Genomic DNA, 72,089 nt, shown 5'->3' with positions numbered 1-72,089 from the left:
ACAAAGGGAACGGGTTGCAGGAGAAACTTTTACTCTGGTTTCTCATTCTGTTTCCTAGTGCCGGTTTGACGTTCCTGCAGTTTTCACTGTAAAACCGAGTTGGAGCTAGTACCTCCCCATATATATGTATGGATTGGAGTTTGCAAATGAAGAGAAACTTTGTGTTCCCAACAAGCTAGGTGAAGGATGGCTTTCACACACACTTATCTCTCAGAACTGAGCAAGTGGAGAGACGTTCGTTCATCTAGCACAAACGGAACGGGTTGCAGGAGAAACTGTTATTCTGATTTCTCAGTCTGTTTCCTAGTTCCGGTTTGAAGTTCCTGCAGTTTTCACTATAAAACCGAGTTGGAACTAGTTCCTCCCCATATATATGTATGGATTGGACTTTGCAACTGAAGAGAAACTTTGTGTTCCCAACAAGCTAGGTGAAGAACGGTTTTCACACACACTTATCTCTCAAAACTGAGCATGTGGAGAGACGTTCGTTCATCTAGCACAAAGGGAACGGGTTGCAGGAGAAACATTTACTCTGGTTTCTCTGTCTGTTTCCTAGTCCCGGTTTGAAGTTCCTGCAGTTTTCACTGTAAAACCGAGTTGGAGCTAGTACCTCCCTATATATATGTATGGAGTGGAGTTTGCAACTGAAAAGAAACTTTGTGTTCCCAACAAGCTATGTGAAGGACGGCTTTCACACACACTTATCTCTCAGAACTGAGCATGTTCAGAGACGTTCGTTCATCTAGCTTAAATGGAACGGGTTGCAGGAGAAACTTTTACTCTGGTTTCTCAGTCTGTTTCCTAGTGCCGGTTTGAAGTTCCTGCAGTTTTCACTGTAAAACCGAGTTGGAGCTAGTACCTCCTCCTAAATATGTATGTAGTGGAGTTTGCAACTGAAAAGAAACTTTGTGTTCCCAACAAGCTAGGTGAAGGACGGCTTTCAGACATACATATCTCTCAGAAATGAGCATGTGGAGAGACTTTCGTTCATCTAGCACGAATGGAACGGGTTGCAGGAGAAACTTTTACTCTGGTTTCTCAGTCTGTTTCCTAGTGCCGGTTTGAAGTTCCTGCAGTTTTCACTGTAAAACCGAGTTGGAGCTAGTACCTCCCCATATATATGTATGGAGTGGAGTTTGCAACTGAAAAGAAACTTTGTGTTCCCAACAAGCTAGGTGAAGGACGGCTTTCACACACACTTATCTCTCAGAACTGAGCATGTGGAGAGACGTTCGTTCATCTAGCACAAAGGGAACGGGTTGCAGGAGAAACTTTTACTCTGGTTTCTCATTCTGTTTCCTAGTGCCGGTTTGACGTTCCTGCAGTTTTCACTGTAAAACCGAGTTGGAGCTAGTACCTCCCCATATATATGTATGGATTGGAGTTTGCAAATGAAGAGAAACTTTGTGTTCCCAACAAGCTAGGTGAAGGATGGCTTTCACACACACTTATCTCTCAGAACTGAGCAAGTGGAGAGACGTTCGTTCATCTAGCACAAACGGAACGGGTTGCAGGAGAAACTGTTATTCTGATTTCTCAGTCTGTTTCCTAGTTCCGGTTTGAAGTTCCTGCAGTTTTCACTATAAAACCGAGTTGGAACTAGTTCCTCCCCATATATATGTATGGATTGGACTTTGCAACTGAAGAGAAACTTTGTGTTCCCAACAAGCTAGGTGAAGAACGGTTTTCACACACACTTATCTCTCAAAACTGAGCATGTGGAGAGACGTTCGTTCATCTAGCACAAAGGGAACGGGTTGCAGGAGAAACATTTACTCTGGTTTCTCTGTCTGTTTCCTAGTCCCGGTTTGAAGTTCCTGCAGTTTTCACTGTAAAACCGAGTTGGAGCTAGTACCTCCCTATATATATGTATGGAGTGGAGTTTGCAACTGAAAAGAAACTTTGTGTTCCCAACAAGCTATGTGAAGGACGGCTTTTACACACACTTATCTCTCAGAACTGAGCATGTTCAGAGACGTTCGTTCATCTAGCTCAAATGGAACGGGTTGCAGGAGAAACTTTTACTCTGGTTTCTCAGTCTGTTTCCTAGTGCCGGTTTGAAGTTCCTGCGGTTTTCACTGTAAAACCGAGTTTGAGCTAGTACCTCCCCATATATATGTAAGGAGTGTAGTTTGCAACTGAAAAGAAACTTTGTGTTCCCAACAAGCTAGGTGAAGGACGGCTTTCACACGTACTTATCTCTCTGAAATGAGCATGTGGAGAGACGTTCGTTCATCTAGCACAAAGGGAACGGGTTGCAGGAGAAACTTTTACTCTGGTTTCTCAGTCTGTTTCCTAGTGCCGGTTTGAAGTTCCTGCAGTTTTCACTGTAAAACCGAGTTGGAGCTAGTACCTCCTCCTAAATATGTATGTAGTGGAGTTTGCAACTGAAAAGAAACTTTGTGTTCCCAACAAGCTAGGTGAAGGACGGCTTTCAGACATACATATCTCTCAGAAATGAGCATGTGGAGAGACTTTCGTTCATCTAGCACGAATGGAACGGGTTGCAGGAGAAACTTTTATTCTGGTTTCTCAGTCTGTTTCCTAGTGCCGGTTTGAAGTTCCTGCAGTTTTCACTGTAAAACCGAGTTGGAGCTAGTACCTCCCCATATATATGTATGGAGTGGAGTTTGCAACTGAAAAGAAACTTTGTGTTCCCAACAAGCTAGGTGAAGGACGGCTTTCACACACACTTATCTCTCAGAACTGAGCATGTGGAGAGACGTTCGTTCATCTAGCACAAAGGGAACGGGTTGCAGGAGAAACTTTTACTCTGGTTTCTCATTCTGTTTCCTAGTGCCGGTTTGACGTTCCTGCAGTTTTCACTGTAAAACCGAGTTGGAGCTAGTACCTCCCCATATATATGTATGGATTGGAGTTTGCAAATGAAGAGAAACTTTGTGTTCCCAACAAGCTAGGTGAAGGATGGCTTTCACACGCACTTATCTCTCAGAACTGAGCAAGTGGAGAGACGTTCGTTCATCTAGCACAAACGGAACGGGTTGCAGGAGAAACTGTTATTCTGATTTCTCAGTCTGTTTCCTAGTTCCGGTTTGAAGTTCCTGCAGTTTTCACTATAAAACCGAGTTGCAACTAGTTCCTCCCCATATATATGTATGGATTGGACTTTGCAACTGAAGAGAAACTTTGTGTTCCCAACAAGCTAGGTGAAGAACGGCTTTCACACACACTTATCTCTCAAAACTGAGCATGTGGAGAGACGTTCGTTCATCTAGCACAAAGGGAACGGGTTGCAGGAGAAACATTTACTCTGGTTTCTCTGTCTGTTTCCTAGTCCCGGTTTGAAGTTCCTGCAGTTTTCACTGTAAAACCGAGTTGGAGCTTGTACCTCCCTATATATATGTATGGAGTGGAGTTTGCAACTGAAAAGAAACTTTGTGTTCCCAACAAGCTATGTGAAGGACGGCTTTCACACACACTTATCTCTCAGAACTGAGCATGTTCAGAGACGTTCGTTCATCTAGCTTAAATGGAACGGGTTGCAGGAGAAACTTTTACTCTGGTTTCTCAGTCTGTTTCCTAGTGCCGGTTTGAAGTTCCTGCGGTTTTCACTGTAAAACCGAGTTTGAGCTAGTACCTCCCCATATATATGTAAGGAGTGTAGTTTGCAACTGAAAAGAAACTTTGTGTTCCCAACAAGCTAGGTGAAGGACGGCTTTCACACGTACTTATCTCTCTGAAATGAGCATGTGGAGAGACGTTCGTTCATCTAGCACAAAGGGAACGGGTTGCAGGAGAAACTTTTACTCTGGTTTCTCAGTCTGTTTCCTAGTGCCGGTTTGAAGTTCCTGCAGTTTTCACTGTAAAACCGAGTTGGAGCTAGTACCTCCTCCTAAATATGTATGTAGTGGAGTTTGCAACTGAAAAGAAACTTTGTGTTCCCAACAAGCTAGGTGAAGGACGGCTTTCAGACATACATATCTCTCAGAAATGAGCATGTGGAGAGACTTTCGTTCATCTAGCACGAATGGAACGGGTTGCAGGAGAAACTTTTACTCTGGTTTCTCAGTCTGTTTCCTAGTGCCGGTTTGAAGTTCCTGCAGTTTTCACTGTAAAACCGAGTTGGAGCTAGTACCTCCCCATATATATGTATGGAGTGGAGTTTGCAACTGAAAAGAAACTTTGTGTTCCCAACAAGCTAGGTGAAGGACGGCTTTCACACACACTTATCTCTCAGAACTGAGCATGTGGAGAGACGTTCGTTCATCTAGCACAAAGGGAACGGGTTGCAGGAGAAACTTTTACTCTGGTTTCTCATTCTGTTTCCTAGTGCCGGTTTGACGTTCCTGCAGTTTTCACTGTAAAACCGAGTTGGAGCTAGTACCTCCCCATATATATGTATGGATTGGAGTTTGCAAATGAAGAGAAACTTTGTGTTCCCAACAAGCTAGGTGAAGGATGGCTTTCACACACACTTATCTCTCAGAACTGAGCAAGTGGAGAGACGTTCGTTCATCTAGCACAAACGGAACGGGTTGCAGGAGAAACTGTTATTCTGATTTCTCAGTCTGTTTCCTAGTTCCGGTTTGAAGTTCCTGCAGTTTTCACTATAAAACCGAGTTGGAACTAGTTCCTCCCCATATATATGTATGGATTGGACTTTGCAACTGAAGAGAAACTTTGTGTTCCCAACAAGCTAGGTGAAGAACGGCTTTCACACACACTTATCTCTCAAAACTGAGCATGTGGAGAGACGTTCGTTCATCTAGCACAAAGGGAACGGGTTGCAGGAGAAACATTTACTCTGGTTTCTCTGTCTGTTTCCTAGTCCCGCTTTGAAGTTCCTGCAGTTTTCACTGTAAAACCGAGTTGGAGCTAGTACCTCCCTATATATATGTATGGAGTGGAGTTTGCAACTGAAAAGAAACTTTGTGTTCCCAACAAGCTATGTGAAGGACGGCTTTCACACACACTTATCTCTCAGAACTGAGCATGTTCAGAGACGTTCGTTCATCTAGCTTAAATGGAACGGGTTGCAGGAGAAACTTTTACTCTGGTTTCTCAGTCTGTTTCCTAGTGCCGGTTTGAAGTTCCTGCGGTTTTCACTGTAAAACCGAGTTTGAGCTAGTACCTCCCCATATATATGTAAGGAGTGTAGTTTGCAACTGAAAAGAAACTTTGTGTTCCCAACAAGCTAGGTGAAGGACGGCTTTCAGACATACATATCTCTCAAAACTGAGCATATGGAGAGACGTTCGTTCATCTAGCACAAAGGGAACGGGTTGCAGGAGAAACATTTACTCTGGTTTCTCTGTCTGTTTCCTAGTCCCGGTTTGAAGTTCCTGCAGTTTTCACTGTAAAACCGAGTTGGAGCTAGTACCTCCCTATATATATGTATGGAGTGGAGTTTGCAACTGAAAAGAAACTTTGTGTTCCCAACAAGCTATGTGAAGGATGGCTTTCACACACACTTATCTCTCAGAACTGAGCATGTTCAGAGACGTTCGTTCATCTAGCTCAAATGGAACGGGTTGCAGGAGAAACTTTTACTCTGGTTTCTCAGTCTGTTTCCCAGTGCCGGTTTGAAGTTCCTGCGGTTTTCACTGTAAAACCGAGTTTGAGCTAGTACCTCCCCATATATATGTAAGGAGTGTAGTTTGCAACTGAAAAGAAACTTTGTGTTCCCAACAAGCTAGGTGAAGGACGGCTTTCACACGTACTTATCTCTCTGAAATGAGCATGTGGAGAGACGTTCGTTCATCTAGCACAAAGGGAACGGGTTGCAGGAGAAACTTTTACTCTGGTTTCTCAGGCTGTTTCCTAGTGCCGGTTTGAAGTTCCTGCAGTTTTCACTGTAAAACCGAGTTGGAGCTAGTACCTCCTCCTAAATATGTATGTAGTGGAGTTTGCAACTGAAAAGAAACTTTGTGTTCCCAACAAGCTATGTGAAGGACGGCTTTCAGACATACATATCTCTCAGAAATGAGCACGTGGAGAGACTTTCGTTCATCTAGCACGAATGGAACGGGTTGCAGGAGAAACTTTTACTCTGGATTCTCAGTCTGTTTCCTAGTGCCGGTTTGAAGTTCCTGCAGTTTTCACTATAAAACCGAGTTGGAACTAGTTCCTCCCCATATATATGTGTGGATTGGAGTTTGCAACTGAAAAGAAACTTTGTGTTCCCAACAAGCTAGGTGAAGGACGGCTTTCACACACACTTATCTCTCAGAACTGAGCATGTGGAGAGACGTTCGTTCATGTAGCACAAAGGGAACGGGTTGCAGGAGAAACTTTTACTCTGGTTTCTCAGTCTGTTTCCTATTGCCGGTTTGACGTTCCTGCAGTTTTCACTATTAAACCGAGTTGGAACTAGTTCCTCCCCATATATATGTATGGAGTGGAGTTTGCAACTGAAAAGATACTTTGTGTTCCCAACAAGCTAGGTGAAGGACGGCTTTCAGACATACATATCTCTCAGAAATGAGCATGTGGAGAGACTTTCGTTCATCTAGCACGAATGGAACGGGTTGCAGGAGAAACTTTTACTCTGGATTCTCAGTCTGTTTCCTAGTGCCGGTTTGAAGTTCCTGCAGTTTTCACTATAAAACCGAGTTGGAACTAGTTCCTCCCCATATATATGTATGGATTGGAGTTTGCAACTGAAAAGATACTTTGTGTTCCCAACAAGCTAGGTGAAGGACGGCTTTCACACACACTTATCTCTCAGAACTGAGCATGTGGAGAGACGTTCGTTCATGTAGCACAAAGGGAACGGGTTGCAGGAGAAACTTTTACTCTGGTTTCTCAGTCTGTTTCCTAGTGCCGGTTTGACGTTCCTGCAGTTTTCACTATTAAACCGAGTTGGAACTAGTTCCTCCCCATATATATGTATGGAGTGGAGTTTGCAACTGAAGAGAAACTTTGTATTCCCAACAAGCTAGGTGAAGGACGGCTTTCACACACACTTATCTCTCAGAACTGAGCATGTGGAGAGACGTTCGTTCATCTAGCACAAAGGGAACAGGTTGCAGGAGAAACATTTACTCTGGTTTCTCAGTCTGTTTCCTAGTGCCGGTTTGAAGTTCCTGCAGTTTTCACTGTAAAACCGAGTTGGAGCTAGTACCTCCCCATATATATGTATGGAGTGGAGTTTGCAACTGAAAAGAAACTTTGTGTTCCCAACAAGCTAGGTGAAGGACGGCTTTCACACACACTTATCTCTCACAACTGAGCATGTGGAGAGACGTTCGTTCATCTAGCACAAAGGGAACGGGTTGCAGGAGAAACTTTTACTCTGGTTTCTCATTCTGTTTCCTAGTGCCGGTTTGACGTTCCTGCAGTTTTCACTGTAAAACCGAGTTGGAGCTAGTACCTCCCCATATATATGTATGGATTGGAGTTTGCAAATGAAGAGAAACTTTGTGTTCCCAACAAGCTAGGTGAAGGATGGCTTTCACACACACTTATCTCTCAGAACTGAGCAAGTGGAGAGACGTTCGTTCATCTAGCACAAACGGAACGGGTTGCAGGAGAAACTGTTATTCTGATTTCTCAGTCTGTTTCCTAGTTCCGGTTTGAAGTTCCTGCAGTTTTCACTATAAAACCGAGTTGGAACTAGTTCCTCCCCATATATATGTATGGATTGGACTTTGCAACTGAAGAGAAACTTTGTGTTCCCAACAAGCTAGGTGAAGAACGGCTTTCACACACACTTATCTCTCAAAACTGAGCATGTGGAGAGACGTTCGTTCATCTAGCACAAAGGGAACGGGTTGCAGGAGAAACATTTACTCTGGTTTCTCTGTCTGTTTCCTAGTCCCGGTTTGAAATTCCTGCAGTTTTCACTATAAAACCGAGTTGGAACTAGTTCCTCCACATATATATGTATGGATTGGAGTTTGCAACTGAAAAGAAACTTTGTGTTCCCAACAAGCTAGGTGAAGGACGGCTTTCACACACACTTATCTCTCAGAACTGAGCATGTGGAGAGACGTTCGTTCATGTAGCACAAAGGGAACGGGTTGCAGGAGAAACTTTTACTCTGGTTTCTCAGTCTGTTTCCTAGTGCCGGTTTGACGTTCCTGCAGTTTTCACTATTAAACCGAGTTGGAACTAGTTCCTCCCCATATATATGTATGGAGTGGAGTTTGCAACTGAAAAGAAACTTTGTGTTCCCAACAAGCTAGGTGAAGGACGGCTTTCAGACATACATATCTCTCAGAAATGAGCATGTGGAGAGACTTTCGTTCATCTAGCACGAATGGAACGGGTTGCAGGAGAAACTTTTACTCTGGTTTCTCAGTCTGTTTCCTAGTGCCGGTTTGAAGTTCCTGCAGTTTTCACTGTAAAACCGAGTTGGAGCTAGTACCTCCCCATATATATGTATGGATTGGACTTTGCAACTGAAGAGAAACTTTGTGTTCCCAACAATCTAGGTGTAGGATGGCTTTCACACACACTTATCTCTTAGAACTGGGCATGTGGAGAGACGTTCGTTCATCTAGTACAAAGGGAAAGGGTTGCAGGAGAAACTTTTACTCTGGTTTCTCATTCTGTTTCCTAGTGCCGGTTTGAAGTTCCTGCAGTTTTCACTATTAAACCGAGTTGGAACTAGTTCCTCCCCATATATATGTATGGAGTGGAGTTTTCAACTGAAAAGAATCTTTGTGTTCCCAACAAGCTAGGTGAAGGACGGCTTTCACACACACTTATCTCTCAGAACTGAGCATGTGGAGAGACGTTCGTTCATCTAGCACAAAGGGAACGGGTTGCAGGAGAAACTTTTCCTCTGGTTTCTCATTCTGTTTCATAGTGCTGGTTTGAAGTTCCTGCAGTTTTCACTATTAAAACGAGTTGGAACTAGTTCCTCCCCATATATATTTATGGAAGGAGTTTGCAACTGAAGAGAAACTTTGTATTCCCAAAAAGCTAGGTGAAGGACGGCTTTCACACACACTTATCTCTCAGAAGTGAGCATGTGGAGAGACGTTCGTTCATGTGGCACAAATGGAACGGGTTGCAGGAGAAACTGTTACTCTGGTTTCTCAGTCTGTTTCCTAGTGCCGATTTGAAGTTCCTGCAGTTTTCACTATAAAACCGAGTTGGAACTAGTTCCTCCCCATATATATGTATGGAGTGGAGTTTGCAACTGAAAAGAAACTTTGTGTTCCCAACAAGCTAGGTGAAGGACGGCTTTCACACCCACTTATCTCTCAGAACTGAGCATGTGGAGAGACGTTCGTTCATCTAGCACAAACGGAACAGGTTGCAGGAGAAACATTTACTCTGGTTTCTCAGTCTGTTTCCTAGTGCCGGTTTGAAGTTCCTGCAGTTTTCACTGTAAAACCGAGTTGGAGCTAGTACCTCCCCTTATATATGTATGGAGTGGAGTTTGCAACTGAAAAGAAACTTTGTGTTCCCAACAAGCTAGGTGAAGGACGGCTTTCACACACACTTATCTCTCAGAACTGAGCATGTGGAGAGACGTTCGTTCATGTAGCACAAAGGGAACGGGTTGCAGGAGAAACTTTTACTCTGGTTTCTCAGTCTGTTTCCTAGTGCCGGTTTGACGTTCCTGCAGTTTTCACTATTAAACCGAGTTGGAACTAGTTCCTCCCCATATATATGTATGGAGTGGAGTTTGCAACTGAAGAGAAACTTTGTATTCCCAACAAGCTAGGTGAAGGACGGCTTTCACACACACATATCTCTCAGAACTGAGCATGTGGAGAGACGTTCGTTCATCTAGCACAAAGGGAACAGGTTGCAGGAGAAACATTTACTCTGGTTTCTCAGTCTGTTTCCTAGTGCCGGTTTGAAGTTCCTGCAGTTTTCACTGTAAAACCGAGTTGGAGCTAGTACCTCCCCATATATATGTATGGAGTGGAGTTTGCAACTGAAAAGAAACTTTGTGTTCCCAACAAGCTAGGTGAAGGACGGCTTTCACACACACTTATCTCTCAGAACTGAGCATGTGGAGAGACGTTCGTTCATCTAGCACAAAGGGAACGGGTTGCAGGAGAAACTTTTACTCTGGTTTCTCATTCTGTTTCCTAGTGCCGGTTTGACGTTCCTGAAGTTTTCACTGTAAAACCGAGTTGGAGCTAGTACCTACCCATATATATGTATGGATTGGAGTTTGCAAATGAAGAGAAACTTTGTGTTCCCAACAAGCTAGGTGAAGGATGGCTTTCACACACACTTATCTCTCAGAACTGAGCAAGTGGAGAGACGTTCGTTCATCTAGCACAAAGGGAACGGGTTGCAGGAGAAACTTTTCCTCTGGTTTCTCATTCTGTTTCATAGTGCCGGTTTGAAGTTCCTGCAGTTTTCACTATTAAAACGAGTTGGAACTAGTTCCTCCCCATATATATTTATGGAAGGAGTTTGCAACTGAAGAGAAACTTTGTATTCCCAAAAAGCTAGGTGAAGGACGGCTTTCACACACACTTATCTCTCAGAAGTGAGCATGTGGAGAGACGTTCGTTCATGTGGCACAAAGGGAACGGGTTGCAGGAGAAACTGTTACTCTGGTCTCTCAGTCTGTTTCCTAGTGCCGATTTGAAGTTCCTGCAGTTTTCACTATAAAACCGAGTTGGAACTAGTTCCTCCCCATATATATGTATGGAGTGGAGTTTGCAACTGAAAAGAAACTTTGTGTTCCCAACAAGCTAGGTGAAGGACGGCTTTCACACCCACTTATCTCTCAGAACTGAGCATGTGGAGAGACGTTCGTTCATCTAGCACAAACGGAAGAGGTTGCAGGAGAAACATTTACTCTGGTTTCTCAGTCTGTTTCCTAGTGCCGGTTTGAAGTTCCTGCAGTTTTCACTGTAAAACCGAGTTGGAGCTAGTACCTCCCCTTATATATGTATGGAGTGGAGTTTGCAACTGAAAAGAAACTTTGTGTTCCCAACAAGCTAGGTGAAGGACGGCTTTCAGACATACATATCTCTCAGAAATGAGCATGTGGAGAGACTTTCGTTCATCTAGCACGAATGGAACGGGTTGCAGGAGAAACTTTTACTCTGGTTTCTCAGTCTGTTTCCTAGTGCCGGTTTGAAGTTCCTGCAGTTTTCACTGTAAAACCGAGTTGGAGCTAGTACCTCCCCATATATATTTATGGAGTGGAGTTTGCAACTGAAGAGAAACTTTGTGTTCCCAACAATCTAGGTGTAGGATGGCTTTCACACACACTTATCTCTTAGAACTGGGCATGTGGAGAGACGTTCGTTCATCTAGTACAAAGGGAAAGGGTTGCAGGAGAAACTTTTACTCTGGTTTCTCATTCTGTTTCCTAGTGCCGGTTTGAAGTTCCTGCAGTTTTCACTATTAAACCGAGTTGGAACTAGTTCCTCCCCATATATATGTATGGAGTGGAGTTTTCAACTGAAAAAAATCTTTGTGTTCCCAACAAGCTAGGTGAAGGACGGCTTTCACACACACTTATCTCTCAGAACTGAGCATGTGGAGAGACGTTCGTTCATCTAGCACAAAGGGAACGGGTTGCAGGAGAAACTTTTCCTCTGGTTTCTCATTCTGTTTCATAGTGCCGGTTTGAAGTTCCTGCAGTTTTCACTATTAAAACGAGTTGGAACTAGTTCCTCCCCATATATATTTATGGAAGGAGTTTGCAACTGAAGAGAAACTTTGTATTCCCAAAAAGCTAGGTGAAGGACGGCTTTCACACACACTTATCTCTCAGAAGTGAGCATGTGGAGAGACGTTCGTTCATGTGGCACAAAGGGAACGGGTTGCAGGAGAAACTGTTACTCTGGTTTCTCAGTCTGTTTCCTAGTGCCGATTTGAAGTTCCTGCAGTTTTCACTATAAAACCGAGTTGGAACTAGTTCCTCCCCATATATATGTATGGAGTGGAGTTTGCAACTGAAGAGAAACTTTGTATTCCCAACAAGCTAGGTGAAGGACGGCTTTCACACACACTTATCTCTCAGAAATGTCCATGTGGAGAGACGTTCGTTCATCTAGCACAAAGGGAACAGGTTGCAGGAGAAACATTTACTCCGGTTTCTCAGTCTGTTTCCTAGTGCCGGTTTGTAGTTCCTGCAGTTTTCACTGTAAAACCGAGTTGGAGCTAGTACCTCCCCATATATATGTATGGAGTGGAGTTTGCAACTGAAAAGAAACTTTGTGTTCCCAACAAGCTAGGTGAAGGACGGCTTTCACACACACTTATCTCTCAGAACTGAGCATGTGGAGAGACGTTCGTTCATCTAGCACAAAGGGAACAGGTTGCAGGAGAAACATTTACTCTGGTTTCTCAGTCTGTTTCCTAGTGCCGGTTTGAAGTTCCTGCAGTTTTCACTGTAAAACCGATTTGGAGCTAGTACCTCCCCATATATATGTATGGAGTGGAGTTTGCAACTGAAAAGAAACTTTGTGTTCCCAACAAGCTAGGTGAAGGACGGCTTTCACACACACTTATCTCTCAGAACTGAGCATGAGGAGAGACGTTCGTTCATGTGGCACAAAGGGAACGGGTTGCAGGAGAAACTTTTACTCTGGTTTCTCATTCTGTTTCGTAGTGCCGGTTTGAAGTTCATGCAGTTTTCACTGTAAAACCGAGTTGGAGCTAGTACCTCCCCATATATATTTATTGATTGTAGTTTGCAACTGAAGAGAAACTTTGTATTCCCAACAAGCTAGGTGAAGGACGGCTTGCACACACAATTATCTCTCAGAACTGAGCATGTGGAGAGACTTTCGTTCATCTAGCAAAAAGGGAACGGGTTGCAGGAGAAAACGTTACTCTGGTTTCTCAGTCTGTTTCCTAGTGCCGGTTTGAAGTTCCTGCAGTTTTCACTATAAACCCGAGTTGGAACTTGTTCCTCCCCATATATATGTATGGATTGGAGTTTGCAACTGAAGAGAAACTTTGTGTTCCCAACAAGCTAGGTGAAGGACGGCTTTCACACACACTTATCTCTCAGAACTGAGCATGTGGAGAGACGTTCGTTCATCTAGCACAAACGGAACAGGTTGCAGGAGAAACATTTACTCTGGTTTCTCAGTCTGTTTCCTAGTGCCGGTTTGAAGTTCCTGCAGTTTTCACTGTAAAACCGAGTTGGAGCTAGTACCTCCCCATATATATGTATGGAGTGGAGTTTGCAACTGAAGAGAAACTTTGTATTCCCAACAAGCTAGGTGAAGGACGGCTTTCACACACACTTATCTCTCAGAACTGAGCATGTGGAGAGACGTTCGTTCATCTAGCACAAAGGGAACAGGTTGCAGGAGAAACTTTTACTCTGGTTTCTCAGTCTGTTTCCTAGTGCCGGTTTGAAGTTCCTGCAGTTTTCACTGTAAAACCGAGTTGGAGCTAGTACCTCCCCATATATATGTATGGAGTGGAGTTTGCAACTGAAAAGAAACTTTGTGTTCCCAACAAGCTAGGTGAAGGACGGCTTTCACACACACTTATCTCTCAGAACTGAGCATGTGGAGAGACGTTCGTTCATCTAGCACAAAGGGAACGGGTTGCAGGAGAAACTTTTACTCTGGTTTCTCATTCTGTTTCCTAGTGCCGGTTTGACGTTCCTGCAGTTTTCACTGTAAAACCGAGTTGGAGCTAGTACCTCCCCATATATATGTATGGATTGGAGTTTGCAAATGAAGAGAAACTTTGTGTTCCCAACAAGCTACGTGAAGGATGGCTTTCACACACACTTACCTCTCAGAACTGAGCAAGTGGAGAGACGTTCGTTCATCTAGCACAAACGGAACGGGTTGCAGGAGAAACTGTTATTCTGATTTCTCAGTCTGTTTCCTAGTTCCGGTTTGAAGTTCCTGCAGTTTTCACTATAAAACCGAGTTGGAACTAGTTCCTCCCCATATATATGTATGGATTGGACTTTGCAACTGAAGAGAAACTTTGTGTTCCCAACAAGGTAGGTGAAGAACGGCTTTCACACACACTTATCTCTCAAAACTGAGCATGTGGAGAGACGTTCGTTCATCTAGCACAAAGGGAACGGGTTGCAGGAGAAACATTTACTCTGGTTTCTCTGTCTGTTTCCTAGTCCCGGTTTGAAGTTCCTGCAGTTTTCACTGTAAAACCGAGTTGGAGCTAGTACCTCCCTATATATATGTATGGAGTGGAGTTTGCAACTGAAAAGAAACTTTGTGTTCCCAACAAGCTATGTGAAGGACGGCTTTCACACACACTTATCTCTCAGAACTGAGCATGTTCAGAGACGTTCGTTCATCTAGCTCAAATGGAACGGGTTGCAGGAGAAACTTTTACTCTGGTTTCTCAGTCTGTTTCCTAGTGCCGGTTTGAAGTTCCTGCGGTTTTCACTGTAAAACCGAGTTTGAGCTAGTACCTCCCCATATATATGTAAGGAGTGTAGTTTGCAACTGAAAAGAAACTTTGTGTTCCCAACAAGCTAGGTGAAGGACGGCTTTCACACGTACTTATCTCTCTGAAATGAGCATGTGGAGAGACGTTCGTTCATCTAGCACAAACGGAACGGGTTGCAGGAGAAACTTTTACTCTGGTTTCTCAGTCTGTTTCCTAGTGCCGGTTTGAAGTTCCTGCAGTTTTCACTGTAAAACCGAGTTGGAACTAGTTCCTCCCCATATATATGTATGGAGTGGAGTTTGCAACTGAAAAGAAACTTTGTGTTCCCAACAAGCTAGGTGAAGGACGGCTTTCAGACATACATATCTCTCAGAAATGAGCATGTGGAGAGACTTTCGTTCATCTAGCACGAATGGAACGGGTTGCAGGAGAAACTTTTACTCTGGTTTCTCAGTCTGTTTCCTAGTGCCGGTTTGAAGTTCCTGCAGTTTTCACTGTAAAACCGAGTTGGAGCTAGTACCTCCCCATATATATTTATGGAGTGGAGTTTGCAACTGAAGAGAAACTTTGTGTTCCCAACAATCTAGGTGTAGGATGGCTTTCACACACACTTATCTCTTAGAACTGGGCATGTGGAGAGACGTTCGTTCATCTAGTACAAAGGGAAAGGGTTGCAGGAGAAACTTTTACTCTGGTTTCTCATTCTGTTTCCTAGTGCCGGTTTGAAGTTCCTGCAGTTTTCACTATTAAACCGAGTTGGAACTAGTTCCTCCCCATATATATGTATGGAGTGGAGTTTTCAACTGAAAAAAATCTTTGTGTTCCCAACAAGCTAGGTGAAGGACGGCTTTCACACACACTTATCTCTCAGAACTGAGCATGTGGAGAGACGTTCGTTCATCTAGCACAAAGGGAACGGGTTGCAGGAGAAACTTTTCCTCTGGTTTCTCATTCTGTTTCATAGTGCCGGTTTGAAGTTCCTGCAGTTTTCACTATTAAAACGAGTTGGAACTAGTTCCTCCCCATATATATTTATGGAAGGAGTTTGCAACTGAAGAGAAACTTTGTATTCCCAAAAAGCTAGGTGAAGGACGGCTTTCACACACACTTATCTCTCAGAAGTGAGCATGTGGAGAGACGTTCGTTCATGTGGCACAAAGGGAACGGGTTGCAGGAGAAACTGTTACTCTGGTTTCTCAGTCTGTTTCCTAGTGCCGATTTGAAGTTCCTGCAGTTTTCACTATAAAACCGAGTTGGAACTAGTTCCTCCCCATATATATGTATGGAGTGGAGTTTGCAACTGAAGAGAAACTTTGTATTCCCAACAAGCTAGGTGAAGGACGGCTTTCACACACACTTATCTCTCAGAAATGTCCATGTGGAGAGACGTTCGTTCATCTAGCACAAAGGGAACAGGTTGCAGGAGAAACATTTACTCCGGTTTCTCAGTCTGTTTCCTAGTGCCGGTTTGTAGTTCCTGCAGTTTTCACTGTAAAACCGAGTTGGAGCTAGTACCTCCCCATATATATGTATGGAGTGGAGTTTGCAACTGAAAAGAAACTTTGTGTTCCCAACAAGCTAGGTGAAGGACGGCTTTCACACACACTTATCTCTCAGAACTGAGCATGTGGAGAGACGTTCGTTCATCTAGCACAAAGGGAACAGGTTGCAGGAGAAACATTTACTCTGGTTTCTCAGTCTGTTTCCTAGTGCCGGTTTGAAGTTCCTGCAGTTTTCACTGTAAAACCGAGTTGGAGCTAGTACCTCCCCATATATATGTATGGAGTGGAGTTTGCAACTGAAAAGAAACTTTGTGTTCCCAACAAGCTAGGTGAAGGACGGCTTTCACACACACTTATCTCTCAGAACTGAGCATGAGGAGAGACGTTCGTTCATGTGGCACAAAGGGAACGGGTTGCAGGAGAAACTTTTACTCTGGTTTCTCATTCTGTTTCGTAGTGCCGGTTTGAAGTTCATGCAGTTTTCACTGTAAAACCGAGTTGGAGCTAGTACCTCCCCATATATATTTATTGATTGTAGTTTGCAACTGAAGAGAAACTTTGTATTCCCAACAAGCTAGGTGAAGGACGGCTTGCACACACAATTATCTCTCAGAACTGAGCATGTGGAGAGACTTTCGTTCATCTAGCAAAAAGGGAACGGGTTGCAGGAGAAAACGTTACTCTGGTTTCTCAGTCTGTTTCCTAGTGCCGGTTTGAAGTTCCTGCAGTTTTCACTATAAACCCGAGTTGGAACTTGTTCCTCCCCATATATATGTATGGATTGGAGTTTGCAACTGAAGAGAAACTTTGTGTTCCCAACAAGCTAGGTGAAGGACGGCTTTCACACACACTTATCTCTCAGAACTGAGCATGTGGAGAGACGTTCGTTCATCTAGCACAAACGGAACAGGTTGCAGGAGAAACATTTACTCTGGTTTCTCAGTCTGTTTCCTAGTGCCGGTTTGAAGTTCCTGCAGTTTTCACTGTAAAACCGAGTTGGAGCTAGTACCTCCCCATATATATGTATGGAGTGGAGTTTGCAACTGAAGAGAAACTTTGTATTCCCAACAAGCTAGGTGAAGGACGGCTTTCACACACACTTATCTCTCAGAACTGAGCATGTGGAGAGACGTTCGTTCATCTAGCACAAAGGGAACAGGTTGCAGGAGAAACTTTTACTCTGGTTTCTCAGTCTGTTTCCTAGTGCCGGTTTGAAGTTCCTGCAGTTTTCACTGTAAAACCGAGTTGGAGCTAGTACCTCCCCATATATATGTATGGAGTGGAGTTTGCAACTGAAAAGAAACTTTGTGTTCCCAACAAGCTAGGTGAAGGACGGCTTTCACACACACTTATCTCTCAGAACTGAGCATGTGGAGAGACGTTCGTTCATCTAGCACAAAGGGAACGGGTTGCAGGAGAAACTTTTACTCTGGTTTCTCATTCTGTTTCCTAGTGCCGGTTTGACGTTCCTGCAGTTTTCACTGTAAAACCGAGTTGGAGCTAGTACCTCCCCATATATATGTATGGATTGGAGTTTGCAAATGAAGAGAAACTTTGTGTTCCCAACAAGCTAGGTGAAGGATGGCTTTCACACACACTTACCTCTCAGAACTGAGCAAGTGGAGAGACGTTCGTTCATCTAGCACAAACGGAACGGGTTGCAGGAGAAACTGTTATTCTGATTTCTCAGTCTGTTTCCTAGTTCCGGTTTGAAGTTCCTGCAGTTTTCACTATAAAACCGAGTTGGAACTAGTTCCTCCCCATATATATGTATGGATTGGACTTTGCAACTGAAGAGAAACTTTGTGTTCCCAACAAGGTAGGTGAAGAACGGCTTTCACACACACTTATCTCTCAAAACTGAGCATGTGGAGAGACGTTCGTTCATCTAGCACAAAGGGAACGGGTTGCAGGAGAAACATTTACTCTGGTTTCTCTGTCTGTTTCCTAGTCCCGGTTTGAAGTTCCTGCAGTTTTCACTGTAAAACCGAGTTGGAGCTAGTACCTCCCTATATATATGTATGGAGTGGAGTTTGCAACTGAAAAGAAACTTTGTGTTCCCAACAAGCTATGTGAAGGACGGCTTTCACACACACTTATCTCTCAGAACTGAGCATGTTCAGAGACGTTCGTTCATCTAGCTCAAATGGAACGGGTTGCAGGAGAAACTTTTACTCTGGTTTCTCAGTCTGTTTCCTAGTGCCGGTTTGAAGTTCCTGCGGTTTTCACTGTAAAACCGAGTTTAAGCTAGTACCTCCCCATATATATGTAAGGAGTGTAGTTTGCAACTGAAAAGAAACTTTGTGTTCCCAACAAGCTAGGTGAAGTACGGCTTTCACACGTACTTATCTCTCTGAAATGAGCATGTGGAGAGACGTTCGTTCATCTAGCACAAACGGAACGGGTTGCAGGAGAAACTTTTACTCTGGTTTCTCAGTCTGTTTCCTAGTGCCGGTTTGAAGTTCCTGCAGTTTTCACTGTAAAACCGAGTTGGAACTAGTTCCTCCCCATATATATGTATGGAGTGGAGTTTGCAACTGAAAAGAAACTTTGTGTTCCCAACAAGCTAGGTGAAGGACGGCTTTCAGACATACATATCTCTCAGAAATGAGCATGTGGAGAGACTTTCGTTCATCTAGCACGAATGGAACGGGTTGCAGGAGAAACTTTTACTCTGGATTCTCAGTCTGTTTCCTAGTGCCGGTTTGAAGTTCCTGCAGTTTTCACTGTAAAACCGAGTTGGAGCTAGTACCTCCCCATATATATTTATGGAGTGGAGTTTGCAACTGAAGAGAAACTTTGTGTTCCCAACAATCTAGGTGTAGGATGGCTTTCACACACACTTATCTCTTAGAACTGGGCATGTGGAGAGACGTTCGTTCATCTAGTACAAAGGGAAAGGGTTGCAGGAGAAACTTTTACTCTGGTTTCTCATTCTGTTTCCTAGTGCCGGTTTGAAGTTCCTGCAGTTTTCACTATTAAACCGAGTTGGAACTAGTTCCTCCCCATATATATGTATGGAGTGGAGTTTTCAACTGAAAAAAATCTTTGTGTTCCCAACAAGCTAGGTGAAGGACGGCTTTCACACACACTTATCTCTCAGAACTGAGCATGTGGAGAGACGTTCGTTCATCTAGCACAAAGGGAACGGGTTGCAGGAGAAACTTTTCCTCTGGTTTCTCATTCTGTTTCATAGTGCCGGTTTGAAGTTCCTGCAGTTTTCACTATTAAAACGAGTTGGAACTAGTTCCTCCCCATATATATTTATGGAAGGAGTTTGCAACTTAAGAGAAACTTTGTATTCCCAAAAAGCTAGGTGAAGGACGGCTTTCACACACACTTATCTCTCAGAAGTGAGCATGTGGAGAGACGTTCGTTCATGTGGCACAAAGGGAACGGGTTGCAGGAGAAACTGTTACTCTGGTCTCTCAGTCTGTTTCCTAGTGCCGATTTGAAGTTCCTGCAGTTTTCAATATAAAACCGAGTTGGAACTAGTTCCTCCCCATATATATGTATGGAGTGGAGTTTGCAACTGAAAAGAAACTTTGTGTTCCCAACAAGCTAGGTGAAGGACGGCTTTCACACCCACTTATCTCTCAGAACTGAGCATGTGGAGAGACGTTCGTTCATCTAGCACAAACGGAAGAGGTTGCAGGAGAAACATTTACTCCGGTTTCTCAGTCTGTTTCCTAGTGCCGGTTTGTAGTTCCTGCAGTTTTCACTGTAAAACCGAGTTGGAGCTAGTACCTCCCCATATATATGTATGGAGTGGAGTTTGCAACTGAAAAGAAACTTTGTGTTCCCAACAAGCTAGGTGAAGGACGGCTTTCACACACACTTATCTCTCAGAACTGAGCATGTGGAGAGACGTTCGTTCATCTAGCACAAAGGGAACAGGTTGCAGGAGAAACATTTACTCTGGTTTCTCAGTCTGTTTCCTAGTGCCGGTTTGAAGTTCCTGCAGTTTTCACTGTAAAACCGAGTTGGAGCTAGTACCTCCCCATATATATGTATGGAGTGGAGTTTGCAACTGAAAAGAAACTTTGTGTTCCCAACAAGCTAGGTGAAGGACGGCTTTCACACACACTTATCTCTCAGAACTGAGCATGAGGAGAGACGTTCGTTCATGTGGCACAAAGGGAACGGGTTGCAGGAGAAACTTTTACTCTGGTTTCTCATTCTGTTTCGTAGTGCCGGTTTGAAGTTCATGCAGTTTTCACTGTAAAACCGAGTTGGAGCTAGTACCTCCCCATATATATTTATTGATTGTAGTTTGCAACTGAAGAGAAACTTTGTATTCCCAACAAGCTAGGTGAAGGACGGCTTGCACACACAATTATCTCTCAGAACTGAGCATGTGGAGAGACTTTCGTTCATCTAGCAAAAAGGGAACGGGTTGCAGGAGAAAACGTTACTCTGGTTTCTCAGTCTGTTTCCTAGTGCCGGTTTGAAGTTCCTGCAGTTTTCACTATAAACCCGAGTTGGAACTTGTTCCTCCCCATATATATGTATGGATTGGAGTTTGCAACTGAAGAGAAACTTTGTGTTCCCAACAAGCTAGGTGAAGGACGGCTTTCACACACACTTATCTCTCAGAACTGAGCATGTGGAGAGACGTTCGTTCATCTAGCACAAACGGAACAGGTTGCAGGAGAAACATTTACTCTGGTTTCTCAGTCTGTTTCCTAGTGCCGGTTTGAAGTTCCTGCAGTTTTCACTGTAAAACCGAGTTGGAGCTAGTACCTCCCCATATATATGTATGGAGTGGAGTTTGCAACTGAAGAGAAACTTTGTATTCCCAACAAGCTAGGTGAAGGACGGCTTTCACACACACTTATCTCTCAGAACTGAGCATGTGGAGAGACGTTCGTTCATCTAGCACAAAGGGAACAGGTTGCAGGAGAAACTTTTACTCTGGTTTCTCAGTCTGTTTCCTAGTGCCGGTTTGAAGTTCCTGCAGTTTTCACTGTAAAACCGAGTTGGAGCTAGTACCTCCCCATATATATGTATGGAGTGGAGTTTGCAACTGAAAAGAAATTTTGTGTTCCCAACAAGCTAGGTGAAGGACGGCTTTCACACACACTTATCTCTCAGAACTGAGCATGTGGAGAGACGTTCGTTCATCTAGCACAAAGGGAACGGGTTGCAGGAGAAACTTTTACTCTGGTTTCTCATTCTGTTTCCTAGTGCCGGTTTGACGTTCCTGCAGTTTTCACTGTAAAACCGAGTTGGAGCTAGTACCTCCCCATATATATGTATGGATTGGAGTTTGCAAATGAAGAGAAACTTTGTGTTCCCAACAAGCTAGGTGAAGGATGGCTTTCACACACACTTACCTCTCAGAACTGAGCAAGTGGAGAGACGTTCGTTCATCTAGCACAAACGGAACGGGTTGCAGGAGAAACTGTTATTCTGATTTCTCAGTCTGTTTCCTAGTTCCGGTTTGAAGTTCCTGCAGTTTTCACTATAAAACCGAGTTGGAACTAGTTCCTCCCCATATATATGTATGGATTGGACTTTGCAACTGAAGAGAAACTTTGTGTTCCCAACAAGGTAGGTGAAGAACGGCTTTCACACACACTTATCTCTCAAAACTGAGCATGTGGAGAGACGTTCGTTCATCTAGCACAAAGGGAACGGGTTGCAGGAGAAACATTTACTCTGGTTTCTCTGTCTGTTTCCTAGTCCCGGTTTGAAGTTCCTGCAGTTTTCACTGTAAAATCGAGTTGGAGCTAGTACCTCCCTATATATATGTATGGAGTGGAGTTTGCAACTGAAAAGAAACTTTGTGTTCCCAACAAGCTATGTGAAGGACGGCTTTCACACACACTTATCTCTCAGAACTGAGCATGTTCAGAGACGTTCGTTCATCTAGCTCAAATGGAACGGGTTGCAGGAGAAACTTTTACTCTGGTTTCTCAGTCTGTTTCCTAGTGCCGGTTTGAAGTTCCTGCGGTTTTCACTGTAAAACCGAGTTTGAGCTAGTACCTCCCCATATATATGTAAGGAGTGTAGTTTGCAACTGAAAAGAAACTTTGTGTTCCCAACAAGCTAGGTGAAGGACGGCTTTCACACGTACTTATCTCTCTGAAATGAGCATGTGGAGAGACGTTCGTTCATCTAGCACAAACGGAACGGGTTGCAGGAGAAACTTTTACTCTGGTTTCTCAGTCTGTTTCCTAGTGCCGGTTTGAAGTTCCTGCAGTTTTCACTGTAAAACCGAGTTGGAGCTAGTACCTCCTCCTAAATATGTATGTAGTGGAGTTTGCAACTGAAAAGAAACTTTGTGTTCCCAACAAGCTAGGTGAAGGACGGCTTTCAGACATACATATCTCTCAGAAATGAGCATGTGGAGAGACTTTCGTTCATCTAGCACGAATGGAACGGGTTGCAGGAGAAACTTTTACTCTGGTTTCTCAGTCTGTTTCCTAGTGCCGGTTTGAAGTTCCTGCAGTTTTCACTGTAAAACCGAGTTGGAGCTAGTACCTCCCCATATATATGTATGGAGTGGAGTTTGCAACTGAAAAGAAACTTTGTGTTCCCAACAAGCTATGTGAAGGACGGCTTTCACACACACTTATCTCTCAGAACTGAGCATGTGGAGAGACGTTCGTTCATCTAGCACAAAGGGAACGGGTTGCAGGAGAAACTTTTACTCTGGTTTCTCATTCTGTTTCCTAGTGCCGGTTTGACGTTCCTGCAGTTTTCACTGTAAAACCGAGTTGGAGCTAGTACCTCCCCATATATATGTATGGATTGGAGTTTGCAAATGAAGAGAAACTTTGTGTTCCCAACAAGCTAGGTGAAGAACGGCTTTCACACACACTTATCTCTCAAAACTGAGCATGTGGAGAGACGTTCGTTCATCTAGCACAAAGGGAACGGGTTGCAGGAGAAGCATTTACTCTGGTTTCTCTGTCTGTTTCCTAGTCCCGGTTTGAAGTTCCTGCAGTTTTCACTGTAAAACCGAGTTGGAGCTAGTACCTCCCTATATATATGTATGGAGTGGAGTTTGCAACTGAAAAGAAACTTTGTGTTCCCAACAAGCTATGTGAAGGACGGCTTTCACACACACTTATCTCTCAGAACTGAGCATGTTCAGAGACGTTCGTTCATCTAGCTCAAATGGAACGGGTTGCAGGAGAAACTTTTACTCTGGTTTCTCAGTCTGTTTCCTAGTGCCGGTTTGAAGTTCCTGCGGTTTTCACTGTAAAACCGAGTTTGAGCTAGTACCTCCCCATATATATGTAAGGAGTGTAGTTTGCAACTGAAAAGAAACTTTGTGTTCCCAACAAGCTAGGTGAAGGACGGCTTTCACACGTACTTATCTCTCTGAAATGAGCATGTGGAGAGACGTTCGTTCATCTAGCACAAAGGGAACGGGTTGCAGGAGAAACTTTTACTCTGGTTTCTCAGTCTGTTTCCTAGTGCCGGTTTGAAGTTCCTGCAGTTTTCACTGTAAAACCGAGTTGGAGCTAGTACCTCCTCCTAAATATGTATGTAGTGGAGTTTGCAACTGAAAAGAAACTTTGTGTTCCCAACAAGCTAGGTGAAGGACGGCTTTCAGACATACATATCTCTCAGAAATGAGCATGTGGAGAGACTTTCGTTCATCTAGCACGAATGGAACGGGTTGCAGGAGAAACTTTTACTCTGGTTTCTCAGTCTGTTTCCTAGTGCCGGTTTGAAGTTCCTGCAGTTTTCACTGTAAAACCGAGTTGGAGCTAGTACCTCCCCATATATATGTATGGAGTGGAGTTTGCAACTGAAAAGAAACTTTGTGTTCCCAACAAGCTATGTGAAGGACGGCTTTCACACACACTTATCTCTCAGAACTGAGCATGTGGAGAGACGTTCGTTCATCTAGCACAAAGGGAACGGGTTGCAGGAGAAACTTTTACTCTGGTTTCTCATTCTGTTTCCTAGTGCCGGTTTGACGTTCCTGCAGTTTTCACTATTAAACCGAGTTGGAACTAGTTCCTCCCCATATATATGTATGGAGTGGAGTTTGCAACTGAAAAGAAACTTTGTGTTCCCAACAAGCTAGGTGAAGGACGGCTTTCAGACATACATATCTCTCAGAAATGAGCATGTGGAGAGACTTTCGTTCATGTAGTACAAAGGGAAAGGGTTGCAGGAGAAACTTTTACTCTGGTTTCTCAGTCTGTTTCCTAGTGCCGGTTTGAAGTTCCTGCAGTTTTCACTGTAAAACCGAGTTGGAGCTAGTACCTCCCCATATATATGTATGGATTGGACTTTGCAACTGAAGAGAAACTTTGTGTTCCCAACAAGCTAGGTGTAGGATGGCTTTCACACACACTTATCTCTTAGAACTGGGCATGTGGAGAGACGTTCGTTCATCTAGTACAAAGGGAAAGGGTTGCAGGAGAAACTTTTACTCTGGTTTCTCATTCTGTTTCCTAGTGCCGGTTTGAAGTTCCTGCAGTTTTCACTGTAAAACCGAGTTGGAGCTAGTACCTCCCCATATATATGTATGGAGTGGAGTTTGCAACTGAAAAGAAACTTTGTGTTCCCAACAAGCTAGGTGAAGGACGGCTTTCACACACACTTATCTCTCAGAACTGAGCATGTGGAGAGACGTTCGTTCATGTAGCACAAAGGGAACGGGTTGCAGGAGAAACTTTTACTCTGGTTTCTCAGTCTGTTTCCTAGTGCCGGTTTGACGTTCCTGCAGTTTTCACTATTAAACCGAGTTGGAACTAGTTCCTCCCCATATATATGTATGGAGTGGAGTTTGCAACTGAAGAGAAACTTTGTATTCCCAACAAGCTAGGTGAAGGACGGCTTTCACACACACTTATCTCTCAGAAATGTCCATGTGGAGAGACGTTCGTTCATCTAGCAGAAAGGGAACAGGTTGCAGGAGAAACATTTACTCTGGTTTCTCAGTCTGTTTCCTAGTGCCGGTTTGAAGTTCCTGCAGTTTTCACTGTAAAACCGAGTTGGAGCTAGTACCTCCCCATATATATGTATGGAGTGGAGTTTGCAACTGAAAAGAAACTTTGTGTTCCCAACAAGCTAGGTGAAGGACGGCTTTCACACACACTTATCTCTCAGAACTGAGCATTTGGAGAGACGTTCGTTCATCTAGCACAAAGGGAACAGGTTGCAGGAGAAACATTTACTCTGGTTTCTCAGTCTGTTTCCTAGTGCCGGTTTGAAGTTCCTGCAGTTTTCACTGTAAAACCGAGTTGGAGCTAGTACCTCCCCATATATATGTATGGAGTGGAGTTTGCAACTGAAAAGAAACTTTGTGTTCCCAACAAGCTAGGTGAAGGACGGCTTTCACACACACTTATCTCTCAGAACTGAGCATGTGGAGAGACGTTCGTTCATGTGGCACAAAGGGAACGGGTTGCAGGAGAAACTGTTACTCTGGTTTCTCATTCTGTTTCGTAGTGCCGGTTTGAAGTTCATGCAGTTTTCACTGTAAAACCGAGTTGGAGCTAGTACCTCCCCATATATATGTATGGATTGGACTTTGCAACTGAAGAGAAACTTTGTGTTCCCAACAATCTAGGTGTAGGATGGCTTTCACACACACTTATCTCTTAGAACTGGGCATGTGGAGAGACGTTCGTTCATCTAGTACAAAGGGAAAGGGTTGCAGGAGAAACTTTTACTCTGGTTTCTCATTCTGTTTCCTAGTGCCGGTTTGAAGTTCCTGCAGTTTTCACTGTAAAACCGAGTTGGAGCTAGTACCTCCCCATATATATGTATGGAGTGGAGTTTGCAACTGAAAAGAAACTTTGTGTTCCCAACAAGCTAGGTGAAGGACGGCTTTCACACACACTTATCTCTCAGAACTGAGCATGTGGAGAGACGTTCGTTCATGTAGCACAAAGGGAACGGGTTGCAGGAGAAACTTTTACTCTGGTTTCTCAGTCTGTTTCCTAGTGCCGGTTTGACGTTCCTGCAGTTTTCACTATTAAACCGAGTTGGAACTAGTTCCTCCCCATATATATGTATGGAGTGGAGTTTGCAACTGAAGAGAAACTTTGTATTCCCAACAAGCTAGGTGAAGGACGGCTTTCACACACACTTATCTCTCAGAAATGTCCATGTGGAGAGACGTTCGTTCATCTAGCACAAAGGGAACAGGTTGCAGGAGAAACATTTACTCTGGTTTCTCAGTCTGTTTCCTAGTGCCGGTTTGAAGTTCCTGCAGTTTTCACTGTAAAACCGAGTTGGAGCTAGTACCTCCCCATATATATGTATGGAGTGGAGTTTGCAACTGAAAAGAAACTTTGTGTTCCCAACAAGCTAGGTGAAGGACGGCTTTCACACACACTTATCTCTCAGAACTGAGCATTTGGAGAGACGTTCGTTCATCTAGCACAAAGGGAACAGGTTGCAGGAGAAACATTTACTCTGGTTTCTCAGTCTGTTTCCTAGTGCCGGTTTGAAGTTCCTGCAGTTTTCACTGTAAAACCGAGTTGGAGCTAGTACCTCCCCATATATATGTATGGAGTGGAGTTTGCAACTGAAAAGAAACTTTGTGTTCCCAACAAGCTAGGTGAAGGACGGCTTTCACACACACTTATCTCTCAGAACTGAGCATGTGGAGAGACGTTCGTTCATGTGGCACAAAGGGAACGGGTTGCAGGAGAAACTGTTACTCTGGTTTCTCATTCTGTTTCGTAGTGCCGGTTTGAAGTTCATGCAGTTTTCACTGTAAAACCGAGTTGGAGCTAGTACCTCCCCATATATATTTATTGATTGTAGTTTGCAACTGAAGAGAAACTTTGTATTCCCAACAAGCTAGGTGAAGGACGGCTTGCACACACAATTATCTCTCAGAACTGAGCATGTGGAGAGACTTTCGTTCATCTAGCAAAAAGGGAACGGGTTGCAGGAGAAAACGTTACTCTGGTTTCTCAGTCTGTTTCCTAGTGCCGGTTTGAAGTTCCTGCAGTTTTCACTATAAAACCGAGTTGGAACTTGTTCCTCCCCATATATATGTATGGATTGGAGTTTGCAACTGAAGAGAAACTTTGTGTTCCCAACAAGCTAGGTGAAGGGCGGCTTTCACACACACTTATCTCTCAGAACTGAGCATGTGGAGAGACGTTCGTTCATCTAGCACAAACGGAACAGGTTGCAGGAGAAACATTTACTCTGGTTTCTCAGTCTGTTTCCTAGTGCCGGTTTGAAGTTCCTGCAGTTTTCACTGTAAAACCGAGTTGGAGCTAGTACCTCCCCATATATATGTATGGAGTGGAGTTTGCAACTGAAAAGAAACTTTGTGTTCCCAACAAGCTAGGTGAAGGACGGCTTTCACACACGTTATCTCTCAGAACTGAGCATGTGGAGAGACTTTCGTTCATGTAGCACAAAGGGAACGGGTTGCAGGAGAAACTGTTACTCTGGTTTCTCAGTCTGTTTCCTAGTGCCGATTTGAAGTTCCTGCAGTTTTCACTATAAAACCGAGTTGGAACTAGTTCCTCCCCATATATATGTATGGAGTGGAGTTTGCAACTGAAAAGAAACTTTGTGTTCCCAACAAGCTAGGTGAAGGACGGCTTTCACACACACTTATCTCTCAGAACTGAGCATGTGGAGAGACGTTCGTTCATCTAGCACAAACGGAACAGGTTGCAGGAGAAACATTTACTCTGGTTTCTCAGTCTGTTTCCTAGTGCCGGTTTGAAGTTCCTGCAGTTTTCACTGTAAAACCGAGTTGGAGCTAGTACCTCCCCATATATATGTATGGAGTGGAGTTTGCAACTGGAAAGAAACTTTGTGTTCCCAACAAGCTAGGTGAAGGACGGCTTTCACACACACTTATCTCTCAGAACTGAGCATGTGGAGAGACGTTCGTTCATGTAGCACAAAGGGAACGGGTTGCAGGAGAAACTTTTACTCTGGTTTCTCAGTCTGTTTCCTAGTGCCGGTTTGACGTTCCTGCAGTTTTCACTATTAAACCGAGTTGGAACTAGTTCCTCCCCATATATATGTATGGAGTGGAGTTTGCAACTGAAGAGAAACTTTGTATTCCCAACAAGCTAGGTGAAGGACGGCTTTCACACACACTTATCTCTCAGAACTGAGCATGTGGAGAGACGTTCGTTCATCTAGCACAAAGGGAACAGGTTGCAGGAGAAACTTTTACTCTGGTTTCTCAGTCTGTTTCCTAGTGCCGGTTTGAAGTTCCTGCAGTTTTCACTGTAAAACCGAGTTGGAGCTAGTACCTCCCCATATATATGTATGGAGTGGAGTTTGCAACTGAAAAGAAACTTTGTGTTCCCAACAATCTAGGTGAAGGACGGCTTTCACACACACTTATCTCTCAGAACTGAGCATGTGGAGAGACGTTCGTTCATCTAGCACAAAGGGAACGGGTTGCAGGAGAAACTTTTACTCTGGTTTCTCATTCTGTTTCCTAGTGCCGGTTTGACGTTCCTGCAGTTTTCACTGTAAAACCGAGTTGGAGCTAGTACCTCCCCATATATATGTATGGATTGGAGTTTGCAAATGAATAGAAACTTTGTGTTCCCAACAAGCTAGGTGAAGGATGGCTTTCACACACACTTATCTCTCAGAACTGAGCAAGTGGAGAGACGTTCGTTCATCTAGCACAAACGGAACGGGTTGCAGGAGAAACTGTTATTCTGATTTCTCAGTCTGTTTCCTAGTTCCGGTTTGAAGTTCCTGCAGTTTTCACTATAAAACCGAGTTGGAACTTGTTCCTCCCCATATATATGTATGGATTGGAGTTTGCAACTGAAGAGAAACTTTGTGTTCCCAACAAGCTAGGTGAAGGGCGGCTTTCACACACACTTATCTCTCAGAACTGAGCATGTGGAGAGACGTTCGTTCATCTAGCACAAACGGAACAGGTTGCAGGAGAAACATTTACTCTGGTTTCTCAGTCTGTTTCCTAGTGCCGGTTTGAAGTTCCTGCAGTTTTCACTGTAAAACCGAGTTGGAGCTAGTACCTCCCCATATATATGTATGGAGTGGAGTTTGCAACTGAAAAGAAACTTTGTGTTCCCAACAAGCTAGGTGAAGGACGGCTTTCACACACGTTATCTCTCAGAACTGAGCATGTGGAGAGACTTTCGTTCATGTAGCACAAAGGGAACGGGTTGCAGGAGAAACTGTTACTCTGGTTTCTCAGTCTGTTTCCTAGTGCCGATTTGAAGTTCCTGCAGTTTTCACTATAAAACCGAGTTGGAACTAGTTCCTCCCCATATATATGTATGGAGTGGAGTTTGCAACTGAAAAGAAACTTTGTGTTCCCAACAAGCTAGGTGAAGGACGGCTTTCACACACACTTATCTCTCAGAACTGAGCATGTGGAGAGACGTTCGTTCATCTAGCACAAACGGAACAGGTTGCAGGAGAAACTTTTACTCTGGTTTCTCAGTCTGTTTCCTAGTGCCGGTTTGAAGTTCCTGCAGTTTTCACTGTAAAACCGAGTTGGAGCTAGTACCTCCCCATATATATGTATGGAGTGGAGTTTGCAAATGAAGAGAAACTTTGTGTTCCCAACAAGCTAGGTGAAGGACGGCTTTCACACACACTTATCTCTCAGAACTGAGCATGTGGAGAGACGTTCGTTCATCTAGCACAAAGGGAACGGGTTGCAGGAGAAACTTTTACTCTGGTTTCTCATTCTGTTTCCTAGTGCCGGTTTGACGTTCCTGCAGTTTTCACTGTAAAACCGAGTTGGAGCTAGTACCTCCCCATATATATGTATGGATTGGAGTTTGCAAATGAATAGAAACTTTGTGTTCCCAACAAGCTAGGTGAAGGATGGCTTTCACACACACTTATCTCTCAGAACTGAGCAAGTGGAGAGACGTTCGTTCATCTAGCACAAACGGAACGGGTTGCAGGAGAAACTGTTATTCTGATTTCTCAGTCTGTTTCCTAGTTCCGGTTTGAAGTTCCTGCAGTTTTCACTATAAAACCGAGTTGGAACTAGTTCCTCCCCATATATATGTATGGATTGGACTTTGCAACTGAAGAGAAACTTTGTGTTCCCAACAAGCTAGGTGAAGAACGGCTTTCACACACACTTATCTCTCAAAACTGAGCATGTGGAGAGACGTTCGTTCATCTAGCACAAAGGGAACGGGTTGCAGGAGAAACATTTACTCTAGTTTCTCTGTCTGTTTCCTAGTCCCGGTTTGAAGTACCTGCAGTTTTCACTGTAAAACCGAGTTGGAGCTAGTACCTCCCTATATATATGTATGGAGTGGAGTTTGCAACTGAAAAGAAACTTTGTGTTCCCAACAAGCTATGTGAAGGACGGCTTTCACACACACTTATCTCTCAGAACTGAGCATGTTCAGAGACGTTCGTTCATCTAGCTCAAATGGAACGGGTTGCAGGAGAAACTTTTACTCTGGTTTCTCAGTCTGTTTCCTAGTGCCGGTTTGAAGTTCCTGCGGTTTTCACTGTAAAACCGAGTTTGAGCTAGTACCTCCCCATATATATGTAAGGAGTGTAGTTTGCAACTGAAAAGAAACTTTGTGTTCCCAACAAGCTAGGTGAAGGACGGCTTTCACACGTACTTATCTCTCTGAAATGAGCATGTGGAGAGACGTTCGTTCATCTAGCACAAAGGGAACGGGTTGCAGGAGAAACTTTTACTCTGGTTTCTCAGTCTGTTTCCTAGTGCCGGTTTGAAGTTCCTGCAGTTTTCACTGTAAAACCGAGTTGGAGCTAGTAACTCCTCCTAAATATGTATGTAGTGGAGTTTGCAACTGAAAAGAAACTTTGTGTTCCCAACAAGCTAGGTGAAGGACGGCTTTCAGACATACATATCTCTCAGAAATGAGCATGTGGAGAGACTTTCGTTCATCTAGCACGAATGGAACGGGTTGCAGGAGAAACTTTTACTCTGGTTTCTCAGTCTGTTTCCTAGTGCCGGTTTGAAGTTCCTGCAGTTTTCACTGTAAAACCGAGTTGGAGCTAGTACCTCCCCATATATATGGATGGAGTGGAGTTTGCAACTGAAAAGAAACTTTGTGTTCCCAACAAGCTATGTGAAGGACGGCTTTCACACACACTTATCTCTCAGAACTGAGCATGTGGAGAGACGTTCGTTCATCTAGCACAAAGGGAACGGGTTGCAGGAGAAACTTTTACTCTGGTTTCTCATTCTGTTTCCTAGTGCCGGTTTGACGTTCCTGCAGTTTTCACTGTAAAACCGAGTTGGAGCTAGTACCTCCCCATATATATGTATGGATTGGAGTTTGCAAATGAAGAGAAACTTTGTGTTCCCAACAAGCTAGGTGAAGAACGGCTTTCACACACACTTATCTCTCAAAACTGAGCATGTGGAGAGACGTTCGTTCATCTAGCACAAAGGGAACGGGTTGCAGGAGAAACATTTACTCTGGTTTCTCTGTCTGTTTCCTAGTCCCGGTTTGAAGTTCCTGCAGTTTTCACTGTAAAACCGAGTTGGAGCTAGTACCTCCCTATATATATGTATGGAGTGGAGTTTGCAACTGAAAAGAAACTTTGTGTTCCCAACAAGCTATGTGAAGGACGGCTTTCACACACACTTATCTCTCAGAACTGAGCATGTTCAGAGACGTTCGTTCATCTAGCTCAAATGGAACGGGTTGCAGGAGAAACTTTTACTCTGGTTTCTCAGTCTGTTTCCTAGTGCCGGTTTGAAGTTCCTGCGGTTTTCACTGTAAAACCGAGTTTGAACTAGTACCTCCCCATATATATGTAAGGAGAGTAGTTTGCAACTGAAAAGAAACTTTGTGTTCCCAACAAGCTAGGTGAAGGACGGCTTTCACACGTACTTATCTCTCTGAAATGAGCATGTGGAGAGACGTTCGTTCATCTAGCACAAAGGGAACGGGTTGCAGGAGAAACTTTTACTCTGGTTTCTCAGTCTGTTTCCTAGTGCCGGTTTGAAGTTCCTGCAGTTTTCACTGTAAAACCGAGTTGGAGCTAGTACCTCCTCCTAAATATGTATGTAGTGGAGTTTGCAACTGAAAAGAAACTTTGTGTTCCCAACAAGCTAGGTGAAGGACGGCTTTCAGACATACATATCTCTCAGAAATGAGCATGTGGAGAGACTTTCGTTCATCTAGCACGAATGGAACGGGTTGCAGGAGAAACTTTTACTCTGGATTCTCAGTCTGTTTCCTAGTGCCGGTTTGAAGTTCCTGCAGTTTTCACTATAAAACCGAGTTGGAACTAGTTCCTCCCCATATATATGTATGGATTGGAGTTTGCAACTGAAAAGAAACTTTGTGTTCCCAACAAGGTAGGTGAAGGACGGCTTTCACACACACTTATCTCTCAGAACTGAGCATGTGGAGAGACGTTCGTTCATGTAGCACAAAGGGAACGGGTTGCAGGAGAAACTTTTACTCTGGTTTCTCAGTCTGTTTCCTAGTGCCGGTTTGAAGTTCCTGCAGTTTTCACTATAAAACCGAGTTGGAACTAGTTCCTCCCCATATATATGTATGGATTGGAGTTTGCAACTGAAAAGATACTTTGTGTTCCCAACAAGCTAGGTGAAGGACGGCTTTCACACACACTTATCTCTCAGAACTGAGCATGTGGAGAGACTTTCGTTCATCTAGCACGAATGGAACGGGTTGCAGGAGAAACTTTTACTCTGGTTTCTCAGTCTGTTTCCTAGTGCCGGTTTGAAGTTCCTGCAGTTTTCACTGTAAAACCGAGTTGGAGCTAGTACCTCCCCATATATATGTATGGAGTGGAGTTTGCAACTGAAAAGAAACTTTGTGTTCCCAACAAGCTATGTGAAGGACGGCTTTCACACACACTTATTCTCAGAACTGAGCATGTGGAGAGACGTTCGTTCATCTAGCACAACGGGAACGGGTTGCAGGAGAAACTTTTACTCTGGTTTCTCATTCTGTTTCCTAGTGCCGGTTTGACGTTCCTGCAGTTTTCACTGTAAAACCGAGTTGGAGCTAGTACCTCCCCATATATATGTATGGATTGGAGTTTGCAAATGAAGAGAAACTTTGTGTTCCCAACAAGCTAGGTGAAGAACGGCTTTCACACACACTTATCTCTCAAAACTGAGCATGTGGAGAGACGTTCGTTCATCTAGCACAAAGGGAACGGGTTGCAGGAGAAACATTTACTCTGGTTTCTCTGTCTGTTTCCTAGTGCCGGTTTGAAGTTCCTGCAGTTTTCACTGTAAAACCGAGTTGGAGCTAGTACCTCCCCATATATATGTATGGAGTGGAGTTTGCAACTGAAAAGAAACTTTGTGTTCCCAACAAGCTAGGTGAAGGACGGCTTTCACACACACTTATCTCTCAGAACTGAGCATGTGGAGAGACGTTCGTTCATCTAGCACAAAGGGAACGGGTTGCAGGAGAAACTTTTATTCTGGTTTCTCATTCTGTTTCCTAGTGCCGGTTTGACGTTCCTGCAGTTTTCACTGTAAAACCGAGTTGGAGCTAGTACCTCCCCATATATATGTATGGAGTGGAGTTTGCAACTGAAAAGAAACTTTGTGTTCCCAACAAGCTAGGTGAAGGACGGCTTTCACACACGTTATCTCTCAGAACTGAGCATGTGGAGAGACTTTCGTTCATGTAGCACAAAGGGAACGGGTTGCAGGAGAAACTGTTACTCTGGTTTCTCAGTCTGTTTCCTAGTGCCGATTTGAAGTTCCTGCAGTTTTCACTATAAAACCGAGTTGGAACTAGTTCCTCCCCATATATATGTATGGAGTGGAGTTTGCAACTGAAAAGAAACTTTGTGTTCCCAACAAGCTAGGTGAAGGACGGCTTTCACACACACTTATCTCTCAGAACTGAGCATGTGGAGAGACGTTCGTTCATCTAGCACAAACGGAACAGGTTGCAGGAGAAACATTTACTCTGGTTTCTCAGTCTGTTTCCTAGTGCCGGTTTGAAGTTCCTGCAGTTTTCACTGTAAAACCGAGTTGGAGCTAGTACCTCCCCATATATATGTATGGAGTGGAGTTTGCAACTGGAAAGAAACTTTGTGTTCCCAACAAGCTAGGTGAAGGACGGCTTTCACACACACTTATCTCTCAGAACTGAGCATGTGGAGAGACGTTCGTTCATGTAGCACAAAGGGAACGGGTTGCAGGAGAAACTTTTACTCTGGTTTCTCAGTCTGTTTCCTAGTGCCGGTTTGACGTTCCTGCAGTTTTCACTATTAAACCGAGTTGGAACTAGTTCCTCCCCATATATATGTATGGAGTGGAGTTTGCAACTGAAGAGAAACTTTGTATTCCCAACAAGCTAGGTGAAGGACGGCTTTCACACACACTTATCTCTCAGAACTGAGCATGTGGAGAGACGTTCGTTCATCTAGCACAAAGGGAACAGGTTGCAGGAGAAACTTTTACTCTGGTTTCTCAGTCTGTTTCCTAGTGCCGGTTTGAAGTTCCTGCAGTTTTCACTGTAAAACCGAGTTGGAGCTAGTACCTCCCCATATATATGTATGGAGTGGAGTTTGCAACTGAAAAGAAACTTTGTGTTCCCAACAGTCTAGGTGAAGGACGGCTTTCACACACACTTATCTCTCAGAACTGAGCATGTGGAGAGACGTTCGTTCATCTAGCACAAAGGGAACGGGTTGCAGGAGAAACTTTTACTCTGGTTTCTCATTCTGTTTCCTAGTGCCGGTTTGACGTTCCTGCAGTTTTCACTGTAAAACCGAGTTGGAGCTAGTACCTCCCCATATATATGTATGGATTGGAGTTTGCAAATGTATAGAAACTTTGTGTTCCCAACAAGCTAGGTGAAGGATGGCTTTCACACACACTTATCTCTCAGAACTGAGCAAGTGGAGAGACGTTCGTTCATCTAGCACAAACGGAACGGGTTGCAGGAGAAACTGTTATTCTGATTTCTCAGTCTGTTTCCTAGTTCCGGTTTGAAGTTCCTGCAGTTTTCACTATAAAACCGAGTTGGAACTAGTTCCTCCCCATATATATGTATGGATTGGACTTTGCAACTGAAGAGAAACTTTGTGTTCCCAACAAGCTAGGTGAAGAACGGCTTTCACACACACTTATCTCTCAAAACTGAGCATGTGGAGAGACTTTCGTTCATCTAGCACAAAGGGAACGGGTTGCTGGAGAAACATTTACTCTGGTTTCTCTGTCTGTTTCCTAGTCCCGGTTTGAAGTTCCTGCAGTTTTCACTGTAAAACCGAGTTGGAGCTAGTACCTCCCTATATATATGTATGGAGTGGAGTTTGCAACTGAAAAGAAACTTTGTGTTCCCAACAAGCTATGTGAAGGACGGCTTTCACACACACTTATCTCTCAGAACTGAGCATGTTCAGAGACGTTCGTTCATCTAGCTCAAATGGAACGGGTTGCAGGAGAAACTTTTACTCTGGTTTCTCAGTCTGTTTCCTAGTGCCGGTTTGAAGTTCCTGCGGTTTTCACTGTAAAACCGAGTTTGAGCTAGTACCTCCCCATATATATGTAAGGAGTGTAGTTTGCAACTGAAAAGAAACTTTGTGTTCCCAACAAGCTAGGTGAAGGACGGCTTTCACACGTACTTATCTCTCTGAAATGAGCATGTGGAGAGACGTTCGTTCATCTAGCACAAAGGGAACGGGTTGCAGGAGAAACTTTTACTCTGGTTTCTCAGTCTGTTTCCTAGTGCCGGTTTGAAGTTCCTGCAGTTTTCACTGTAAAACCGAGTTGGAGCTAGTACCTCCTCCTAAATATGTATGTAGTGGAGTTTGCAACTGAAAAGAAACTTTGTGTTCCCAACAAGCTATGTGAAGGACGGCTTTCACACACACTTATCTCTCAGAACTGAGCATGTGGAGAGACGTTCGTTCATCTAGCACAAAGGGAACGGGTTGCAGGAGAAACTTTTACTCTGGTTTCTCATTCTGTTTCCTAGTGCCGGTTTGACGTTCCTGCAGTTTTCACTGTAAAACCGAGTTGGAGCTAGTACCTCCCCATATATATGTATGCAGTGGAGTTTGCAAATGAAGAGAAACTTTGTGTTCCCAACAAGCTAGGTGAAGAACGGCTTTCACACACACTTATCTCTCAAAACTGAGCATGTGGAGAGACGGTCGTTCATCTAGCACAAAGGGAACGGGTTGCAGGAGAAACATTTACTCTGGTTTCTCTGTCTGTTTCCTAGTGCCGGTTTGAAGTTCCTGCAGTTTTCACTGTAAAACCGAGTTGGAGCTAGTACCTCCCCATATATATGTATGGAGTGGAGTTTGCAACTGAAAAGAAACTTTGTGTTCCCAACAAGCTAGGTGAAGGACGGCTTTCACACACACTTATCTCTCAGAACTGAGCATGTGGAGAGACGTTCGTTCATCTAGCACAAAGGGAACGGGTTGCAGGAGAAACTTTTACTCTGGTTTCTCATTCTGTTTCCTAGTGCCGGTTTGACGTTCCTGCAGTTTTCACTGTAAAACCGAGTTGGAGCTAGTACCTCCCCATATATATGTATGGATTGGAGTTTGCAAATGAAGAGAAACTTTGTGTTCCCAACAAGCTAGGTGAAGGATGGCTTTCACACACACTTATCTCTCAGAACTGAGCAAGTGGAGAGACGTTCGTTCATCTAGCACAAACGGAACGGGTTGCAGGAGAAACTGTTATTCTGATTTCTCAGTCTGTTTCCTAGTTCCGGTTTGAAGTTCCTGCAGTTTTCACTATAAAACCGAGTTGGAACTAGTTCCTCCCCATATATATGTATGGATTGGAGTTTGCAAATGAAGAGAAACTTTGTGTTCCCAACAAGCTAGGTGAAGAACGGCTTTCACACACACTTATCTCTCAAAACTGAGCATGTGGAGAGACGTTCGTTCATCTAGCACAAAGGGAACGGGTTGCAGGAGAAACATTTACTCTAGTTTCTCTGTCTGTTTCCTAGTCCCGGTTTGAAGTTCCTGCAGTTTTCACTGTAAAACCGAGTTGGAGCTAGTACCTCCCTATATATATGTATGGAGTGGAGTTTGCAACTGAAAAGAAACTTTGTGTTCCCAACAAGCTATGTGAAGGACGGCTTTCACACACACTTATCTCTCAGAACTGAGCATGTTCAGAGACGTTCGTTCATCTAGCTCAAATGGAACGGGTTGCAGGAGAAACTTTTACTCTGGTTTCTCAGTCTGTTTCCTAGTGCCGGTTTGAAGTTCCTGCGGTTTTCACTGTAAAACCGAGTTTGAGCTAGTACCTCCCCATATATATGTAAGGAGTGTAGTTTGCAACTGAAAAGAAACTTTGTGTTCCCAACAAGCTAGGTGAAGGACGGCTTTCACACGTACTTATCTCTCTGAAATGAGCATGTGGAGAGACGTTCGTTCATCTAGCACAAAGGGAACGGGTTGCAGGAGAAACTTTTACTCTGGTTTCTCAGTCTGTTTCCTAGTGCCGGTTTGAAGTTCCTGCAGTTTTCACTGTAAAACCGAGTTGGAGCTAGTACCTCCTCCTAAATATGTATGTAGTGGAGTTTGCAACTGAAAAGAAACTTTGTGTTCCCAACAAGCTAGGTGAAGGACGGCTTTCAGACATACATATCTCTCAGAAATGAGCATGTGGAGAGACTTTCGTTCATCTAGCACGAATGGAACGGGTTGCAGGAGAAACTTTTACTCTGGTTTCTCAGTCTGTTTCCTAGTGCCGGTTTGAAGTTCCTGCAGTTTTCACTGTAAAACCGAGTTGGAGCTAGTACCTCCCCATATATATGGATGGAGTGGAGTTTGCAACTGAAAAGAAACTTTGTGTTCCCAACAAGCTATGTGAAGGACGGCTTTCACACACACTTATCTCTCAGAACTGAGCATGTGGAGAGACGTTCGTTCATCTAGCACAAAGGGAACGGGTTGCAGGAGAAACTTTTACTCTGGTTTCTCATTCTGTTTCCTAGTGCCGGTTTGACGTTCCTGCAGTTTTCATTGTAAAACCGAGTTGGAGCTAGTACCTCCCCATATATATGTATGGATTGGAGTTTGCAAATGAAGAGAAACTTTGTGTTCCCAACAAGCTAGGTGAAGAACGGCTTTCACACACACTTATCTCTCAAAACTGAGCATGTGGAGAGACGTTCTTTCATCTAGCACAAAGGGAACGGGTTGCAGGAGAAACATTTACTCTGGTTTCTCTGTCTGTTTCCTAGTCCCGGTTTGAAGTTCCTGCAGTTTTCACTGTAAAACCGAGTTGGAGCTAGTACCTCCCTATATATATGTATGGAGTGGAGTTTGCAACTGAAAAGAAACTTTGTGTTCCCAACAAGCTATGTGAAGGACGGCTTTCACACACACTTATCTCTCAGAACTGAGCATGTTCAGAGACGTTCGTTCATCTAGCTCAAATGGAACGGGTTGCAGGAGAAACTTTTACTCTGGTTTCTCAGTCTGTTTCCTAGTGCCGGTTTGAAGTTCCTGCGGTTTTCACTGTAAAACCGAGTTTGAGCTAGTACCTCCCCATATATATGTAAGGAGTGTAGTTTGCAACTGAAAAGAAACTTTGTGTTCCCAACAAGCTAGGTGAAGGACGGCTTTCACACGTACTTATCTCTCTGAAATGAGCATGTGGAGAGACGTTCGTTCATCTAGCACAAAGGGAACGGGTTGCAGGAGAAACTTTTACTCTGGTTTCTCAGTCTGTTTCCTAGTGCCGGTTTGAAGTTCCTGCAGTTTTCACTGTAAAACCGAGTTGGAGCTAGTACCTCCTCCTAAATATGTATGTAGTGGAGTTTGCAACTGAAAAGAAACTTTGTGTTCCCAACAAGCTAGGTGAAGGACGGCTTTCAGACATACATATCTCTCAGAAATGAGCATGTGGAGAGACTTTCGTTCATCTAGCACGAATGGAACGGGTTGCAGGAGAAACTTTTACTCTGGATTCTCAGTCTGTTTCCTAGTGCCGGTTTGAAGTTCCTGCAGTTTTCACTATAAAACCGAGTTGGAACTAGTTCCTCCCCATATATATGTATGGATTGGAGTTTGCAACTGAAAAGAAACTTTGTGTTCCCAACAAGGTAGGTGAAGGACGGCTTTCACACACACTTATCTCTCAGAACTGAGCATGTGGAGAGACGTTCGTTCATGTAGCACAAAGGGAACGGGTTGCAGGAGAAACTTTTACTCTGGTTTCTCAGTCTGTTTCCTAGTGCCGGTTTGAAGTTCCTGCAGTTTTCACTATAAAACCGAGTTGGAACTAGTTCCTCCCCATATATATGTATGGATTGGAGTTTGCAACTGAAAAGATACTTTGTGTTCCCAACAAGCTAGGTGAAGGACGGCTTTCACACACACTTATCTCTCAGAACTGAGCATGTGGAGAGACGTTCGTTCATGTAGCACAAAGGGAACGGGTTGCAGGAGAAACTTTTACTCTGGTTTCTCAGTCTGTTTCCTAGTGCCGGTTTGACGTTCCTGCAGTTTTCACTATTAAACCGAGTTGGAACTAGTTCCTCCCCATATATATGTATGGAGTGGAGTTTGCAACTGAAGAGAAACTTTGTATTCCCAACAAGCTAGGTGAAGGACGGCTTTCACACACACTTATCTCTCAGAACTGAGCATGTGGAGAGACTTTCGTTCATCTAGCACGAATGGAACGGGTTGCAGGAGAAACTTTTACTCTGGTTTCTCAGTCTGTTTCCTAGTGCCGGTTTGAAGTTCCTGCAGTTTTCACTGTAAAACCGAGTTGGAGCTAGTACCTCCCCATATATATGTATGGAGTGGAGTTTGCAACTGAAAAGAAACTTTGTGTTCCCAACAAGCTATGTGAAGGACGGCTTTCACACACACTTATCTCTCAGAACTGAGCATGTGGAGAGACGTTCGTTCATCTAGCACAAAGGGAACGGGTTGCAGGAGAAACTTTTACTCTGGTTTCTCATTCTGTTTCCTAGTGCCGGTTTGACGTTCCTGCAGTTTTCACTGTAAAACCGAGTTGGAGCTAGTACCTCCCCATATATATGTATGGAGTGGAGTTTGCAACTGAAAAGAAACTTTGTGTTCCCAACAAGCTAGGTGAAGGACGGCTTTCACACACACTTATCTCTCAGAACTGAGCATGTGGAGAGACGTTCGTTCATCTAGCACAAAGGGAACGGGTTGCAGGAGAAACTTTTACTCTGGTTTCTCATTCTGTTTCCTAGTGCCGGTTTGACGTTCCTGCAGTTTTCACTGTAAAACCGAGTTGGAGCTAGTACCTCCCCATATATATGTATGGATTGGAGTTTGCAAATGAAGAGAAACTTTGTGTTCCCAACAAGCTAGGTGAAGGACGGCTTTCACACACACTTATCTCTCAGAACTGAGCATGTGGAGAGACGTTCGTTCATCTAGCACAAAGGGAACGGGTTGCAGGAGAAACTTTTACTCTGGTTTCTCATTCTGTTTCCTAGTGCCGGTTTGACGTTCCTGCAGTTTTCACTGTAAAACCGAGTTGGAGCTAGTACCTCCCCATATATATGTATGGAGTGGAGTTTGCAACTGAAAAGAAACTTTGTGTTCCCAACAAGCTAGGTGAAGGACGGCTTTCACACACACTTATCTCTCAGAACTGAGCATGTGGAGAGACGTTCGTTCATCTAGCACAAAGGGAACGGGTTGCAGGAGAAACTTTTACTCTGGTTTCTCATTCTGTTTCCTAGTGCCGGTTTGACGTTCCTGCAGTTTTCACTGTAAAACCGAGTTGGAGCTAGTACCTCCCCATATATATGTATGGATTGGAGTTTGCAAATGAAGAGAAACTTTGTGTTCCCAACAAGCTAGGTGAAGGATGGCTTTCACACACACTTATCTCTCAGAACTGAGCAAGTGGAGAGACGTTCGTTCATCTAGCACAAACGGAACGGGTTGCAGGAGAAACTGTTATTCTGATTTCTCAGTCTGTTTCCTAGTTCCGGTTTGAAGTTCCTGCAGTTTTCACTATAAAACCGAGTTGGAACTAGTTCCTCCCCATATATATGTATGGATTGGAGTTTGCAAATGAAGAGAAACTTTGTGTTCCCAACAAGCTAGGTGAAGAACGGCTTTCACACACACTTATCTCTCAAAACTGAGCATGTGGAGAGACGTTCGTTCATCTAGCACAAAGGGAACGGGTTGCAGGAGAAACATTTACTCTAGTTTCTCTGTCTGTTTCCTAGTCCCGGTTTGAAGTTCCTGCAGTTTTCACTGTAAAACCGAGTTGGAGCTAGTACCTCCCTATATATATGTATGGAGTGGAGTTTGCAACTGAAAAGAAACTTTGTGTTCCCAACAAGCTATGTGAAGGACGGCTTTCACACACACTTATCTCTCAGAACTGAGCATGTTCAGAGACGTTCGTTCATCTAGCTCAAATGGAACGGGTTGCAGGAGAAACTTTTACTCTGGTTTCTCAGTCTGTTTCCTAGTGCCGGTTTGAAGTTCCTGCGGTTTTCACTGTAAAACCGAGTTTGAGCTAGTACCTCCCCATATATATGTAAGGAGTGTAGTTTGCAACTGAAAAGAAACTTTGTGTTCCCAACAAGCTAGGTGAAGGACGGCTTTCACACGTACTTATCTCTCTGAAATGAGCATGTGGAGAGACGTTCGTTCATCTAGCACAAAGGGAACGGGTTGCAGGAGAAACTTTTACTCTGGTTTCTCAGTCTGTTTCCTAGTGCCGGTTTGAAGTTCCTGCAGTTTTCACTGTAAAACCGAGTTGGAGCTAGTACCTCCTCCTAAATATGTATGTAGTGGAGTTTGCAACTGAAAAGAAACTTTGTGTTCCCAACAAGCTAGGTGAAGGACGGCTTTCAGACATACATATCTCTCAGAAATGAGCATGTGGAGAGACTTTCGTTCATCTAGCACGAATGGAACGGGTTGCAGGAGAAACTTTTACTCTGGTTTCTCAGTCTGTTTCCTAGTGCCGGTTTGAAGTTCCTGCAGTTTTCACTGTAAAACCGAGTTGGAGCTAGTACCTCCCCATATATATGGATGGAGTGGAGTTTGCAACTGAAAAGAAACTTTGTGTTCCCAACAAGCTATGTGAAGGACGGCTTTCACACACACTTATCTCTCAGAACTGAGCATGTGGAGAGACGTTCGTTCATCTAGCACAAAGGGAACGGGTTGCAGGAGAAACTTTTACTCTGGTTTCTCATTCTGTTTCCTAGTGCCGGTTTGACGTTCCTGCAGTTTTCATTGTAAAACCGAGTTGGAGCTAGTACCTCCCCATATATATGTATGGATTGGAGTTTGCAAATGAAGAGAAACTTTGTGTTCCCAACAAGCTAGGTGAAGAACGGCTTTCACACACACTTATCTCTCAAAACTGAGCATGTGGAGAGACGTTCGTTCATCTAGCACAAAGGGAACGGGTTGCAGGAGAAACATTTACTCTGGTTTCTCTGTCTGTTTCCTAGTCCCGGTTTGAAGTTCCTGCAGTTTTCACTGTAAAACCGAGTTGGAGCTAGTACCTCCCTATATATATGTATGGAGTGGAGTTTGCAACTGAAAAGAAACTTTGTGTTCCCAACAAGCTATGTGAAGGACGGCTTTCACACACACTTATCTCTCAGAACTGAGCATGTTCAGAGACGTTCGTTCATCTAGCTCAAATGGAACGGGTTGCAGGAGAAACTTTTACTCTGGTTTCTCAGTCTGTTTCCTAGTGCCGGTTTGAAGTTCCTGCGGTTTTCACTGTAAAACCGAGTTTGAGCTAGTACCTCCCCATATATATGTAAGGAGTGTAGTTTGCAACTGAAAAGAAACTTTGTGTTCCCAACAAGCTAGGTGAAGGACGGCTTTCACACGTACTTATCTCTCTGAAATGAGCATGTGGAGAGACGTTCGTTCATCTAGCACAAAGGGAACGGGTTGCAGGAGAAACTTTTACTCTGGTTTCTCAGTCTGTTTCCTAGTGCCGGTTTGAAGTTCCTGCAGTTTTCACTGTAAAACCGAGTTGGAGCTAGTACCTCCTCCTAAATATGTATGTAGTGGAGTTTGCAACTGAAAAGAAACTTTGTGTTCCCAACAAGCTAGGTGAAGGACGGCTTTCAGACATACATATCTCTCAGAAATGAGCATGTGGAGAGACTTTCGTTCATCTAGCACGAATGGAACGGGTTGCAGGAGAAACTTTTACTCTGGATTCTCAGTCTGTTTCCTAGTGCCGGTTTGAAGTTCCTGCAGTTTTCACTATAAAACCGAGTTGGAACTAGTTCCTCCCCATATATATGTATGGATTGGAGTTTGCAACTGAAAAGAAACTTTGTGTTCCCAACAAGGTAGGTGAAGGACGGCTTTCACACACACTTATCTCTCAGAACTGAGCATGTGGAGAGACGTTCGTTCATGTAGCACAAAGGGAACGGGTTGCAGGAGAAACTTTTACTCTGGTTTCTCAGTCTGTTTCCTAGTGCCGGTTTGAAGTTCCTGCAGTTTTCACTATAAAACCGAGTTGGAACTAGTTCCTCCCCATATATATGTATGGATTGGAGTTTGCAACTGAAAAGATACTTTGTGTTCCCAACAAGCTAGGTGAAGGACGGCTTTCACACACACTTATCTCTCAGAACTGAGCATGTGGAGAGACGTTCGTTCATGTAGCACAAAGGGAACGGGTTGCAGGAGAAACTTTTACTCTGGTTTCTCAGTCTGTTTCCTAGTGCCGGTTTGACGTTCCTGCAGTTTTCACTATTAAACCGAGTTGGAACTAGTTCCTCCCCATATATATGTATGGAGTGGAGTTTGCAACTGAAGAGAAACTTTGTATTCCCAACAAGCTAGGTGAAGGACGGCTTTCACACACACTTATCTCTCAGAACTGAGCATGTGGAGAGACTTTCGTTCATCTAGCACGAATGGAACGGGTTGCAGGAGAAACTTTTACTCTGGTTTCTCAGTCTGTTTCCTAGTGCCGGTTTGAAGTTCCTGCAGTTTTCACTGTAAAACCGAGTTGGAGCTAGTACCTCCCCATATATATGTATGGAGTGGAGTTTGCAACTGAAAAGAAACTTTGTGTTCCCAACAAGCTATGTGAAGGACGGCTTTCACACACACTTATCTCTCAGAACTGAGCATGTGGAGAGACGTTCGTTCATCTAGCACAAAGGGAACGGGTTGCAGGAGAAACTTTTACTCTGGTTTCTCATTCTGTTTCCTAGTGCCGGTTTGACGTTCCTGCAGTTTTCACTGTAAAACCGAGTTGGAGCTAGTACCTCCCCATATATATGTATGGAGTGGAGTTTGCAACTGAAAAGAAACTTTGTGTTCCCAACAAGCTAGGTGAAGGACGGCTTTCACACACACTTATCTCTCAGAACTGAGCATGTGGAGAGACGTTCGTTCATCTAGCACAAAGGGAACGGGTTGCAGGAGAAACTTTTACTCTGGTTTCTCATTCTGTTTCCTAGTGCCGGTTTGACGTTCCTGCAGTTTTCACTGTAAAACCGAGTTGGAGCTAGTACCTCCCCATATATATGTATGGATTGGAGTTTGCAAATGAAGAGAAACTTTGTGTTCCCAACAAGCTAGGTGAAGGATGGCTTTCACACACACTTATCTCTCAGAACTGAGCAAGTGGAGAGACGTTCGTTCATCTAGCACAAACGGAACGGGTTGCAGGAGAAACTGTTATTCTGATTTCTCAGTCTGTTTCCTAGTTCCGGTTTGAAGTTCCTGCAGTTTTCACTATAAAACCGAGTTGGAACTAGTTCCTCCCCATATATATGTATGGATTGGACTTTGCAACTGAAGAGAAACTTTGTGTTCCCAACAAGCTAGGTGAAGAACGGCTTTCACACAAACTTATCTCTCAAAACTGAGCATGTGGAGAGACGTTCGTTCATCTAGCACAAAGGGAACGGGTTGCAGGAGAAACATTTACTCTAGTTTCTCTGTCTGTTTCCTAGTCCCGGTTTGAAGTTCCTGCAGTTTTCACTGTAAAACCGAGTTGGAGCTAGTACCTCCCTATATATATGTATGGAGTGGAGTTTGCAACTGAAAAGAAACTTTGTGTTCCCAACAAGCTATGTGAAGGACGGCTTTCACACACACTTATCTCTCAGAACTGAGCATGTTCAGAGACGTTCGTTCATCTAGCTCAAATGGAACGGGTTGCAGGAGAAACTTTTACTCTGGTTTCTCAGTCTGTTTCCTAGTGCCGGTTTGAAGTTCCTGCGGTTTTCACTGTAAAACCGAGTTTGAGCTAGTACCTCCCCATATATATGTAAGGAGTGTAGTTTGCAACTGAAAAGAAACTTTGTGTTCCCAACAAGCTAGGTGAAGGACGGCTTTCACACGTACTTATCTCTCTGAAATGAGCATGTGGAGAGACGTTCGTTCATCTAGCACAAAGGGAACGGGTTGCAGGAGAAACTTTTACTCTGGTTTCTCATTCTGTTTCCTAGTGCCGGTTTGACGTTCCTGCAGTTTTCACTGTAAAACCGAGTTGGAGCTAGTACCTCCCCATATATATGTATGGATTGGAGTTTGCAAATGAAGAGAAACTTTGTGTTCCCAACAAGCTAGGTGAAGAACGGCTTTCACACACACTTATCTCTCAAAACTGAGCATGTGGAGAGACGTTCGTTCATCTAGCACAAAGGGAACGGGTTGCAGGAGAAACATTTACTCTGGTTTCTCTGTCTGTTTCCTAGTGCCGGTTTGAAGTTCCTGCAGTTTTCACTGTAAAACCGAGTTGGAGCTAGTACCTCCCCATATATATGTATGGAGTGGAGTTTGCAACTGAAAAGAAACTTTGTGTTCCCAACAAGCTAGGTGAAGGACGGCTTTCACACACACTTATCTCTCAGAACTGAGCATGTGGAGAGACGTTCGTTCATCTAGCACAAAGGGAACGAGTTGCAGGAGAAACTTTTACTCTGGTTTCTCATTCTGTTTCCTAGTGCCGGTTTGACGTTCCTGCAGTTTTCACTGTAAAACCGAGTTGGAGCTAGTACCTCCCCATATATATGTATGGATTGGAGTTTGCAAATGAAGAGAAACTTTGTGTTCCCAACAAGCTAGGTGAAGGACGGCTTTCACACACACTTATCTCTCAGAACTGAGCATGTGGAGAGACGTTCGTTCATCTAGCACAAAGGGAACGGGTTGCAGGAGAAACTGTTACTCTGGTTTCTCAGTCTGTTTCCTAGTGCCTGTTGGAAGTTCCTGCAGTTTTCACTATTAAACCGAGTTGGAGCTAGTACCTCCCCATATATATGTATGGAGTGGAGTTTGCAACTGAAAAGTATCTTTGTGTTCCCAACAAGCTAGGTGAAGGACGGCTTTCAAACACACTTATCTCTCAGAACTGAGCATGTGGAGAGACGTTCGTTCATCTAGCACAAAGGGAACGGGTTGCAGGAGAAACTTTTCGTCTGGTTTCTCATTCTGTTTCATAGTGCCGGTTTGTAGTTCCTGCAGTTTTCACTGTTAAAACGAGTTGGAACTAGTTACTCCCCATATATATGTATGGAGTGGAGTTTGCAACTGAAAAGAAACTTTGTGTTCCCAACAAGCTAGGTGAAGGACGGCTTTCACACACACTTATCTCTCAGAACTGAGCATGTGGAGAGACGTTCGTTCAGCTAGCACAAAGGGACCGGGTTGCAGGGGAAAGTTTTACTCTGGTTTCTCAGTCTTTTTCCTAGTGCCGGTTTGAAGTTCATGCAGTTTTCACTGTAAAACCGAGTTGGAGCTAGTACCTCCCCATATATATGTATGGAGTGGAGTTTGCAACTGAAAAGAATCTTTGTGTTCCCAACAAGCTAGGTGAAGGACGGCTTTCACACACACTTATCTCTCAGAACTGAGCATGTGGAGAGACGTTCGTTCATCTAGCACAAAGGGAACGGGTTGCAGGAGAAACTTTTCCTCTGGTTTCTCATTCTGTTTCATAGTGCCGGTTTGAAGTTCCTGCAGTTTTCACTATTAAAACGAGTTGGAACTAGTTCCTCCCCATATATATTTATGGAAGGAGTTTGCAACTGAAGAGAAACTTTGTATTCCCAAAAAGCTAGGTGAAGGACGGCTTTCACACACAATTATCTCTCAGAACTGAGCATGTGGAGAGACGTTCGTTCATCAAGCACAAAGGGAACGGGTTGCAGGAGAAACTTTTTCTCTGGTTTCTCAGTCTGTTTCCTAGTGCCGGTTTGAAGTTCCTGCAGTTTTCACTGTTAAAACGAGTTGGAACTAGTTCCTCCCCATATATATGTATGGAGTGGAGTTTGCAACTGAAAAGAAACTTTGTGTTCCCAACAAGCTATGTGAAGGACAGCATTCACACATACATATCTCTCAGAAATGAGCACGTGGAGAGACGTTCGTTCATCTAGCACAAAGGGAACGGGTTGCAGGAGAAACTTTTTCTCTGGTTTCTCATTCTGTTTCCTAGTGCCGGTTTGACGTTCCTGCAATTTTCACTATTAAACCGAGTTGGAACAAGTTCCTCCCCATATATATTTATGGAAGGAGTTTGCAACTGAAGAGAAACTTTGTTTTCCCAACAAGCTAGGTGAAGGACGGCTTTCACACACAATTATCTCTCAGAACTGAGCATGTGGAGAGACGTCCGTTCATCTAGCACAAAGGGATCGGGTTGCAGGAGAAACTTTTTCTCTGGTTTCTCAGTGTGTTTCCCAGTGCCGGTTTGAAGTTCATGCAGTTTTCACTGTAAAACCGAGTTGGAGCTAGTACCTCCCCATATATATGTATGGATTGGAGTTTGCAAATGAAGAGAAACTTTGTGTTCCCAACAAGCTAGGTGAAGGACGGCTTTCACACACACTTATCTCTCAGAACTGAGCATGTGGAGAGACGTTCGTTCATCTAGCACAAAGGGAACGGGTTGCAGGAGAAACTGTTACTCTGGTTTCTCAGTCTGTTTCCTAGTGCCTGTTGGAAGTTCCTGCAGTTTTCACTATTAAACCGAGTTGGAGCTAGTACCTCCCCATATATATGTATGTAGTGGAGTTTGCAACTGAAAAGAAACTTTGTGTTTCCACCAAGCTAGGTGAAGGACGGCTTTCACACACACTTATCTTTCAGAACTGAGCATGTGGAGAGACGTTCGTTCATCTAGCACAAAGGGAACGGGTTGCAGGAGAAACTTTTTCTCTGGTTTCTCAGTCTGTTTCCTAGTGCCGGTTTGAAGTTCATGCAGTTTTCACTGTAAAACCGAGTTGGAGCTAGTACCTCCCCATATATATGTATGGAGTGGAGTTTGCAACTGAAAAGTATCTTTGTGTTCCCAACAAGCTAGGTGAAGGACGGCTTTCAAACACACTAATCTCTCAGAACTGAGCATGTGGAGAGACGTTCGTTCATCTAGCACAAAGGGAACGGGTTGCAGGAGAAACTTTTCCTCTGGTTTCTCATTCTGTTTCATAGTGCCGGTTTGAAGTTCCTGCAGTTTTCACTGTTAAAACGAGTTGGAACTAGTTACTCCCCATATATATGTATGGAGTGGAGTTTGCAACTGAAAAGAAACTTTGTGTTCCCAACAAGCTAGGTGAAGGACGGCTTTCACACACACTTATCTCTCAGAACTGAGCATGTGGAGAGACTTTCGTTCAGCTAGCACAAAGGGATCGGGTTGCAGGGGAAAGTTTTACTCTGGTTTCTCAGTCTGTTTCCTAGTGCCGGTTTGAAGTTCATGCAGTTTTCACTGTAAAACCGAGTTGGAGCTAGTACCTCCCCATATATATGTATGGAGTGGAGTTTGCAACTGAAAAGAATCTTTGTGTTCCCAACAAGCTAGGTGAAGGACGGCTTTCACACACACTTATCTCTCAGAACTGAGCATGTGGAGAGACTTTCGTTCATCTAGCACAAAGGGAACGGGTTGCAGGAGAAACTTTTCCTCTGGTTTCTCATTCTGTTTCATAGTGCCGGTTTGAAGTTCCTGCAGTTTTCACTATTAAAACGAGTTGGAACTAGTTCCTCCCCATATATATTTATGGAAGGAGTTTGCAACTGAAGAGAAACTTTGTATTCCCAAAAAGCTAGGTGAAGGACGGCTTTCACACACAATTATCTCTCAGAACTGAGCATGTGGAGAGACGTTCGTTCATCAAGCACAAAGGGAGCGGGTTGCAGGAGAAACTTTTTCTCTGGTTTCTCAGTCTGTTTCCTAGTGCCGGTTTGAAGTTCATGCAGTTTTCACTGTAAAACCGAGTTGGAGCTAGTACCTCCCCATATATATGTATGGATAGGAGTTTGCAAATGAAGAGAAACTTTGTGTTCCCAACAAGCTAGGTGAAGGACGGCTTTCACACACACTTATCTCTCAGAACTGAGCATGTGGAAAGACGTTCGTTCATCTAGCACAAAGGGAACGGGTTGCAGGAGAAACTTTTACTCTGGTATCTCAGTCTGTTTCCTAGTGCCTGTTGGATGTTCCTGCAGTTTTCACTATTAAACCGAGTTGGAACTAGTTCCTCCCCATATATATGTATGTAGTGGAGTTTGCAACTGAAGAGAAACTTTGTGTTCCCAACAAGCTAGGTGAAGGACGGCTTTCACACACACTTATCTCTCAGAACTGAGCATGTGGAGAGACGTTCGTTCATCTAGCACAAAGGGAACGGGTTGCAGGAGAAACTTTTACTCTGGTTTCTCAGTCTGTTTCCTAGTGCCGGTTTGACGTTCCTGCAGTTTTCACTATTAAACCGAGTTGGAACTAGTTCCTCCCCATATATATTTATGGATTGTAGTTTGCAACTGAAAAGAAACTTTGTATTCCCCACAAGCTAGGTGAAGGACTGCTTGCACACACACTTATCTCTCAGAACTGATCATGTGGAGAGACGTTCGTTCATCTAGCACAGAGGGAACGGGTTGCAGGAGAAACTTTTCCTCTGTTTTCTCATTCTGTTTCATAGTGCCGGTTTGAAGTTCCTGTAGTTTTCACTGTTAAAACGAGTTGGAACTAGTTCCTCCCCATATATATGTATGGAGTGGAGTTTGCAACTGAAAAGAAACTTTGTGTTCCCAACAAGCTATGTGAAGGACAGCATTCACACATACATATCTCTCAGAAATGAGCACGTGGAGAGACGTTCGTTCATCTAGCACAAAGGGAACGGGTTGCAGGAGAAACTTTTTCTCTGGTTTCTCATTCTGTTTCCTAGTGCCGGTTTGAAGTTCCTGCAATTTTCACTATTAAACCGAGTTGGAACAAGTTCCTCCCCATATATATTTATGGAAGGAGTTTGCAACTGAAGAGAAACTTTGTTTTCCCAACAAGCTAGGTGAAGGACGGCTTTCACACACAAATATCTCTCAGAACTGAGCATGTGGAGAGACGTCCGTTTATCTAGCACAAAGGGATCGGGTTGCAGGAGAAACTTTTTCTCTGGTTTCTCAGTGTGTTTCCCAGTGCCGGTTTGAAGTTCATGCAGTTTTCACTGTAAAACCGAGTTGGAGCTAGTACCTCCCCATATATATGTATGGATTGGAGTTTGCAAATGAAGAGAAACTTTGTGTTCCCAACAAGCTAGGTGAAGGACGGCTTTCACACACACTTATCTCTCAGAACTGAGCATGTGGAGAGACGTTCGTTCATCTAGCACAAAGGGAACGGGTTGCAGGAGAAACTGTTACTCTGGTTTCTCAGTCTGTTTCCTAGTGCCTGTTGGAAGTTCCTGCAGTTTTCACTATTAAACCGAGTTGGAGCTAGTACCTCCCCATATATATGTATGGAGTGGAGTTTGCAACTGAAAAGTATCTTTGTGTTCCCAACAAGCTAGGTGAAGGACGGCTTTCAAAAACACTTATCTCTCAGAACTGAGCATGTGGAGAGACGTTCGTTCATCTAGCACAAAATGAACGGGTTGCAGGAGAAACTTTTCGTCTGGTTTCTCATTCTGTTTCATAGTGCCGGTTTGAAGTTCCTGCAGTTTTCACTGTTAAAACGAGTTGGAACTAGTTACTCCCCATATATATGTATGGAGTGGAGTTTGCAACTGAAAAGAAACTTTGTGTTCCCAACAAGCTAGGTGAAGGACGGCTTTCACACACACTTATCTCTCAGAGCTGAGCATGTGGAGAGACGTTCGTTCAGCTAGCACAAAGGGAACGGGTTGCAGGGGAAAGTTTTACTCTGGTTTCTCAGTCTGTTTCCTAGTGCCGGTTTGAAGTTCATGCAGTTTTCACTGTAAAACCGAGTTGGAGCTAGTACCTCCCCATATATATGTATGGAGTGGAGTTTGCAACTGAAAAGAATCTTTGTGTTCCCAACAAGCTAGGTGAAGGACGGCTTTCACACACACTTATCTCTCAGAACTGAGCATGTGGAGAGACGTTCGTTCATCTAGCACAAAGGGAACGGGTTGCAGGAGAAACTTTTCCTCTGGTTTCTCATTCTGTTTCATAGTGCCGGTTTGAAGTTCCTGCAGTTTTCACTATTAAAACGAGTTGGAACTAGTTCCTCCCCATATATATTTATGGAAGGAGTTTGCAACTGAAGAGAAACTTTGTATTCCCAAAAAGCTAGGTGAAGGACGGCTTTCACACACAATTATCTCTCAGAACTGAGCATGTGGAGAGACGTTCGTTCATCAAGCACAAAGGGAGCGGGTTGCAGGAGAAACTTTTTCTCTGGTTTCTCAGTCTGTTTCCTAGTGCCGGTTTGAAGTTCATGCAGTTTTCACTGTAAAACCGAGTTGGAGCTAGTACCTCCCCATATATATGTATGGATAGGAGTTTGCAAATGAAGAGAAACTTTGTGTTCCCAACAAGCTAGGTGAAGGACGGCTTTCACACACACTTATCTCTCAGAACTGAGCATGTGGAAAGACGTTCGTTCATCTAGCACAAAGGGAACGGGTTGCAGGAGAAACTTTTACTCTGGTATCTCAGTCTGTTTCCTAGTGCCTGTTGGATGTTCCTGCAGTTTTCACTATTAAACCGAGTTGGAACTTGTTCCTCCCCATATATATGTATGTAGTGGAGTTTGCAACTGAAGAGAAACTTTGTGTTCCCAACAAGCTAGGTGAAGGACGGCTTTCACACACACTTATCTCTCAGAACTGAGCATGTGGAGAGACGTTCGTTCATCTAGCACAAAGGGAACGGGTTGCAGGAGAAACTTTTACTCTGGTTTCTCAGTCTGTTTCCTAGTGCCGGTTTGACGTTCCTGCAGTTTTCACTATTAAACCGAGTTGGAACTAGTTCCTCCCCATATATATTTATGGATTGTAGTTTGCAACTGAAAAGAAACTTTGTATTCCCAACAAGCTAGGTGAAGGACGGCTTGCACACACACTTATCTCTCAGAACTGATCATGTGGACAGACGTTCGTTCATCTAGCACAAAGGGAACGGGTTGCAGGAGAAACATTTACTCTGGTTTCTCAGTCTGTTTCCTAGTGCCGGTTTGAAGTTCATGCAGTTTTCACTGTAAAACCGAGTTGGAGCTAGTACCTCCCCATATATATGTATGGAGTGGAGTTTGCAACTGAAAAGAAACTTTGTGTTCCCAACAAGCTAGGTGAAGGACGGCTTTCACACACACTTATCTCTCAGAACTGAGCATGTGGAGAGACGTTCGTTCATCTAGCACAAAGGGAACGGGTTGCAGGAGAAACTTTTACTCTGGTTTCTCATTCTGTTTCCTAGTGCCGGTTTGACGTTCCTGCAGTTTTCACTGTAAAACCGAGTTGGAGCTAGTACCTCCCCATATATATGTATGGATTGGAGTTTGCAAATGAAGAGAAACTTTGTGTTCCCAACAAGCTAGGTGAAGGATGGCTTTCACACACACTTATCTCTCAGAACTGAGCAAGTGGAGAGACGTTCGTTCATCTAGCACAAACGGAACGGGTTGCAGGAGAAACTGTTATTCTGATTTCTCAGTCTGTTTCCTAGTTCCGGTTTGAAGTTCCTGCAGTTTTCACTATAAAACCGAATTGGAACTAGTTCCTCCCCATATATATGTATGGATTGGACTTTGCAACTGAAGAGAAACTTTGTGTTCCCAACAAGCTAGGTGAAGAACGGCTTTCACACACACTTATCTCTCAAAACTGAGCATGTGGAGAGACGTTCGGTCATCTAGCACAAAGGGAACGGGTTGCAGGAGAAACATTTACTCTAGTTTCTCTGTCTGTTTCCTAGTCCCGGTTTGAAGTTCCTGCAGTTTTCACTGTAAAACCGAGTTCGAGCTAGTACCTCCCTATATATATGTATGGAGTGGAGTTTGCAACTGAAAAGAAACTTTGTGTTCCCAACAAGCTATGTGAAGGACGGCTTTCACACACACTTATCTCTCAGAACTGAGCATGTTCAGAGACGTTCGTTCATCTAGCTCAAATGGAACGGGTTGCAGGAGAAACTTTTACTCTGGTTTCTCATTCTGTTTCCTAGTGCCGGTTTGATGTTCCTGCAGTTTTCACTATTAAACCGAGTTGGAACTAGTTCCTCCCCATATATATTTATTGATTGGAGTTTGCAACTGAAGAGAAACTTTATATTCCCAACAAGCTAGGTGAAGGACGGCTTTCACACACACTTATCTCTCAGAACTGAGCATGTGGAGAGACGTTCGTTCATCTAGCAAAAAGGGAACGGGTTGCAGGAGAAACTTTTTCTCTGGTTTCTCAGTCTGTTTCCTAGTGCCGGTTTGAAGTTCATGCAGTTTTCACTGTAAAACCGAGTTGGAGCTAGTACCACCCCATATATATGTATGGATTGGAGTTTGCAAATGAAGAGAAACTTTGTGTTCCCAACAAGCAAGGTGAAGGACGGCTTTCACACACACTTATCGCTCAGAACTGAGCATGTGGAGAGACGTTCGTTCATCTAGCACAAAGGGAACGGGTTGCAGGAGAAACATTTACTCTGGTTTCTCAGTCTGTTTCCTAGTGCCGGTTTGAAGTTCCTGCAGTTTTCACTATTAAACCGAGTTGGAACTAGTTCCTCCCCATATATATTTATGGATTGGAGTTTGCAACTGAAGAGAAACTTTGTATTCCCAACAAGCAAGGTGAAGGACGGCTTTCACACACACTTATCTGTCAGAACTGAGCATGTGGAGAGACGTTCGTTCATCTAGCACAAAGGGAACGGGTTGCAGGAGAAAGTTTTTCTCTGGTTTCTCAGTCTGTTTCCTAGTGCCGGTTTGAAGTTCCTGCAGTTTTCACTGTAAAACCGAGTTGGAGCTAGTACCTCCCCATATATATGTATGTAGTGGAGTTTGCAACTGAAAAGAAACTTTGTGTTCCCAACAAGCTAGGTGAAGGACGGCTTTCACACACGTTATCTCTCAGAACTGAGCATGTGGAGAGACGTTCGTTCATGTAGCACAAAGGGAACGGGTTGCAGGAGAAACATTTACTCTGGTTTCTCAGTCTGTTTCCTAGTGCCTGTTTGAAATTCCTGCAGTTTTCACTGTTAAACCGAGTTGGAGCTAGTACCTCACCATATATATGTATGGAGTGGAGTTTGCAACTGAAAAGAAACTTTGTGTTCCCAACAAGCTAGGTGAAGGACGGCTTTCACACACACTTAACTCTCAGAACTGAGCATGTGGAGAGACGTTCGTTCATGTAGCACAAAGGGAACGGGTTGCAAGAGAAACTTTTTCTCTGGTTTCTCAGTCTGTTTCCTAGTGCCGGTTTGAAGTTCATGCACTTTTCACTGTAAAACAGAGTTGGAGCTAGTACCTCCCTATAAATATCTATGGATTGGAGTTTGCAACCGAAAAGAAACTTTGTGTTCCCAACAAGCTAGGTGAAGGACGGCTTTCACACACACTTATCTCTCAGAACTGAGCATGTGGAGAGACGTTCGTTCATCTAGCACAAAGGGAACGGGTTGCAGGAGAAACATTTACTCTGGTTTCTCAGTCTGTTTCCTAGTGCCGGTTTGAAGTTCCTGCAGTTTTCACTATTAAACCGAGTTGGAACTAGTTCCTCCCCATATATATTTATGGATTGGAGTTTGCAACTGAAGAGAAACTTTGTATTCCCAACAAGCAAGGTGAAGGACGGCTTTCACACACAGTTATCTCTCAGAACTGAGCATGTGGAGAGACGTTCGTTCATCTAGAACAAAGGGAACGGGTTGCAGGAGAAACTTTTTCTCTGGTTTCTCAGTCTGTTTCCTAGTGCCTGTTTGAAGTTCCTGCAGTTTTCACTGTAAAACCGAGTTGGAGCTAGTACCTCCCCATATATATGTATGTAGTGGAGTTTGCAACTGAAAAGAAACTTTGTGTTCCCAACAAGCTAGGTGAAGGACGGCTTTCACACACGTTATCTCTCAGAACTGAGCATGTGGAGAGACGTTCGTTCATGTAGCACAAAGGGAACGGGTTGCAGGAGAAACATTTACTCTGGTTTCTCAGTCTGTTTCCTTGTGCCTGTCTGAAATTCCTGCAGTTTTCACTGTAAAACCGAGTTGGAGCTAGTACCTCACCATATATATGTATGGATTGGAGTTTGCAAATGAAGAGAAACTTTGTGTTCCCAACAAGCAAGGTGAAGGACGGCTTTCACACACACTTATCTCTCAGAACTGAGCATGTGGAGAGACGTTCGTTCATCTAGCACAAAGGGAACATGTTGCAGGAGAAACATTTACTCTGGTTTCTCAGTCTGTTTCCTAGTGCCGGTTTGAAGTTCCTGCAGTTTTCACTATTAAACCGAGTTGGAACTAGTTCCTCCCCATATATATTTATGGAGTGGAGTTTGCATCTGAAGAGAAACTTTGTATTCCCAACAAGCTAGATGAAGGACGGCTTTCACACACACTTATCTCTCAGAACTGAGCATGTGGAGAGACGTTCGTTCATCTAGCACAAAGGGAACGGGTTGCAGGAGAAACTTTTACTCTGGTTTCTCATTCTGTTTCCTAGTGCCGGTTTGAAGTTCCTGCAGTTTTCACTATTAAACCGAGTTGGAACTAGTTTCTCCCCATATATATTTATGGATTGGAGTTTGCAACTGAAGAGAAACTTTGTATTCCCAACAAGCTAGGTGAAGGACGACTTTCACACACACTTATCTCTCAGAACTGAGCATGTGGAGAGACGTTCGTTCATCTAGCAAAAAGGGAACGGGTTGCAGGAGAAACTTTTCCTCTGGTTTCTCAGTCTGTTTCCTAGTGCCGGTTTGAAGTTCATGCAGTTTTCACTGTAAAACCTAGTTGGAGCTAGTACCACCCCATATATATGTATGGATTGGAGTTTGCAAATGAAGGAAACTTTGTGTTCCCAACAAGCAAGGTGAGGGACGGCTTTCACACACACTTATCTCTCAGAACTGAGCATGTGGAGAGACGTTCGTTCATCTAGCACAAAGGGAACGGGTTGCAGGAGAAACATTTACTCTGGTTTCTCAGTCTGTTTCCTAGTGCCGGTTTGAAGTTCCTGCAGTTTTCACTATTAAACCGAGTTGGAACTAGTTCCTCCCCATATATATTTATGGATTGGAGTTTGCAACTGAAGAGAAACTTTGTATTCCCAACAAGCAAGGTGAAGGACGGCTTTCACACACACTTATCTGTCAGAACTGAGCATGTGGAGAGACGTTCGTTCATCTAGCACAAAGGGAACGGGTTGCAGGAGAAACTTTTTCTCTGGTTTCTCAGTCTGTTTCCTAGTGCCGGTTTGAAGTTCCTGCAGTTTTCACTGTAAAACCGAGTTGGAGCTAGTACCTCCCCATATATATGTATGTAGTGGAGTTTGCAACTGAAAAGAAACTTTGTGTTCCCAACAACCTAGGTGAAGGACGGCTTTCACACACGCTTATCTCTCAGAACTGAGCATGTGGAGAGACGTTCGTTCATCTAGCACAAAGGGAACAGGTTGCAGGAGAAACTTTTACTCTGGTTCCTCAGTCTGCTTCCTAGTGCCGGTTTGAAGTTCCTGCAGTTTTCACTATTAAACCGAGTTGGAACTAGTTCCTCCCCATATATATTTATGGATTGGAGTTTGCAACTGAAGAGACACTTTGTATTCCCAACAAGCTAGGTGAAGGACGGCTTCCACACACACTTATCTCTCAGAACTGAGCATGTGGAGAGACGTTCGTTCATCTAGCACAAAGGGAATGGGTTGCAGGAGAAATAGTTACTCTGGTTTCTCAGTCTGTTTCCTAGTGCCTGTTTGAAGTTCCTGCAGTTTTCACTGTAAAACCGAGTTGGAGCTAGTACCTCACCATATATATGTATGGAGTGGAGTTTGCAACTGAAAAGAAACTTTGTGTTCCCAACAAGCTAGGTGAAGGACGGCTTTCACACACTCTTATCTCTCAGAACTGAGCATGTGGAGAGACGTTCGTTCATGTAGCACAAAGGGAACGGGTTGCAGGAGAAACTATTTCTCTGGTTTCTCAGTCTGTTCCCTAGTGCCGGTTTGAAGTTCATGCAGTTTTCACTGTAAAACAGAGTTGGAGCTAGTACCTCCCCATATATATGTATGGATTGGAGTTTGCGACCGAAAAGAAACTTTGTGTTCCCAACAATCTAGGTGAAGGACGGCTTTCACACACACTTATCTCTCAGAACTGAGCATGTGGAGAGACGTTCGTTCATCTAGCACAAAGGGAACGGGTTGCAGGAGAAACTTTTTCTCTGGTTTCTCAGTCTGTTTCCTAGTGCCGGTTTGAAGTTCATGCTGTTTTCACTGTAAAACCTAGTTGGAGCTAGTACCACCCCATATATATGTATGGATTGGAGTTTGCAAATGAAGGAAACTTTGTGTTCCCAACAAGCAAGGTGAGGGACGGCTTTCACACACACTTATCTCTCAGAACTGAGCATGTGGAGAGACGTTCGTTCATCTAGCACAAAGGGAACGGGTTGCAGGAGAAACATTTACTCTGGTTTCTCAGTCTGTTTCCTAGTGCCGGTTTGAAGTTCCTGCAGTTTTCACTATTAAACCGAGTTGGAACTAGTTCCTCCCCATATATATTTATGGATTGGAGTTTGCAACTGAAGAGAAACTTTGTATTCCCAACAAGCAAGGTGAAGGACGGCTTTCACACACACTTAACTCTCAGAACTGAGCATGTGGAGAGACGTTCGTTCATCTAGCCCAAAGGGAACGGGTTGCAGGAGAAACATTTACTCTGGTTTCTCAGTCTGTTTCCTAGTGCCTGTTTGAAGTTCCTGCAGTTTTCACTGTAAAACCGAGTTGGAGCTTGTACCTCACCATATATATGTATGGAGTGGAGTTTGCAACTGAAAAGAAACTTTGTGTTCCCAACAAGCTAGGTGAAGGACGGCTTTCACACACACTTGTCTCTCAGAACTGAGCATGTGGAGAGACGTTCGTTCATGTAGCACAAAGGGAACGGGTTGCAGGAGAAACTTTTTCTCTGGTTTCTCAGTCTGTTTCCTACTGCCGGTTTGAAGTTCATGCAGTTTTCACTGTAAAACAGAGTTGGAACTAGTACCTCCCCATATATATGTATGGAGTGGAGTTTGCAACCGAAAAGAAACTTTGTGTTCCCAACAAGCTAGGTGAAGGACGGCTTTCACACACACTTATCTCTCAGAAATGAGCAGGTGGAGAGACGTTCGTTCATCTAGCACAAAGGGAACGGGTTGCAGGAGAAACTGTTACTCTGGTTTCTCAGTCTGTTTCCTAGTGCCGGTTTGAAGTTCATGCAGGTTTCACTGTAAAACCGAGTTTGAGCTAGTACCTCCCCTTATATATGTACGGAGTGGAGTTTGCAACTGAAAAGAAACTTTGTGTTCCCAACAAGATATCTGAAGGACGGCTTTCACACACACTTATCTCTCAGAACTGAGCATGTGGAGAGACGTTCGTTCATCTAGCACAAATGGAACGGGATGAAGGAGAAATTTTACTCTGGTTTCTCAGTCTGTTTCCTAGTGCCGGTTTGAAGTTCCTGCAGTTTTCACTGTAAAACCGAGTTTGAGCTAGTACCTCCCCATATATATGTACGGAGTGGAGTTTGCAACAAAAAAGAAACTTTGTGTTCCCAACAAGCTATGTGAAGGACGGCTTTCACACATACATATCTCTCAGAAATGAGCAGGTGGAGAGACGTTCGTTCATCTAGCACAAAGGGAACGGGTTGCAGGAGAAACTCTTACTCTGGTTTCTCAGTCTGTTTCCTAGTGCCGGTTTGAAGTTCCTGCAGTTTTCACTATTAAACCGAGTTGGAACTAGTTCCTCCCCATATATATTTATGGATTGGAGTTTGCAACTGAAGAGAAACTTTGTATTCACAACAAGCTAGGTGAAGGACGGCTTTCACACACACTTATCTCTCAGAACTGAGCATGTGGAGAGACGTTCGTTCATCTAGCACAAAGGGAACGGGTTGCAGGAGAAACTTTTTCTCTGGTTTCTCAGTCTGTTTCCTAGTGCCGGTTTGAAGTTCCTGCAGTTTTCACTGTAAAACCGAGTTGGAGCTAGTACCTCCCCATATATATGTATGTAGTGGAGTTTGCAACTGAAAAGAAACTTTGTGTTCCCAACAACCTAGGTGAAGGACGGCTTTCACACACGCTTATCTCTCAGAACTGAGCATGTGGAGAGACGTTCGTTCATCTAGCACAAAGGGAACAGGTTGCAGGAGAAACTTTTACTCTGGTTCCTCAGTCTGCTTCCTAGTGCCGGTTTGAAGTTCCTGCAGTTTTCACTATTAAACCGAGTTGGAACTAGTTCCTCCCCATATATATTTATGGATTGGAGTTTGCAACTGAAGAGACACTTTGTATTCCCAACAAGCTAGGTGAAGGACGGCTTCCACACACACTTATCTCTCAGAACTGAGCATGTGGAGAGACGTTCGTTCATCTAGCACAAAGGGAACGGGTTGCAGGAGAAACTTTTTCTCTGGTTTCTCAGTCTGTTTCCTAGTGCCGGTTTGTAGTTCATGCTGTTTTCACTGTAAAACCGAGTTGGAGCTAGTACATCCCCTTATATATGTATGGATTGGAGTTTGCAAATGAAGAGAAACTTTGTGTTCCCAACAAGCTAGGTGAAGGACGGCTTTCACACACACTTTTCTCTCAGAACTGAGCATGTGAAGAGACGTTCGTTCATCTAGCAAAAAGGGAACGGGTTGCAGGAGAAACTTTAACTCTGGTTTCTCACTCTGTTTCCTAGTGCCGGTTTGAAGTTCCTGCAGTTTTCACTGTAAAACCGAGTTGGAACTAGTTCCTCCCCATATATATTTATAAATTGGAGTTTGCAACTGAAGAGACACTTTGTATTCCCAACAAGCTAGGTGAAGGACGGCTTTCACACACACTTATCTCTCAGAACTGAGCATGTGGAGAGACGTTATTTCATCTAGCACAAAGGGAACGGGTTGCAGGAGAAACTGTTACTCTGGTTTCTCAGTCTGTTTCCTAGTGCCGGTTTGAAGTTCATGCAGTTTTCACTGTAAAACCGAGTTGGAGCTAGTACCTCCCCTTATATATGTACGGAGTGGAGTTTGCAACTGAAAAGAAACTTTGTGTTCCCAACAAGATATATGAAGGACGGCTTTCACACACACTTATCTCTCAGAACTGAGCATGTGGAGAGACGTTCGTTCATCTAGCACAAATGGAACGGGTTGAAGGAGAAATTTTACTCTGGTTTCTCAGTCTGTTTCCTAGTGCCGGTTTGAAGTTCCTGCAGTTTTCACTGTAAAACCGAGTTTGAGCTAGTACCTCCCCATATATATGTACGGAGTGGAGTTTGCAACAAAAAAGAAACTTTGTGTTCCCAACAAGCTATGTGAAGGACGGCTTTCACACATACATATCTCTCAGAAATGAGCAGGTGGAGAGACGTTCGTTCATCTAGCACAAAGGGAACGGGTTGCAGGAGAAACTTTTACTCTGGTTTCTCAGTCTGTTTCCTAGTGCCGGTTTGAAGTTCCTGCAGTTTTCACTGTAAAACCGAGTTGGAGCTAGTACCTCCTCATATATATGTATGTAGTGGAGTCTGCAACTGAAAAGAAACTTTATGTTCCCAACAAGTTATATGAAGGACGGCTTTAACACACAATTATCCCTCAGAACTGAGCATGTGGAGAGACGTTTGTTAATCTAGCAAAAAGGGAACGGGTTGCAGGAGAAACTTTTTCTCTGGTTTCTCATTCTGTTTCCTAGTGCCGGTTTGAAGTTCCTGCAATTTTCACTATTAAACCGAGTTGGAACAACTTCCTCCCCATATATATTTATGGAAGGAGTTTGCAACTGAAGAGAAACTTTGTTTTCCCAACAAGCTAGGTGAAGGACGGCTTTCACACACAATTATCTCTCAGAACTGAGCATGTGGAGAGACGTCCGTTCATCTAGCACAAAGGGAGCGGGTTGCAGGAGAAACTTTTTCTCTGGTTTCTCAGTCTGTTTCCCAGTGCCGGTTTGAAGTTCATGCAGTTTTCACTGTAAAACCGAGGTGGAGCTAGTACCTCCCCATATATATGTATGGATTGGAGTTTGCAAATGAAGAGAAACTTTGTGTTCCCAACAAGCTAGGTGAAGGACGGCTTTCACACACACTTATCTCTCAGAACTGAGCATGTGGAGAGACGTTCGTTCATCTAGCACAAAGGGAACGGGTTGCAGGAGAAACTGTTACTCTGGTTTCTCAGTCTGTTTCCTAGTGCCTGTTGGAAGTTCCTGCAGTTTTCACTATTAAACCGAGTTGGAGCTAGTACCTCCCCATGTATATGTATGTAGTGGAGTTTGCAACTGAAAAGAAACTTTGTGTTCCCACCAAGCTAGGTGAAGGACGGCTTTCACACCCACTTATCTTTCAGAACTGAGCATGTGGAGAGACGTTCGTTCATCTAGCACAAAGGGAACGGGTTGCAGGAGAAACTTTTTCTCTGGTTTCTCAGTCTGTTTCCTAGTGCCGGTTTGAAGTTCCTGCAGTTTTCACTGTAAAACCGAGTTGGAGCTAGTACCTCCCCATATATATGTATGTAGTGGAGTTTGCAACTGAAAAAAACTTTGTGTTCCCAACAACCTAGGTGAAGGACGGCTTTCACACACGTTATCTCTCAGAACTGAGCATGTGGAGAGACGTTCGTTCATGTAACACAAAGGGAACGGGTTGCAGGAGAAACATTTACTCTGGTTTCTCAGTGTGTTTCCTAGTGCCTGTTTGAAATTCCTGCAGTTTTCACTGTAAAACCGAGTTGGAGCTAGTACCTCACCATATATATGTATGGAGTGGAGTTTGCAACTGAAAAGAAACTTTGTGTTCCCAACAAGCTAGGTGAAGGACGGCTTTCACACACACTTATCTCTCAGAACTGAGCATGTGGAGAGACGTTCGTTCATCTAGCACAAAGGGAACGGGTGGCAGGAGAAACTTTTACTCTGGTTTCTCAGTCTGTTTCCTAGTGCCGGTTTGAAGTTCCTGCATTTTTCACTATTAAACCGAGTTGGAACTAGTTCCTCCCCATATATATTTATGGATTGGAGTTTGCAACTGAAGAGAAACTTTGTATTCCCAACAAGCTAGATGAAGGACGGCTTTCACACACACTTATCTGTCAGAACTGAGCATGTGGAGAGACGTTCGTTCATCTAGCACAAAGGGAACGGGTTGCAGGAGAAACTTTTTCTCTGGTTTCTCAGTCTGTTTCCTAGTGCCGTTTTGAAGTTCCTGCAGTTTTCACTGTAAAACCGAGTTGGAGCTAGTACCTCCCCATATATATGTATGGAGTGGAGTTTGCAACTGAAAAGAAACTTTGTGTTCCCAACAAGCTAGGTGAAGGACGGCTTTCACACACGTTATCTCTCAGAACTGAGCATGTGGAGAGACGTTCGTTCATGTAGCACAAAGGGAACGGGTTGCAGGTGAAACATTTATTCTGGTTTCTCAGTCTGTTTCCTAGTGCCTGTTTGAAATTCCTGCAGTTTTCACTGTAAAACCGAGTTGGAGCTAGTACCTCACCATATATATGTATGGAGTGGAGTTTGCAACTGAAAAGAAACTTTGTGTTCCCAACAAGCTAGGTGAAGGACGGCTTTCACACACACTTATCTCTCAGAACTGAGCATGTGGAGAGACGTTCGTTCATGTAGCACAAAGGGAACGGGTTGCAAGAGAAACTTTTTCTCTGGTTTCTCAGTCTGTTTCCTAGTGCCGGTTTGAAGTTCATGCAGTTTTCACTGTAAAACAGAGTTGGAGCTAGTTCCTCCCCATAAATATGTATGGAGTGGAGTTTGCAACCGAAAAGAAACTTTGTGTTCCCAACAAGCTAGGTGAAGGACGGCTTTCACACACACTTATCTCTCAGAACTGAGCATGTGGAGAGACGTTCGTTCATCTAGCACAAAGGGAAAGGGTTGCAGGAGAAACTATTTCTCTGGTTTCTCAGTCTGATTCCTAGTGCCGGTTTGAAGTACATGCAGTTTTCACTGTAAAACCGAGTTGGAGCTAGTTCGTCCCCATATATATGCATGGATTGGCGTTTACAAATGAAGAGAAACTTTGTGTTCCCAACAAGCTATGTGAAGGACGGCTTTCACACACACTTATCTCTCAGAATTGAGCATGTGGAGAGACGTTCGTTCATCTACCACAAAGGGAAAGGGTTGCAGGAGAAACTTTTACTCTGGTTTCTCATTCTGTTTCCTAGTGCCGGTTTGATGTTCCTGCAGTTATCACTATTAAACCGAGTTGGAACTTGTTCCTCCCCATATATATTTATTGATTGGAGTTTGCAACTGAAGAGAAACTTTATATTCCCAACAAGCTAGGTGAAGGACGGCTTTCACACACAATTATCTCTCAGAACTGAGCATGTGGAGAGACGTCCGTTCATCTAGCACAAAGGGAGCGGGTTGCAGGAGAAACTTTTTCTCTGGTTTCTCAGTCTGTTTCCCAGTGCCGGTTTGAAGTTCATGCAGTTTTCACTGTAAAACCGAGGTGGAGCTAGTACCTCCCCATATATATGTATGGATTGGAGTTTGCAACTGAAGAGAAACTTTGTGTTCCCAACAATCTAGGTGAAGGACGGCTTTCACACACACTTATCTCTCAGAACTGAGCATGTGGAGAGACGTTCGTTCATCTAGCACAAAGGGAACGGGTTGCAGGAGAAACTGTTACTCTGGTTTCTCAGTCTGTTTCCTAGTGCCTGTTGGAAGTTCCTGCAGTTTTCACTATTAAACCGAGTTGGAGCTAGTACCTCCCCATGTATATGTATGTAGTGGAGTTTGCAACTGAAAAGAAACTTTGTGTTCCCACCAAGCTAGGTGAAGGACGGCTTTCACACACACTTATCTTTCAGAACTGAGCATGTGGAGAGACGTTCGTTCATCTAGCACAAAGGGAACGGGTTGCAGGAGAAACTTTTTCTCTAGTTTCTCAGTCTGTTTCCTAGTGCCGGTTTGAAGTTCCTGCAGTTTTCACTGTAAAACCGAGTTGGAGCTAGTACCTCCCCATATATATGTATGTAGTGGAGTTTGCAACTGAAAAGAAACTTTGTGTTCCCAACAACCTAGGTGAAGGACGGCTTTCACACACGTTATCTCTCAGAACTGAGCATGTGGAGAGACGTTCGTTCATGTAACACAAAGGGAACGGGTTGCAGGAGAAACATTTACTCTGGTTTCTCAGTCTGTTTCCTAGTGCCTGTTTGAAATTCCTGCAGTTTTCACTGTAATACCGAGTTGGAGCTAGTACCTCACCATATATATGTATGGAGTGGAGTTTGCAACTGTAAAGAAACTTTGTGTTCCCAACAAGCTAGGTGAAGGACGGCTTTCACACACACTTATCTCTCAGAACTGAGCATGTGGAGAGACGTTCGTTCATCTAGCACAAAGGGAACGGGTGGCAGGAGAAACTTTTACTCTGGTTTCTCAGTCTGTTTCCTAGTGCCGGTTTGAAGTTCCTGCAGTTTTCACTATTAAACCGAGTTGGAACTAGTTCCTCCCCATATATATTTATGGATTGGAGTTTGCAACTGAAGAGAAACTTTGTATTCCCAACAAGCTAGATGAAGGACGGCTTTCACACACACTTATCTGTCAGAACTGAGCATGTGGAGAGACGTTCGTTCATCTAGCACAAAGGGAACGGGTTGCAGGAGAAACTTTTTCTCTGGTTTCTCAGTCTGTTTCCTAGTGCCGTTTTGAAGTTCCTGCAGTTTTCACTGTAAAACCGAGTTGGAGCTAGTACCTCCCCATATATATGTATGGAGTGGAGTTTGCAACTGAAAAGAAACTTTGTGTTCCCAACAAGCTAGGTGAAGGACGGCTTTCACACACGTTATCTCTCAGAACTGAGCATGTGGAGAGACGTTCGTTAATGTAGCACAAAGGGAACGGGTTGCAGGAGAAACATTTACTCTGGTTTCTCAGTCTGTTTCCTAGTGCCTGTTTGAAATTCCTGCAGTTTTCACTGTAAAACCGAGTTGGAGCTAGTACCTCACCATATATATGTATGGAGTGGAGTTTGCAACTGAAAAGAAACTTTGTGTTCCCAACAAGCTAGGTGAAGGACGGCTTTCACACACACTTATCTCTCAGAACTGAGCATGTGGAGAGACGTTCGTTCATGTAGCACAAAGGGAACGGGTTGCAAGAGAAACTTTTTCTCTGGTTTCTCAGTCTGTTTCCTAGTGCCGGTTTGAAGTTCATGCAGTTTTCACTGTAAAACAGAGTTGGAGCTAGTTCCTCCCCATAAATATGTATGGAGTGGAGTTTGCAACCGAAAAGAAACTTTGTGTTCCCAACAAGCTAGGTGAAGGACGGCTTTCACACACACTTATCTCTCAGAACTGAGCATGTGGAGAGACGTTCGTTCATCTAGCACAAAGGGAAAGGGTTGCAGGAGAAACTTTTTCTCTGGTTTCTCAGTCTGATTCCTAGTGCCGGTTTGAAGTTCATGCAGTTTTCACTGTAAAACCGAGTTGGAGCTAGTTCGTCCCCATATATATGCATGGATTGGCGTTTACAAATGAAGAGAAACTTTGTGTTCCCAACAAGCTATGTGAAGGACGGCTTTCACACACAATTATCTCTCAGAATTGAGCATGTGGAGAGACGTTCGTTCATGTAACACAAAGGGAACGGGTTGCAGGAGAAACATTTACTCTGGTTTCGCAGTCTGTTTCCTAGTGCCTGTTTGAAATTCCTGCAGTTTTCACTGTAAAACCGAGTTGGAGCTAGTACCTCACCATATATATGTATGGAGTGGAGTTTGCAACAGAAAAGAAACTTTGTGTTCCCAACAAGCTAGGTGAAGTACGGCTTTCACACACACTTATCTCTCAGAACTGAGCATGTGGAGAGACGTTCGTTCATCTACCACAAAGGGAAAGGGTTGCAGGAGAAACTTTTACTCTGGTTTCTCATTCTGTTTCCTAGTGCCGGTTTGATGTTCCTGCAGTTTTCACTATTAAACCGAGTTGGAACTTGTTCCTCCCCATATATATTTATTGATTGGAGTTTGCAACTGAAGAGAAACTTTATATTCCCAACAAGCTAGGTGAAGGACGGCTTTCACGCACACTTATCTCTCAGAACTGAGCATGTGGAGAGACGTTCGTTCATCTAGCAAAAAGGGAACGGGTTGCAGGAGAAACTTTTTCTCTGGTTTCTCAGTCTGTTTCCTAGTGCCGGTTTGAAGTTCATGCAGTTTTCACTGTAAAACCGTGTTGGAGCTAGTACCACCCCATATATATGTATGGATTGGAGTTTGCAAATGAAGAGAAACTTTGTGTTCCCAACAAGCAAGGTGAAGGACGGCTTTCACACACACTTATCTCTCAGAACTAAGCATGTGGAGAGACGTTCGTTCATCTAGCACAAAGGGAACGGGTTGCAGGAGAAACATTTACTCTGGTTTCTCAGTCGGTTTCCTAGTGCCGGTTTGAATTTCCTGCAGTTTTCACTATTAAACCGAGTTGGAACTAGTTCCTCCCCATATATATTTATGGATTGGAGTTTGCAACTGAAGAGAAACTTTGTATTCCCAACAAGCAAGGTGAAGGACGGCATTCACACACACTTATCTGTCAGAACTGAGCATGTGGAGAGACGTTCGTTCATCTAGCACAAAGGGAACGGGTTGCAGGAGAAACTTTTTCTCTGGTTTCTCAGTCTGTTTCCTAGTGCCGGTTTGAAGTTCCTGCAGTTTTCACTGTAAAACCGAGTTGGAGCTAGTACCTCCCCATATATATGTATGTAGTGGAGTTTGCAACTGAAAAGAAACTTTGTGTTCCCAACAAGCTAGGTGAAGGACGGCTTTCACACACGTTATCTCTCAGAACTGAGCATTTGGAGAGACGTTCGTTCATGTAGCACAAAGGGAACGGGTTGCAGGAGAAACATTTACTCTGGTTTCTCAGTCTGTTTCCTAGTGCCTGTTTGAAATTCCTGCAGTTTTCACTGTAAAACCGAGTTGGAGCTAGTACCTCACCATATATATGTATGGAGTGGAGTTTGCAACTGAAAAGAAACTTTGTGTTCCCAACAAGCTAGGTGAAGGAAGGCTTTCACACACACTTATCTCTCAGAACTGAGCATGTGGAGAGACGTTCGTTCATCTAGCACAAAGGGAACATGTTGCAGGAGAAACTTTTTCTCTGGTTTCTCAGTCTGTTTCCTAGTGCCGGTTTGAAGTTCCTGCAGTTTTCACTGTAAAACCGAGTTGGAGCTAGTACCTCCCCATATATATGTATGGAGTGGTGTTTGCAACTGAAAAGAAACTTTGTGTTCCCAACAAGCTAGGTGAAGGACGGCTTTCACACACACTTATCTGTCAGAACTGAGCATGTGGAGAGACGTTCGTTCATCTAGCACAAAGGGAACGGGTTGCAGGAGAAACTTTTTCTCTGGTTTCTCAGTCTGTTTCCTAGTGCCGGTTTGAAGTTCCTGCAGTTTTCACTGTAAAACCGAGTTGGAGCTAGTACCTCCCCATATATATGTATGGAGTGGAGTTTGCAACTGAAAAGAAACTTTGTGTTCCCAACAAGCTAGGTGAAGGACGGCTTTCACACACGTTATCTCTCAGAACTGAGCATGTGGAGAGACGTTCGTTCATGTAGCACAAAGGGAACGGGTTGCAGGAGAAACATTTACTCTGGTTTCTCAGTCTGTTTCCTAGTGCCTGTTTGAAATTCCTGCAGTTTTCACTGTAAAACCGAGTTGGAGCTAGTACCTCACCATATATATGTATGGAGTGGAGTTTGCAACTGAAAAGAAACTTTGTGTTCCCAACAAGCTAGGTGAAGGACGGCTTTCACACACACTTATCTCTCAGAACTGAGCATGTGGAGAGACGTTCGTTCATCTAGCACAAAGGGAACATGTTGCAGGAGAAACTTTTTCTCTGGTTTCTCAGTCTGTTTCCTAGTGCCGGTTTGAAGTTCCTGCAGTTTTCACTGTAAAACCGAGTTGGAGCTAGTACCTCCCCATATATATGTATGGAGTGGAGTTTGCAACTGAAAAGAAACTTTGTGTTCCCAACAAGCTAGGTGAAGGACGGCTTTCACACACACTTATCTGTCAGAACTGAGCATGTGGAGAGACGTTCGTTCATCTAGCACAAAGGGAACGGGTTGCAGGAGAAAGTTTTTCTCTGGTTTCTCAGTCTGTTTCCTAGTGCCGGTTTGAAGTTCCTGCAGTTTTCACTGTAAAACCGAGTTGGAGCTAATACCTCCCCATATATATGTATGTAGTGGAGTTTCCAACTGAAAAGAAACTTTGTGTTCCCAACAAGCTAGGTGAAGGACGGCTTTCACACACGTTATCTCTCAGAACTTAGCATGTGGAGAGACGTTCGTTCATGTAGCACAAAGGGAACGGGTTGCAGGAGAAACATTTACTCTGGTTTCTCAGTCTGTTTCCTAGTGCCTGTTTGAAATTCCTGCAGTTTTCACTGTAAAACCGAGTTGGAGCTAGTACCTCACCATATATATGTATGGAGTGGAGTTTGCAACTGAAAAGAAACTTTGTGTTCCCAACAAGCTAGGTGAAGGACGGCTTTCACACACACTTATCTCTCAGAACTGAGCATGTGGAGAGACGTTCGTTCATGTAGCACAAAGGGAACGGGTTGCAAGAGAAAGTTTTTCTCTGGTTTCTCAGTCTGTTTCCTAGTGCCGGTTTGAAGTTCATGCAGTTTTCACTGTAAAACAGAGTTGGAGCTAGTACCTCCCCATAAATATGTATGGAGTGGAGTTTGCAACCGAAAAGAAACTTTGTGTTCCCAACAAGCTAGGTGAAGGACGGCTTTCACACACACTTATCTCTCAGAACTGAGCATGTGGAGAGACGTTCGTTCATCTACCACAAAGGGAAAGGGTTGCAGGAGAAACTTTTACTCTGGTTTCTCATTCTGTTTCCTAGTGCCGGTTTGATGTTCCTGCAGTTTTCACTATTAAACCGAGTTGGAACTAGTTCCTCCCCATATATATTTATTGATTGGAGTTTGCAACTGAAGAGAAACTTTATATTCCCAACAAGCTCGGTGAAGGACGGCTTTCACACACACTTATCTCTCAGAACTGAGCATGTGGAGAGACGTTCGTTCATCTAGCAAAAAGGGAACGGGTTGCAGGAGAAACTTTTTCTCTGGTTTCTCAGTCTGTTTCCTAGTGCCGGTTTGAAGTTCATGCAGTTTTCACTGTAAAACCGAGTTGGAGCTAGTACCACCCCATATATATGTATGGATTGGAGTTTGCAAATGAAGAGAAACTTTGTGTTCCCAACAAGCAAGGTGAAGGACGGCTTTCACACACACTTATATCTCAGAACTGAGCATGTGGAGAGACGTTCGTTCATCTAGCACAAAGGGAACGGGTTGCAGGAGAAACATTTACTCTGGTTTCTCAGTCTGTTTCCTAGTGCCGGTTTGAAGTTCCTGCAGTTTTCACTATTAAACCGGGTTGGAACTAGTTCCTCCCCATATATATGTATGGAGTGGAGTTTGCAACAGAAGAGAAACTTTGTATTCCCAACAAGCAAGGTGAAGGACGGCTTTCACACACACTTATCTGTCAGAACTGAGCATGTGGAGAGACGTTCGTTCATCTAGCACAAAGGGAACGGGTTGCAGGAGAAACTTTTTCTCTGGTTTCTCAGTCTGTTTCCTAGTGCCGGTTTGAAGTTCCTGCAGTTTTCACTGTAAAACCGAGTTGGAGCTAGTACCTCCCCATATATATGTATGTAGTGGAGTTTGCAACTGAAAAGAAACTTTGTGTTCCCAACAAGCTAGGTGAAGGACGGCTTTCACACACACTTATCTGTCAGAACTGAGCATGTGGAGAGACGTTCGTTCATCTAGCACAAAGGGAACGGGTTGCAGGAGAAACTTTTTCTCTGGTTTCTCAGTCTGTTTCCTAGTGCCGGTTTGAAGTTCCTGCAGTTTTCACTGTAAAACCGAGTTGGAGCTAGTACCTACCCATATATATGTATGGAGTGGAGTTTGCAACTGAAAAGAAACTTTGTGTTCCCAGCAAGCTAGGTGAAGGACGGCTTTCACACACGTTATCTCTCAGAACTGAGCATGTGGAGAGACGTTCGTTCATGTAGCACAAAGGGAACGGGTTGCAGGAGAAACATTTACTCTGGTTTCTCAGTCTGTTTCCTAGTGCCGGTTTGAAGTTCATGCAGTTTTCACTGTAAAACAGAGTTGGAGCTAGTACCTCCCCATAAATATGTATGGAGTGGAGTTTGCAACCGAAAAGAAACTTTGTGTTCCCAACAAGCTAGGTGAAGGACGGCTTTCACACACACTTATCTCTCAGAACTGAGCATGTGGAGAGACGTTCGTTCATCTACCACAAAGGGAAAGGGTTGCAGGAGAAACTTTTACTCTGGTTTCTCATTCTGTTTCCTAGTGCCGGTTTGATGTTCCTGCAGTTTTCACTATTAAACCGAGTTGGAACTAGTTCCTCCCCATATATATTTATTGATTGGAGTTTGCAACTGAAGAGAAACTTTATATTCCCAACAAGCTAGGTGAAGGACGGCTTTCACACACACTTATCTCTCAGAACTGAGCATGTGGAGAGACGTTCGTTCATCTAGCAAAAAGGGAACGGGTTGCAGGAGAAACTTTTTCTCTGGTTTCTCAGTCTGTTTCCTAGTGCCGGTTTGAAGTTCATGCAGTTTTCACTGTAAAACCGAGTTGGAGCTAGTACCACCCCATATATATGTATGGATTGGAGTTTGCAAATGAAGAGAAACTTTGTGTTCCCAACAAGCAAGGTGAAGGACGGCTTTCACACACACTTATATCTCAGAACTGAGCATGTGGAGAGACGTTCGTTCATCTAGCACAAAGGGAACGGGTTGCAGGAGAAACATTTACTCTGGTTTCTCAGTCTGTTTCCTAGTGCCGGTTTGAAGTTCCTGCAGTTTTCACTATTAAACCGGGTTGGAACTAGTTCCTCCCCATATATATGTATGGAGTGGAGTTTGCAACTGAAGAGAAACTTTGTATTCCCAACAAGCAAGGTGAAGGACGGCTTTCACACACACTTATCTGTCAGAACTGAGCATGTGGAGAGACGTTCGTTCATCTAGCACAAAGGGAACGGGTTGCAGGAGAAACTTTTTCTCTGGTTTCTCAGTCTGTTTCCTAGTGCCGTTTTGAAGTTCCTGCAGTTTTCACTGTAAAACCGAGTTGGAGCTAGTACCTCCCCATATATATGTATGGAGTGGAGTTTGCAACTGAAAAGAAACTTTGTGTTCCCAACAAGCTAGGTGAAGGACGGCTTTCACACACGTTATCTCTCAGAACTGAGCATGTGGAGAGACGTTCGTTCATGTAGCACAAAGGGAACGGGTTGCAGGAGAAACATTTACTCTGGTTTCTCAGTCTGTTTCCTAGTGCCTGTTTGAAATTCCTGCAGTTTTCACTGTAAAACCGAGTTGGAGCTAGTACCTCACCATATATATGTATGGAGTGGAGTTTGCAACTGAAAAGAAACTTTGTGTTCCCAACAAGCTAGGTGAAGGACGGCTTTCACACACACTTATCTCTCAGAACTGAGCATGTGGAGAGACGTTCGTTCATGTAGCACAAAGGGAACGGGTTGCAAGAGAAACTTTTTCTCTGGTTTCTCAGTCTGTTTCCTAGTGCCGGTTTGAAGTTCATGCAGTTTTCACTGTAAAACAGAGTTGGAGCTAGTTCCTCCCCATAAATATGTATGGAGTGGAGTTTGCAACCGAAAAGAAACTTTGTGTTCCCAACAAGCTAGGTGAAGGACGGCTTTCACACACACTTATCTCTCAGAACTGAGCATGTGGAGAGACGTTCGTTCATCTAGCACAAAGGGAAAGGGTTGCAGGAGAAACTTTTTCTCTGGTTTCTCAGTCTGATTCCTAGTGCCGGTTTGAAGTTCATGCAGTTTTCACTGTAAAACCGAGTTGGAGCTAGTTCGTCCCCATATATATGCATGGATTGGCGTTTACAAATGAAGAGAAACT

This window comes from Camelus dromedarius, chromosome 21, assembly GCF_036321535.1.
Source record: "Camelus dromedarius isolate mCamDro1 chromosome 21, mCamDro1.pat, whole genome shotgun sequence".
Lineage (NCBI taxonomy): Eukaryota > Metazoa > Chordata > Mammalia > Artiodactyla > Camelidae > Camelus > Camelus dromedarius.
Note: the sequence above shows the minus strand (reverse complement) of the source record.